The sequence below is a fragment of the Plasmodium gonderi genome, assembly GCF_002157705.1.
Source record: "Plasmodium gonderi DNA, contig: Chr02, whole genome shotgun sequence".
NCBI lineage: Eukaryota > Apicomplexa > Aconoidasida > Haemosporida > Plasmodiidae > Plasmodium > Plasmodium gonderi.
This window is the reverse complement of record NW_021628926.1, coordinates 36,549-108,637: the sequence shown is the minus strand read 5'-3', so window position 1 is coordinate 108,637 and position 72,089 is coordinate 36,549. Positions and strand designations below refer to the sequence as shown.

Genomic DNA, 72,089 nt, shown 5'->3' with positions numbered 1-72,089 from the left:
GCAAAATGCTCTCTCTCTCCCCTCCTCTCTTCTTCCCATGGAACGATTTTTATGAATTATTTCTTGAATATAATTTGAAATAAAATACACCTAAAATGATGTAAAGTAAAAAACCTTTTCCTACAATCTACTAGCGGCTAATATTATTCTACATAATCTTTTGAAAATGTAGTTTACGAAAGATTTGTTCAGTTTTTTTTTTTTTTTTTGGGGCGGGGACAATTGTTTGTAGTATAGAATAAGTATTGGTACATGTGCATAAATGAGTATTTGAATATGAACTTTGCTCAGAGCCACAGTTCTTGTAGTGTGGTATAAAACTAGAAGAGATCTACACGAAGAATTCCAAATTGTAACAAAGGGAAAATCACTAAGCATTTTATTTAAGCTGAATAATGATAAGTCCTCCAAGGGTAATTACTCTCTTGGGCTTTATTTGGCCCCCATATGAACAACTTCCAAAAAATTAAATGCTCTTTAAATTATAAAACATAAGTAAAAAAAGGGAAATTTTATTTTACTATTTTGTTTCACTACTTTATTATATTATTATTATTTAATATTTTTTACTTTCCAATTTTGTTATATCAATATTTTATTATTTTTTTTTTTTTTTTTTTTTTTACGTTTGAAAAAGACATGTATGGGGTATTGGATTTTCTAAACCAGCTCACTTTTGTAAAGAAACTAATTTATTCCCCACCACACCTCCAAAAAAAACAAATATATATATATGTACATATGAATGTACATATTTTTGTGAATAAACGGGATATTAATTTTCCACAAAGGCCTTATTTTGTTACTTTAATTTTTAAAGAAAATGGATATGTATGCAAGGTAAGAATATATAATACCACTTTGGAGGGTTATATATTTCACAAAGTAAAAAAAATACAACGGGAAATGTAGGTGCATGCAAAAAATATTCTATGTATACACTTATGGGTAATACGTTACTTTCTTAAATGGCAGATTATTTTTGTTTTTTTTATTTTATTTTTTTTTTTTCAATTTGTCATCTTAGTACAATAATTATATTTATAACTTTTGAGAGAAAAAAAGCAATTACTACGAGTACAAAAATTATCCTTTTGAATACAGCCCATAACTCGTATAAAAATTTAGGTATTATTTTTCATATATTATGTACATATATATATATGTATTTGTAATATATATGTGTGCATCTAAAATAAATGCAAAAGTGGATAAATAAGATAATTAAAATATTATTAATAAAAAAACTCCGACGAGCTTTTAATTAATATGTATATTAATAATATAAAGAATTTATCTCATAATAACAACAACATCAGCAGATATTGAGAAACAGGTGTATATTAGTACGCATTTTGTCGATTTTTTCATAGATTAATATTTTACTTCTGTAGTATATAGTTATAGTACATTATATGTTTTAAGTGACACATATACATTATTCCCATTTATTTTGTTCGTATTAAATAATAATATAATAATTATTTTACCTTAATTTTTTTTTTTTTTTTTCTATTTTTTTCCTAATTTAAATTAAAAATATTTATAATTAAATCGTAGATGCATAATTAAGCATTAGCTCTGATCTCCTATTGTTAAAATATTTTTTTACATATTGTTGCATAGTAAAATAATAATAAATAAGGAAAAATAATCTGCATGTCATAAAATACATATCAACAATAAAAAATACATGGAAAAGGAATTTCCAAAAAAAAGAAACCTTCTTCCTAAGGCCAAAAATTGTTAACAACATTTTCCTGCCTTCCCATATATATATATTTATATGTACTTTATAAAACGCCTTTTTTGTTTTTATTTACTTTGATTTAACCAAAATGAATGTAGAAAGGCTGAATACCATTAGGGACCTTGTGAAGAAGCAGGTAAGTGCTGTTTCTACATGTTCTAGGAAATTTTTTTATTTCCAGATTACTTGATCAGCACGACATGGATATATTTTATTTCTGTATCAATGGTAGAAAATGAGAGAAAAAAAAAAAGTCGTGCTTTTGCATGTTTGCATTTATGTATATATGTCACCCCTTTTATGAGCATACACGTTTTGTAAAATTTTATTATTTTTTATTATTTTTTGTTTTTTTTTTACAATTTTTTCCTATTTTTTCCTATTTTTTCCTATTTTTTCCCATTTTTTCTCTTTTTTTCCTATTTTTTCCCATTTTTTCCTATTTTTTCCCATTTTTTCTCATTTTTTCTTATTCACCTTGGTTCACCCTTTCAGTACCCAATTTTGGCAAATACACCCGTGTACGAATTTGAAGAAGCACGTGGTTTCTACAACAGTGCATATGAAGATATGTGTAGTGATCTTACAGGAGGTTATGCATCATTCAAAAGTAAACACATATGTATCCGTTTTTTTACCTACTTGGAGAGTATATTAGTAAAGGGTGCCCTTGGTAATAACAAAGAAATGTGGGATAAGTTAACACAATGGTTTAAAGAAAATAAAACTAAGCATACCTACGTGTCAGAATTTATGGAAGCAATTACTAAAAATTTTAAGGAGACAATTATAAATAATGTAAATGATAACTTTAACAAATTTACACATTTAACATGGAATGAAAGGGAATTAGAAAATATATTGAAATTATATTATTTTTCAAAAAACATTGCTGATATTCGAACCAATTTAAATGATTCTATTCATTCGGATAAGTATAAAATGACTTGTGAATATGTAAATGAATGTCTTGACATATACAGGAAATATAAGTACACCAAATGCAATGGTTCCCACGTGAATTTGTTAGGAGGTAGTTCCATATGTTATGAATTAGAACCCTTTGCTAGGAATTACAATGAAAATCTTGTTAGGAAATTAACTTATAATAAGGGGATTGCCATACCTATAGACGATGATATTAGTAAAGCTAGATTTCATTGTTCATTATATGAGAAGCAATATGGATATAATCCAAGGGGTCTTTTTTTCAAAAATATAAAATCCACATTGACACCAACGGGTATGTTGGCCGTGGGAGGTCTTAGTATCGTGGCTCTTTGTATGGTTATTTACATTCTCCATAAGGTAAGCATAATTTATATCATGTTTTTCGAAATTATCAGGTGCTCATCCGGTTTACACGATTGTTTTTTTTTTTTTTTGAGATGACCATCTTTGTGATGACCCACTGTGTAACTGTTGAGCTGCATATACGATTATTTGTGTTATACCTTTTTTTATTTTTTTTTTTTTTTTACAAATACTGGAATTTTTTTTTTTTTTTTTTCCCTCCACCTTACTTCCCATCAATTTAGTACACACCAATGGGAGACTTTTTCGCCCCAGAATCCAGATCATCAAGAAGAAGATGGAGAAATAGAGAGATTTATGATGAATACATGAGAGAAGTATATCAACATGATGATGAAGATGTAGATTCATCCTACATGACAAGCAGAACATCTGCTTCTAATCAGAGTGCTCAATCAGGGTCTAGTAGACGTGGAAAATCAGTGTATGAAAGAAGTGATGAATCTGTGTATGAAAGAAGCAATGAATCGTCACCTAATGTTAGTACCAATTTTGATTACAAGCAAAGTTCAGAAACCATACCAAGCCGAAGTGCTGAATCTACGTCTAATAGCAGCTCAAAATCTTTACATAGTATAGTTGGGAGAAGAGGTGGTTCTAAGAGAAAATCAGATGCTGCATCTTATCGAAGTTCAAGATCTTTGCCCGATCAAAGTTCTGAATCTTTGCTGAATCAAAGTTCTGAATCTTTGCTGAATCAGAGTTCTGAATCTTTGCTGGATCAAAGTTCTGAATCTTTGCTGGATCAAAGTTCTGAATCTTTGCTGGATCAAAGTTCAGGATTGTTAACAAGTAGAAGTGGAAAATCTGTGTACAGCAAAGGTGTAGGATCTGCCACCACGGAAAGTGAAATGAATCTTAGTCAGTCAATGGATTCTATTTTTACCACTAGTGGAAGTGACAATTAATAGAAAAAGGGGATGATTTTTCCTTATTTTATTTCATTTTATTCTATTCTATCTTAATTCTTTTCGAGAATAATACAGAAAAAGTGCATATCTTTCGAATTTGTTAATATATGCATATGTATATATATATATATATATATATATAAAGGCCCTTGTGTACCTGCCTTCATTCAAATATGTAGATATATGAAAATGTGTAGGTACATATATACACAAGATTCTTACTCCGTTTCATAACCTTACATTAGAATCAAACTTTTGCATTAGTTTCATATGAACATTTTTGCGCCTCATGTGTTTTTTTTATTTGATGTTATATGGATTAATACAATATTATATTCACATTCTTAAAATTAAGATTTTTCTCTTTTACTCTATACAAGATATGTGTGCATTAATAATATGTTTGTTATTCTTACAGGCTCATTTGGTGCATACCAGTGTTCATATGAATATACATAGATATCACAAGTTTATATTACTACCTTATTTAATTAGCAAAAAAACCGTGTTGTGACAAATTTTCTTAAATTATTAATTCTTTTATTAGTTACTTTATTAATTTCTTTGTTAGTTACTTTATTAACCATTGTGCTAATCATTTTTACCAACTATCTCGTGAACTATTTTATGAATTATTTTTATTACATTCAAGGGAAACGCAAGAATTACCATCACATGCAGAAAAATAATGAACCAAAATGTGATGGATGTATACACCATCCACTGTACAATATATACATGTATCTGTTGTAAATACATTTTGTTGTTTTATAATTTATCATGCTATCATCTTAATAATTCCATAAGAAAGATAATCCAAGTATTAGCTTATTTGTGTATTAAATAATTTTACCTATTTTAATCACAAAGCAAATAGCATAGCAAAAGAAAAAAAAAAAAAAAAAAAAAAGCGGGCAACTTGCCACCAACATTTGCAATTCCCAAGTTTGCTGTCATTCCCTTTTCTCATTAATCCTTATGCTGGATATTTAAAAAGTATATCACACGGGTGGCAGAAGTAGAGAAGTAGAAAAGTGGCAAATGCACTGAGAATGGTAGTGAGAGCAGACGTGACAGCGGTTGCCCATTCGTATAAATTTAGGAACGAGTCATCCATCTTCCACCGCCCTTTTCCTAGAGTAATAAAAAAGAAAAAAAAAATTTTTAAATAATTGAAATAATTTTGGTCACAATTTGGAACATAGAATTTTAGAAGTTTTAAAATTAATCAAACTGGTGCGTGGTGATGATTACGATTGTGATAGCGGTGGGGTGGAGAATTACATTTTGGAGTGATACAAAATATGCAAATTCGGAGAAATAAAAATCATGTCACGGTTTGTGCTATGAACTTTCTTGAAGGTACATGGGAAAAAAAAGTATATAATAATAATAACTAAAAAAAAATATAATAATAATAATAACTAAAAAAAACATAATAATAAAAATAAACTAAAAAAAAAAAAAAATAAATAAAAAAAAAAAAAAAAAATAATAATAAAATAAAAATAAAATGAATAAAGGAAACTACAAGAGGTATTAACACGTTCTCATTGAAAATTATTTACAAAGTGGGACATTTATTTATGTTGCAAAATAGGAAAAATATATATATATATATACTACAAACGTGCGATAAGCGCAGTTGTATCAATTATGTGCATGTAAAATGTACATATTACATTATTACTACATAGTACCACTTTATTTCATATATACTACAGTTATACATTGTATGATGTAATTGTTTTTCGAGAAAAGAGGATATATTAGATTTCATCTTTCCTAAAATAAAAGAATTTGACACAAATTTAATAATAATATAATATAGTGTCGAAAAAACGGGACATTATGCCCGACTCTCTCATATGTACCCTTGAATCTTTTCTCCTTCAGCAAATAACAGTAAAAAAAAAAAAAAAAAAATACCTATTATAATATCTCATTAGGACGTAACAAATGTATCTTTTTTTTATTTCTTTTTTGTCATAAGGGAAAAAAAAAAAAAATAAAAATAAAGTTTTGGTACAAAATCGCTTCTTATAATTCTACTATGCACTTTTCCATCGTGTGAAAAAAAAATAATTTGTGGTAACATTGGGAAAAAGAAAATTTTTTTAAAATACATTGCTGCACTATAATTATATACGTGTAACATATATACATATTATATATTTATAGCATTATTACGGGATAATATTTGTATATACATTTTCCAAATTGCAATTTTTTTGCGGATTCCTATGTCTCATCTTATGTATGCATATATGAAGTATTAAATGCATTAACGTATTTTGCATATTTAGGATTTTAGCGTATTTAGAATATTTAGAATATTTAGAATATTTAGCCTATTTTAGCTAATTTTGAGCATTTAATGTATGGATTGGAATATTTATCATTGTATTTAGTATTTTTTTTATGTATTAAGAACATTTACCTATGTAAGCTTTTTTTCCGTATTAACAATATTTATCATATTCAGAAAATTTATCCTATTCAGTATATTTACCGTATTAAGCATTTTTTGCTTATTAAGAAAATTTACATTATTAAGCAGTTTTTGCTTATTAAACATACTTAATGCATAATTAATTAATCACATTTAATGCTACCGTTTTTTGTTCAATCCCGATTTTGTTATTTTCCTTTGCATCGAATTTTCCCGTAATTGAGGAACTGAGCTGAACGAGTAGAATACAACAGTTGCCAAATGGCAAAATATGGAATTCTAAAATAATTCAGTATTCCTTTACAGGATAGGGAAAAAAAAAATATATATATATTTATACATCTGTATATACATTTACGCACCAGCAACGGTAGAGAAAACTGGATGAAGGTCCCGAAGAAGTGTTCTTATTTCGGTGCACAAAAATAGATATCTAATAATTTATGAACCTAATCTGTTCTATTGTTAATCTAATTTTTTCTACTCCATTCTAAGAAAGCGGTTCGAAGTTAGTACAATGTCCAAGGAACAGTTGAAGAATGAGGTACGTTTTTTTATATTAAATTTATTTTATTTTTTTTTGAAAATAACTATTTGTTTGAATGTGTTTTAGTTGAATGTATGATGCGTTAAATTGTTCTTAAAGTAGACGAATAAAATTCATGGGCCTTACACATTTATGTACTTTGAAATATCTCCTTTTTATTTGATCCCTTTCAGTATGGTTTTTTGACATCTTGGCCGGATTACCACTTTGAAGAATTGCGAGGAATTATCACAAGAGACTATGAAAATACTGTATGCAATGAATTTAAAGATAATTCCGATTACACAAAAAAATGGAACTGTATAAAATTTTATAGCATTTTAGAAAAATTAGTTCACAATGTAGGATTAACAAATAACAATGAAAACATGTGGAATGACTTTATAAGTAAAATAACAAAACCTAGCGAGAATGTTGATTATACTTCTTCAATGATTACTTCTTTTATTGGTGCTTTTACACCTTTCGTTCAAGATAACGCATTAAAAAATTTTAATAAGTATAAAAATTCATGGTTTAAAGGTTATGAAATTGAAGATATTTTGAAATTATTCTATTTTTCTATTAATATTGGAGACATTCAAAATTTGATGAAAAGTCCTGATAATAAGTATTATGGGGATACGTGTAATTTCATCAATGAATGTCTTGATCTTTTCAAATATTACAAAGAAACCACATGTCCATCCGATTCAACTAATAAATACAATGAAAGTACAATATGTATGGAAGTAAACAGTTTTTATGATAGGTATAAAAATGAGTTGCACCCTCACTTGAAAGGATTCAAGCATTTAGGGTTGACGAATCCTGAAGACCCTAAAGCTTTGCTAGTCTGCCCATGGAGTAGTGGTTCTTCAAGATTCCTTCGACGGTTATTTCATGGAAGAAATTTAATGAAACCTAGTTCATTAGCTTTTGTAGCTCTTATTGTTTTACTGATAGCTGGTTGTTCTTTATCATTATACAAAGTTAGTGAGAATTTCGAATTTTTTTTTTTTAAGAATTCCCTTTTTGCATCTGATTTTGTGAAAATTGGGAGCACTTTTGAGGAGAGGCCAATTTGCTTGGCTTTTCCAATAGATGATATATACATGACAAGAGCTTATTGCATGTGTTAACTCAGGGGAGTTGTTATTTGCTCCTCTCCCCTCCCATCCCATACATATATATATATATATATATATATATATATATAAGCAAATGAACATAATTACAAAATTGTTTTCTAAAACTTTGCAGTCCCCCCGCATGAGATCAATGTTAAGGTTGAAACTAGGAGACACAAAAAATATATGGAGAGTCGTAGGAGGAAGAAGAAGAAAATACACTGGATTGGATGGATATAGAGGATCATCAAGATTTGGAGAATCATCAAGATTTGGAGAATCATCAGGATTTGGTGAATCATCAGGATTTGGTGAATCAACAGAATTTGGTGAATCATCAAGATTTGGTGAATCAACAGGATTTGGTGAATCAACTGGATATGGAGAATCATCAGGATTTGGTGAATCAACAGGATATGGAAGATCAGGAAGATATGGAGAATCAACAAGATATGGAAGATCAGGAAGATATGGATCATCCTCATATGATGATGAAATGCCAAGTAGTAGTTACGTACCAAGAGTAAATCATATGGAGTATTTTGGGCCACATGAAAACATGAATTTTCCACGTTATCGAGGGTATTGAAAAAACTGGGTTTATTCCAAAAGTAAGTGAATAAAAATGGGAAAAAAAAAAATTAGAACATTTTGGACAATTTGGAAAACTTTGACAATTTTGACAGTTTGAACAGTTTACGAAGTTACTGCTAAAACCATTTCGAATAATGGAAAAAATTTCTGCTATATGTGTTGATTATTCTTTTCTTTTTTATAAAAATTGTAAAAAAGGAAGAAAAAAATTGTTCTTAGGTGGTAGAGGAGGAAGAATATGTATGTGCATAAACGGTTCTATGGATAATGCACCCGTAAACATTTTAAATTAAGTAAAGAACGAAATTGTTGAAATAGTAACTTCCCCATTTTTCACGTGTATGAATATATATTGAAGTGAATCGAAAATATGTGCAAAACAGATGGTTTTTTTGTGGGGAAAGAGTGAAGTTTGAAGTTACATAGACACAGTAAAAACTAGGGATGTTTTAAAACGATAAAAATAGCAACATTGCAAGGAAAATAAATTAAATTTCTAATAAACAATTTACTTTTCTCATAACAGGAATGAAATAATTTATATTCAAAATAAATTATGCATTATTAAGTACTTGGAGAAGCAGATTCAAGTTTGATTGATTAGTTGGCACTAGGGAAAATCCTAAGCTCCCATGGGATATTACCCACCCGAGAATATGCATATATTTTGCATATACACATATATGTACATATGTGCATACAGTGGATCCATATTCATATATGTATTAATACATGCATTTATGCATGTATCAGTGTCACTTTCATTACTTCCACTTTTGACTCTCATTCAAGGAAGCATATTTGGAAAACAGGTATATGAAAAGAATCAAAACAAAGCTCATTCTACGTTTCTGCATTAACCAATAAGGAGTAGCTTAATGGCCGGATATCATGAATTCCCCAAAAGACAACTTCAGAAATAAAATAATAGATGGATATACAAAACTTTTAAAAATTTGTATAATTAAATGTTAATTAAAGGTTTCTCCTACCATTTTGTAGTTGAGTGATAACATGAGAAATATAAAATAAAAAGAATATTAGACATATATGCTGCTATATTTTTAATCATTTTCAAGAGGTTTGAACTTTTTTTAAAAAGAGTTTTAAGTCGTGAGGAATTTTGTGCACTCTTTTGGGAGAAGTAAATACGAGAATTTTTTGGCGAATGTTTTAAAAAAAGGAAAAAAAAAAAAAAAGTGGAAGAGGAGGAAACAATTTAATTATCACAAAATAGAAAAAAAACAAAAAACAAAAATTACACAGCAAAATTTTCAATGGCCATGATTTTACAATAAATTGTTATACCCCGTTGACTTTGAATAAAATTGTTCTTCACGCCTAATTCTGTCAGTTCAGGGGCCAATTGCTGAAATCATGCATAGTTTTTGCAGTGTATAATTTATTTGATTTAACTTCATTTTGTTTTGCTTCATTTTGTTCTGCTTGACTCTGTTCTGCTTGACTCTGTTCTGCTTCATTTTGTTTTACGTCATTCCGCTTGATTCCGTTTTATTTATTATTTTTTCTTTTTTCCTTTCATATTCGTGATAATTTACGTTTGAGAAATGCAAATGATTTGTTCATTCATTATAGTTAAAAAAAAAAATATATACACTGATTCTTTTTTTTTTTTTTTTATCGCATATCTCATTTTTTTACATAGATTTATTTTTATTTTTTTTTTTTTTTTTTGACACCATTTGTTATGATTTATTGAAATGATGTCACACTTGAACCGTAAACCAATTTTGAATTGCAGTCTTATTATTAAAACAATAAAATTTTTTTTTTTTTTTTTTTTTTTTTTGAACTCTTTAGCGGTAGAATTATTCATCAGGGGAAGGTGGGGGAGATTAAATAAGTTCAATTTTGCATTAGTTCCCTATTTTTTGTTAATTCTTTTTTTTTGTTTGATCTAGTTTTACTGTAATTATAATGGAGAAAAAATAGGGTCATTGATAAAATAAGAGAAATTGTTTATTAAAGTTTCATGATTTGAACTATTATTCATTTTTATTTAAATAAATGGACGTAAAAATGATATAATGCTTGAAATTGTTCTTCTCTCCCTCGCGTTGTTGTGTAGTGATTATGAGATCAGTACGTGTAGATAAACAACGGGTTAAAGTATTTAAGCAAACTTAATTTTTTATTTGTTCATTTGTTTGTTCGTTTATTTGTTCGTTTATTTGTTGATTTGCTTTTTCATTTATTTTTTCATTTATTTTTTTTATAATTTGCTATTACAGCTTTAGTTAGAATCTGGATAATTTCTTCTTCTCTAAGTGTTTAAACAAAGGTAAGAGTTGATGAATTTTTATTTAAAAACATTTTCCCATACGGTACGTTTGTGAAAAAAACGGGAAATTTTCTTTTTTGCGTAGCTCTATACATATATATTCCTGTATATACCTATATATACATGTATTACCCGGACTTTTAGAAAAAGTAAGGGCTGCGCATTGCATTGTAAGACAAATACATACTAATTTGTTCGGTTCATGAGTCTTTGTAGTGGTTAGAAATGGGTGCTTCCTAAAGTATGATAAAAACACAAGATGAGCTAAAATGGGTATATTCACCACTAATGAGAAAGTAAAGAGAAAGAAAAAAACACACATATATATGCACATAAACAGATACACACACGTACATACACAAGCACCATAAAGCAAAGCTTAAGAGATAATGAAAAGGTTTTCAGAAAAGCTTAAGAAATCGAAACGGAAAAAGAAAATTAGTGGGTTGCTATTTTATGCTAAAAAGTGTAGAACGATCTTTATTGTTGTAACCTTGCACATTGTAAGATGAGATATAATAAAAAAAATATGTTAAAGGGAACAGAAATAATTTTTTTTTTTTTTTTTTTTTTTTTACATTTTTTAAATATATACTTTCCTCCCCTCTTTGCATTAAAATGATAACTAAGATATAATGTTAATAAATCATTTTATCGATTAGCATCCTGATTAAATAACTCATTTTCATTTTCTCCCTTTTTCTATTTTTTTTTTAGCTCACTCATAGTGGAAAATTGTGTAATATTTCCAATAATTCAACCGTTTTCAGTGTTATAAATCAAAGGCTATTATCAGGACCAGGAAAAAAAAACTATGCAAAAAATTATTATGGCAGACATGTGATTATTACTATTGATATAAGTGAAGCGTTAAAGAACCGGAAAATTGAGAAGAATGGAAAATATCCTACTCATTTGAAGAATTATATGCAAATGAAAAAAAATAAAGAACAAAAGTGTGCACCGAAAAATGATAAACTGTTATTAAAACGAAGGGATGAAATTATTCTAAATAAAATATCAATGAGAAATAGCTCCATGTGTGAAAGAGCGAGCGAAAACAGCCAAGCAAAAAATGGTGGTGGTGGCGTGAACATAGGTCCAAGTACGACAGGGGAAAACACTACAACTGCAAATGTAACTACAAATGCAATTACAAGCACAACTACTAGCACAAATACAAATGCAAGCACCCCAATATTAGATCTCAGTAAATGCCTCCACAAAAGGTGTTGTAATAATTGTAAGCACAAAACTTTTAAGCAAAAATGTAGTAAGACATTTGTTAAAGTGTTAATTTGCTTGCAAAATGTTTTTATTTTATGTACAATTCTTCCATTTGTCTTCATGATACTTGGTTCTATGCTAATGAAGAACATTCTTTGGGAAATTCGATGTCTATGCAACGGGTGTCGCTGACTCTTCATCTCACGAGAGCCTCAGCACAGCAGCACCACCACACATCCAAATGCTAGTGTAAATTCTAGTGCAAATATATGTGTACATATACGTATTATTATATGGACAGGTTCCTCCAGTTTAACCAGTTTCACACACCAATTGAACTTTTCAGCAAAGTCAAACCTTTTAAGCGTACACCCAAAGTTAAAGCAGATTCAGAAGTGACAATTCGCGTTGCTCCAGCCCCTTCAATATGAATATAGGTTTAAATAACGAAAAAAAGAAAAAATGATTCAATCGAAATGTGTGGATATTAATGTTTTATGTTCGCTTTACACACACTTTTTACTCATATGTAGTTAGATAACAATGCATGGTAAAAAAAAAAAAAAAAAAAACAGTTTTCAGCTAATCAAAAAAATATCGCGAAAGAAATAGTTTACCCAATTTGCATGTGTTTTTTTTTTTTTTTTTTTTGCACAAGGGGTAAAAACAAAAGTGAGTTTATCTGATAATGAAGTCTACCAGATGAAGAGAAATTAAGATCTTCATTAAACAAATCTAAAGTGATAATAAGTATGCATACCGAGAGTATGGTTCATTTTTTGGATGCTTATATAATGTGTTATTATATGTTTCTGCGAAAAGTTTTAATAATATGTCTGAAAGTTGGAAAAACGTGCTTACAATTTTTATCTTAAAAATTTCTGTACAAATTTTTTGTGCTTTTTCTGTGCTTGAGAGATATACATTGTTTTACCCTACCCTCATCACAGCCCACTTTTATTTTTTATTTACTGTGTACATGTGATTATTCGTTAAATTGCTTATCCATTTATTCATTCGTGCATTCATTTTTGCGTTAAGACTAAATATGTTAATTCGTTTGTTTGCGTATTTATATGAGCAAGTTTTTAACTTTTCCACACATACATACATATATAAATACATTATACAAGCACATATATGTATGTATATATATAAGTGTATAACCGTTTTAATCGTACACACTACAGCATTAAGAGGAGTGGTGTTTTGTGTTCAGTAAAAATGTTATTATCAATATTATTATTAAAAATATACAAATATGATTAAATACAAAAAAAAAAAAAATACAGTATAGTATATAGTATAGAATATAATGCATTATAAAATAAAACTGAGCAATACACATTAATTATGAAGAAATTCAGATAGGAACCCACAATTTGTAAAGAAAAATTAAAATATAACTTTATTAGTTTATATATAACGCATCGCGGGAAAGTTCGAGATATACACATGTAGATATATTTATACATATATGCATTACATGTAAATAAAACAAATATGAATAAATTTGGACATGTGAAAAATTTTATATTCTCCGAAAAGAGTGGGGATAATAAAAGACACATTTTTCTATTAAAGTAAAATATCATATGTAATTAATAATTTTTGGTATATAATTAAATTACGAGTGAGTGTAAATGTTTGTGTATTCATCATGCATTTGTGCGTTGATGTTTCTCTCATATAAAGCATAAATAAAATAATATAAAATAGAACACAATACGGAAATCATTTAAAGTTGAAAGCAAAAATAAATCTACATATTTTGTACGTGTAGTAAAAAAATTAGCTTTGTTCACACTTTTTTGCTATTAAATATGCTGCGGTGTAAAAGTAATTTTTTCAATTTTCAAAACATGACACATGTATTATATACACTTCGTGCAAGTTATATAAAGATTAGCAAGTTATATACACATTATGCATGTTATATACGCTATATACATTATGTACACACTACTATAATATTATTAAATTTTAAAAGGTAAAAAAAAAAAAAAAAAAAAAAAAAAAACTACTTTTTCAAAACTTCAACCACTTCCTTATATTTTTGGCGAACCTTAAATTTCCCTGGTCCTTTGCATATACGCTTGCAATTCCACATTTTGAAAAGAAAATAAAGAAATGAAAAAGAAGCTAGTGCTAAGGTTGTAAGGAAATATCCTAAATTAAAATTGTTTATGAAAACTAACAGAATTAGACCACTTACAATAACAGGAGAAACAGCAATCAATATATCAAGGTAGTATCTGAATTTGGTAATTTTCCCATGCTTAATAAGAAAACTATAATTCGTTGTAAAGAGATTAATTAAATGATCTTCATATTTTTTATCTAATTTTATTATTTTTTTGCATAAAGTTAAAATTATCGATTTTCCTTTTGATTTCTTTTTCCTACTAGATCCTTGTTCTTTTATTTGTGCTTGTAATTGTGCTTTTATTTGTGCCTCTAATTCGGATTGTAATTGTTCTTTAATTTCTGGTTGCACAGGAATTGGTTGTTGTTGTTGTTGTTGTTGTTGTTGTTGTTGTTTGAGTAATTGTGAATTGTCGAATTCTTTCAAACTTCCATAAAATTTTAATATATCAAGCATTCTATCAAGGTTATCTGCCTTTTTTATTTCATCAAGTAGTTGTTCAACTATATTAGAAGGAGACGTTTCTCCACTTGGCTTTTGTGCATTTTCTGGAGGTATGGTTGGGTGATATTTTTTCTCCAAATTTTCATCAAAATTTTGTGGGTTGATATTTGTATCTAGGTCATTGTTATCATTTGTGTTTGAATTGAGTTGTTCAGGATTGGCAGTTACATTTTTATTTTTTAAATCCGATTCATCATTTACTTCCAATGAGTTTAGCGAATTATATGAATTTAATGAATTTAAAGAGTTCATAGAATTTAATGATTTTTCCTCTAAATGTGAATCACTAACTAGTTCATTAAACTGTCTTTCGAAACTTTTATCAAGTAATAATGCATTAAATTGTTTCTGAAAATTGACATCATGTACTAGATTATTTAACATTCTACCAAGATTACTATCATCTTCTTTTAATATTTTTAAAACTCTTTCTCTTAATCTGTTTTTTTTTGGCTCTTCTTTAGCCGTTATAACAGGTTCTTTGCTCAACAATCTGTTGAATCTACAACTTAGTGCATTTCCATTTTGTAACTGTTTCTTGGTAAAAGATGTGCTGTTAAAAGACTGAAATGTGGAGAAGTTATGATATATATGAGGTGGGATAAAAGAAAAAAAAAAACTAGATGGTATGAAAAAAGGGAAAGATTTCCTTTTTTCTCTCCCATGTTAACAGATTTACAAATTATCCCTTTTTTTTTTTTTTTTTTTTTTTTTTCAAAAAGGCGATATAAAATGTATATTTATATAAAATAAAACTTTCTAAAATAAAATAACAGCTGTGTAAATTTTATTTTTCCTATGCTTTTCTCTACTTACTTTATTAGAATATTGCAATGTCCATATAAGCAAAGCAAAAGCAAAAAGCTTAAAAAATAAGTATATGGGCCTATTTAATGTTTTTCCCATGAGGTGTTTACACTAATATTTTTAAGGACCATTTGAAATAAAAAAATAAATTTAACTTAAATAAAATTTTTATCCATAAAATTTTCTCTCTAACGTTTTCTAATAATTGTATATGATAACGAAGAGATTTACGTTCCCCTTATCACATGTAAATGCATGTATGTTTTTCCTATTATGCAATTGTTGCTGTTATTATAATATTGTTACTATTATTTCTGCTATATAACTATTGTAATTTTTTTTGGCTATTATTGTTGCTATTATTAGTTATTATTATTTTTTTTAATATTATTTTTATTACTCTTCTTATTACTATTTTTGTTACAATTTCTTTTGTTACTATTTTATTATTTTTTTTTTTTTTTTTTGCTCTTTCTTAGGCTTTTGAATAAACTAAAACATATTTTCGCATTAATTAAAAATATGTTATAAATACAAATTATGGAACATAGCTCCTGTTATATATTAAAGTAAAATAAAACTAGTGTTATAAAATAAATCATGCACGGTAAACTAAAAGAGAATAAATATAATATATATATATATATATATATATATATATTGTGCAACATAAATAAAAAATAAATCACTCGGGAATTTTCTGTTTACAAATAAAGCATTTTGGAAAATGCATTTCTCATTTATATAATATAAGTGATGAAAAAAAAAGTTAATTAAAGTTGTTAGAATTTGTAAAGATGTAAAAAAATAAATGCATTATTATTATAAAATAAAAAAATGTGGATAAAAAAAATTGTGTTCATAGTTAATTAAAAAAACTTGTAAAATAATTCTACAGATAATTATACGCAAATCATTGATGCGTAATAATCGGAGTAATAAAACAATATACCGGTATTTTTTGTTATTAACCATATATGTTATTTTTTTCCTTCTATTTATTTTATATGTATTTCCAGAAAAAAAAAAAAAAAATTATACAAAGTAATAATGTTTATTTAACTACTATATATTTCTCGCATCACACTTTGATGCATTTTTTTTTTTTTTTTTTTCTTTTCAATGAATAAGAAAATGCGAATAAAATAATATTAACTGAAATACACGCAAAACGCACACATGCACATGAATAATGTATATATTATATATATATATATCATATACCTAAAATATATAAATAATTGTGACAACTTGGTGGAGAAAAAAGTGTTATTGCAAATTAATTAAATAAACTTTTGTTACACCGCTTGGCTTTAAAATAATGTGAAAATGGAACATAAGAAAAGATGAAAACATTTTGAAATGCTATACATAAGCTGCAGTGATTTTATATATACATATGCTCATTTGTTATTCTCATCTTACCCCTCTAAATATATAGTAAAAGTTTTAAATACTTCATCATAAAGTGTTACAATTAGGGAAAAAAAAGAAAAACAATATCTTTTTTTTGAACGTTTGAGGGAGGCAATAAATCATTTCTAAAATATTGGTATAGAAAAATGAAAATAAATAATTAAATAAGTAATCAAATAAATAAGTAAATAAATAGGTAATCGAATAAATAGGTAATCAAATAAATAGGTAATCACATAAATAAGTAAATAAATAAATATGGGTTTGCAGTTTTTGTTACATTAGAATTTACACAGTGGAAAAATAGGTGGTAAAATGTATACATCCATGGAAAAATAATAAAGTAACATAAAAAAAAAAAAAAAAAAAAAAAAGTTTAAACAGGAAAAAAGAGATATGTAATTTATTTTTATACATAAATAAATGTATTCAATTAATGAAAATATAAAATAAAACAAAATAGTAAAATAAAATAATAGTCTTTTCCCGCTTGATAAGAAGTTTTGTTCACCAAATATTATATAAAACTATAACACATGGGTAAATTTAACTTACATTGTGCTAAAGTAATATTTACTGTTTTCACTGCAAAATTAAAAATAAAAAAACGTGTTAACAATAAAGCACTGACTCTCTAGGCGAGTAATGCGGTGTTTTGTAAACCTTATATTTATAATGGAAAATTTCTCAAATGTGCATATCTATAATGTATATACATACAATAATGTGTAGGGAAAAAAAAAAAAAATAAAATAATAAAGACAGAATATAGGCTAGTTAAATGTGAATTCTTAACAACCAAAAAGATGAATAAAAATAATGATCTATACAAATTTTGTATAGTTTTAAAGCGAGAAATGTCAAAAAAAAAATGTGTCAATTTAGAAAAATATTTCGTCCTGTTATATGATAAAAATGTAGAAATGAAAATATTGGACAAAATATAAAGACCATATTTTTCTGCACAAGGGGAGGTGGGGGGATTATTTTTTTAACATTTTTGCAATCTACATGAATTTGGTATAAATTGTCAGTGAAGAAAATTAGGTGTCCGTTTTTTGTAAAGCCTGAAAAAATATTTGAATATGCTTTCACTGAACAATGTCACAGAATGAAAATATAAGGATTCAAAAAAAAACCCTTTTTTTTTATCTTTATACTTTTGTGGTTTATATAGGTATATACGTTGTATACGTGGTTTTTCTCATATGACTATATAAAATGAGCAGAGATAAAAAAAAAAAAAAAATATAAATAAATGTCCATATTTCTTAATAAGGAAATATATATGTATTAAAAAAATAATACATTAAATATTTGAAAATATTGAGTAACATTTTTTTGCAATGTATTTTTTTTTTATTTATCACCTATGAGTTAGGTCTGGAATTATAAAAATAGGTTAAATGCTGCTCATTCATCAAATTGATTTATTTTATGTATCTCATCTCTAACCCCTCGACTAATGGGTCAAACAAACGCTGAATTGTTTTCATAATCGTATAAGAAACATACACAAGATAAGTGCAAAGCCTGCGATATTTTTATCTTTAACATTGTATTAGGTGAATTTCCAAAGAAAATGTTTACATTCCTTCTAATGACCCATGGAAATACTTGAATTTCCATGGTTGATTATAACCATAATAATGAAAACTTTTCATCTGTAAAATGGAAGAATAGGTTCTTTTCTCAATAATTTTACTTACTGGAAAATTCCATGATAAAAAATTATTACCCTAGTGAGGTCTAATTCCATTGTTCTATTTTTTGTCTCAAAAGAAACTGCACTGTGAATTGACCTCGGTGAGTCTCTCTGCCAAAAGTGTGTAACACGAATAGGGGTGAATATACACACACATGCAAGTATATATAGAGATATACATCCACATGTACATGCACATAAACTTCCATAAATACATCGATGCTGAATTATTATTTTTCACTGCAGGAGGGCAACTCTTCCTCTACCGCACGAGTGCAGTAAAGGGCCAAAAAAAAAAAAAAAAAAAACTAATTAATTTCGAACTTTGCATTTTAGCCCTTGATATAAATCCAAAATTATGTAGTACATATATATGTATACATATATATCGGTATTACAATACCAACATATGGCAAATGATTCATAGGAGAATTACTGTGATGAATAATTTTTCAAGATTTGAACCAACATGACTAAGAGAAAAATTAAGGGGATAATGTAAATGCATTATTTTTTGTTAGTTTCTCAAATGAAATCGCTTCCATTCCATGGAAAAATGAAGATCTAGCCACTTTACAAATCTGGATTGTAGTTTAACCATTTAATGCTACTTATATGTATGGTAAATCGTAACAATTAGATCAAATTTGTATATTGCAAAAGCGTTTTTTTTTTAACCCATAAATTTATATGACCGCACTCGTTTTTGAAATGAGACACGAGATAATAATACACTTAGAAACGATACAAAAAATTGTTCATTAAGCATAAATAATTATGATTTCAAAAAGTTGTAAAACAAAAAAGAAAAGAAAAGAAATGGTATTAAATATACTCTTGTCAAAATGGTTAAAAAACTGTTCTTGTTAACATCAGAGCATATTCCTTAAGTACTATTATATTTGTGTGTCGTAAAGACAATGGGGTATAATATTTATATGCTGGGGAAATTTCCACCCGTCTCTACTAATAATAAGTGATAACGATAGAGAGACGTTATATGAATGTTTTTGTATGTTCTGGTTTATCACATAAATTTTACTGATAAAAGGAAGAATGCTGAGCGTTCATAAAGCTTATTAAAAAAGAAATAAGGATAAACATGTAAAGGCTACTACCACTAATGATAGGTTGAAGAAATATGTGTTCTTCTTCCATTTTATTTTGTTATGAATGTTTAATAACAATCGTCTGAATATTACATATATATATATATATATAATGAATTATATGTATCTCTTTATGTTTTCATAGTTTACGAAAAAATATAGTATAAGACATTTCAGACAATAAATTTAAAATAGCAAATAAGGAATTAATAACATATATGTAAATTTCCCATGAAATATTTTTAAAGCAATATATTATTATGCACATGAATAAGAAAATATATATATATATATAAAAATAAACATCATTATAGAGAAAAAATTCTAAACAGGCAACATAATTTTATAAAAAGTTTTTATTATACGTTAATTTATTTATATCCCCTCATTTAATGGTTCATAAATATATGTGGTGTGGGATGGATATGCATAATTAATACAAATTGTCATATAGAAAAATGACAAGGGGTATTTTATTATATAATAAAACAAAAAGTTACATGGATAAGGAAAATTTATATAAAAAAAAAAAAAAGGAAAAAAAAAAATAATATACACATTTATATAAAACATAGGGAAATGAAAAGGAGGCGCAAAACAAATATACCGTCTTAAAGATATTTTGTATATTTTCATTTGGGAATTTACATGTTACAAAGTTATATATAATCAATTTAAATCATTTGCATTTTTTACTCTCGTTTCTATGAAAAAGATACACCCGTTTTTTTATAGATGAAAAAGACTACATTTTTTTTAAAAAAAAATTCCCTATTTCGTGAGAATGGCTCTGGGGAGCGGGGGTGGGTAAAACGTTGTTCCGAAATAGTGATTATATTTTATAAAAATTGTTAACAGATTTGGTCATTTTTATCTTCACAAATTTTTTAATGTATTAATTTTTTTCATATACATAATATATGCTCTTTTTTTTTTTTTTTTTTTTTTTTTTTTTTTTTCTTGTACATGTCATCTTCTCCATTAATGGGTAAAAATATAGAATGCAAATTTTTATCTCTAAGCTGAATATGCGCCTACATATTATGCACAAATTGTATATAAGCAACCATATGTATATTTATATATATATTATATACCTGAGAAATGAGAAAGACTTTCTCGTCTTAACCAAGTTAATGCCCAAATAAAAAGACTTATAAAATTTTGAAAGCTATATTTTATTTAAAAAAAAAAAACAAATATTCGTTTAGAATCCAAGTGATCTATGTTTTACTCCTACGCTACTTAAAAGTTCATGAAGGAAGAAGTGTACCCATTCATTATACCAAGAACTTTTAGTTTTTTTCATTTGTTCCCATTCAACATATTTTTTACTTGTAAGTGTTTTTCCTACACTAGATGCTAGCTTATTCCAGTGTGCACTTTCTCTAGATTTTCTAGCTTGGTACATATCCCATGATTTTTTTATTATTGGGAATAATGGATCCCAGGCATTCATGAATGGTGAATTCGAATCCTTACACCAATATGCATCTTCTTCACATTTCCATTCTACCTTAAGCCATTCATCAAATCTTTTTTTTTTCCATAACTCAAAATCTCTACTAATCCATTTACGTAAATTATCATCGTTATTTTTAATCCATGTTCTATAATCAATAATCATAACTTCTTCTGCTTTTCTTTTAACAAGATTACACCATTCTCGTTCACTGTATTTTAATGTTCCTTCTCTACGTTGAACTTTATATTTTCTGTCCATTTTTTTTTTAAAAGCAACCCATTTGTGTTCCATTTCCTTTATCCAAATATCCCATTCTTCTTCTTTTTTTTGAATCCATTTTTTTTTTTTTTCTTCAATAAAATTGCTGAAACTTACCCATTCTGGTTCTAATTTTGTCAACCAATCATCCCATGCTTCTTCTTTTTGTTTTTCTGTTTTCTCGATTTCTTTAAGTTTAGAATTTTTAAAAGTTTTGAATTCATGGTTTAATTCTCCAACCCACTTAGACATATGTCCCCCACTTCTATCACTAGATGATTTCCTTGTTGATATGGTAGTACCTGGAATGTCCAGATGTAGACCGTGTCGTTCTCTTGAGCTCTAGGGGAAATTTGGGGATAAAAAAAAAAAAAAAAAAAAAAAAAAAATCATATTTTAATTTTAATGCCCTTAAAAAATATGTATACTTCCCGCATTCATATATGTACCAACCCATGGGCATACATTTATATACATACATTTACTACCCATGTATATATGCATATACATATATATTTACATACATATACTTATATACATATATTTACGTATATTTAATGGCATGGAGCCACAGTTTATAACTTACCGCATAAGCTTGATTGTAAAGGCAAGAGGAAGATAAAATAAAAAGGATGGTAGACACGTAAGAAAATGCAGAAGTACGCTTCATCTTATGTAATAAATTCTATATCTATGATTAATTGTTATTTATGTCTTGTTGTTTTTGTTGAAACGGAAGTAATCTAAGCTATATATGTATTAATATAAAATATATTTTCTATTTTATTATTTTTTTTTTTTACTATTATTTTATTTTTTTATTAAAAAAATATAAAAAATCTGCATTGAAAAAACAATTTTTTTTTTTTTTTTCTGTCAATTTTGAATTAATTTATTTTTGTTATCATTATAATTATAATATTCTACGGAAGCTCGCTTTATTTTATCATTAATTTATTCTTATTACTTTTTTTCTTTTTTTTTTTTTTTTTACTGGCAATCATTCCATGATTATTTAAAAAATATTTTTTCTGCAGAAAAGGGTAAGGTAATGTGGTGGTTGCGCACATGTACGTAGATATTTATAAAAAAATATATAACTAATATAGTAGATGGGTACTACAACAAAACAAATAAAAATAAAAAAAAAATTTCAATAAATATCATAGGTATAGTATGGAGAATAAAAATTTTTAAGTATATTCAATAATTGGCTTTTTACCTGTTTTGGTCGTTACAAAAAAAACAAAAAAAGGTTAAACTGGCAAAAATAATTTTATTAACTAAATTTAGATGTAAAATCACAATGCTAAAAAATAAAAATGGGACGGGGCATTTTTTTTATTTTATTTTATGTTTTTTTATAAGTAATTTTTTTTTTTTTTTTTTCCGTGCTAAGTTATATTTTGCATTTTTCATGTAAAATAATAAAAACATAGAATGTGGTGCATATTTTTTAAGGCATTTTTTATAGAATTAATTAAATGCACTTAGGTGAATTATTTATACATGTTATTTAAATATATACATGTATTATATACATATATTTTATGCAGAACAATTTATGCATACATTTCTATATTTATATAAATAACTAAAATATTTTTCCTCTCTACTTTTGTAGAAAGACAAATATATATATATATGTATAATAAGCATACTTTTTTATTTATGTATCTGAAAAAAAAACTAAGGCTTGTTGTTGGGTAAACATCATTTTCAAAATTAGGGAATTCTTGAATCTATAGGAAGTAGCTCCTTTAGTCTATTTCCATACAGGCAAAACTACTTGATCATTCTTCCCCAGGATTTTTTTACAAAAATATTTATAAATAGCGCTTAGAAGATGTATGCAAATTTCTCGAAGTGTCATGATTTTTGCTTTTCTTTTTTTTTCTTTTTTTTTTTTTTTTAAACCTCAATTTTTTAACGTAAAACTAGTATTAATTTTTAAAGTAAACAATTTTTCTATATTTGCTATAAGAATAAAGATGTTGTTTTTCCTTAAGTAAAAAAGGTTTAAAATTTATTTTATTTTTGTAAATAAATTAAAAAATATATATTGATGTAAGAACAACGTTGTTTCTTTTAAAAAAAACATTTGGTAAAATCGAGAATTAAAATAAAAATAGAAAAATATATATTTATGTTTGCATAAATTACATGCAAAGGAGAAAAATAAAACTTTTTTTTATTATTTATTTTTTTTTTTTTATCCTTTTCTACTCCCCCTTTGGCTATATTTGTCATTTATTTATATTATTTTTTTTTTTTTTAAGGTAAATTTATGCGTCAAATAAGTTTCTTCCTCTTCTTCTTATTATTATTTTACTGATACGACTTTCCAACTGTTTAACATTTATTAATTTAACTCGTTTTTATCATAGTTGTATCGTTAATTTTTTTTTTTTTTTTTTTCATACAATTTTTTATGTTAGTATTTTTTTGTGTCCATTAATATATCTGGCGGAACATGAAAAGAAAAAAAAAATTTAGAAAAAATAATACAGTGCATTTTTTCTGAGATAAATTTGTAGCTTACTTATCAAGTAGTTAAAATGTTTGATCACGATTTTTTTAATTTTCTTTTTTTTTCCTTTTCAGTTTGTTTCATTGTAATTATTTTTTTTATGTAAAGTGGTAGTACTATATATAGTAGTTAGTAGTAGTCCCTTTGAGGGAAAGAAAAGAAAAAAAGCGTGGGGGCCGAGGGGGATTTTATATTTATTATCTAAATTTTTTTAAAAACTTTTATTAAATAAAAAAATATCTATATTGCATGTTTTAGGGGACTCAAAAATTTATGATTTTTTTTTTTTTTTTTTTTTACTACCAATCTTTCTTTTTTTTTTATTATTTATTTTTTGATTAAAATGTTAGCGTATAGGAGTCTATATATATAATATCTCCAAGCTATATAATAAAAAAAAAAAAAAAAAAAAAAAAAAAAAAAAGTAGATAATGTACGAATGTTATCACTTTATTAAGATTATTCTTTGGACAATTTGCATGAAAAAAGGAGGCATAAAATTATATGTACTTAAAATGAGAATGAGTGATCTGTAGAAAAACAACTCTTACGAAATAGGAATAGAGGGAAGTGATACGTCCCCTTCCCAATCGTTTGCTCTCATTACATGAATGTTCATGCATCTTCACACAACATATATGTCTATATGTATAAATAACCATATATGTATACATGCCTTTTTACATACTGTATGCATATGATATTTCTGGCCCCAAACTGAGTAAAGACCTACGAACCTGAGGTATTGAATAATTTAAAAAACTTATCCTTAAAGAATTTACTCTTGAGCGTTTTTTTTGAAGGGGGAATGATTATGACAGTATAAAATATATTTGTCTGTTTTCGGCAATTATAGCACATTTAAAATATTATAAAAAATATAAGTTGGATTATTTTTTTTCTAGCATATTATTTTGAAAAGCAAATTCGTAAAAATATTGTACTCTACAATTCGGGTCCTTATAAATGTAAAAAAAAATAAAATTAAAATATAAAAAATATATTAAAATGGATAAAGGTTACAAAGGGTGTCATCTCGGTTACATTGATTTTCTATTTAATGCTTTTCAAAAGGTTTGTTCTATATGTAATAAAACGGGACTTATATTTTGTTCAGCAAGGATATACTTTTTCATTAGAAAAGGGAGAACCATATACTTCTCAAATAAAAATAAGTGTATACAATATATTTACTATACATATGTATATGAATAAGGCCAGTGTGTGTATATAGCTTTATGATAAAATAGAACTATTCGGCTTTGATAAAAAAGGGCATTGTCAGGTATAATGCATGAACTGAGATAAAAAAAGGAAAATTTTAAAATAAAATAAAATAAAGTATGGGTGTAACCAAAGTTAAGCAGAAACATAACAACTTCACGCTTTCGTACCCTGAAGAAAAAAGTTCGACAAAAAAAGGTTAAATGTTGAAAAGTTTTCACCATTTTTTGGGTACATTTTCTTAATGAATTATGGTGCAGTTGAATGTAGACCAATGAAACATTTTTTTCTCTTTCTATTTACATATTTACGCGTTGAAATTTTTGTCTGGGGATTTTTTCTCCCTTTTTTTGAGCCTGTCTTGTTTGAAGATATGTGAGCCAGGGTTCACAAAAAAGGAATGAAGCAAAAGAATAAAAAGAAATACTTGCCTTTCGAATGAATTGTGTTGATACCTATTTGTAGTAACAGGATCAATAGTTGTTAATTTTTTTATTTCTGTCCTTGTGAATTATTGTCATATAATTTTTTTTTTTTTTCTAATTTTTCTTTTTTCGATTAATAGGTTATTCAGGTTTATTTAAATGATATAATATCGCCTAGAAGAGTGTTACTGATTGATTTAAATCAGGAAAAAGTGTATTTGTTTACTCAATGCATGTGAGGAATTACACAATTATTAGCATTAAGTGCAATGCTATAATTTTATCTCTCACTTTTCATTTTTTAGGGTTCAAACATTAATTTTACTTTTAATTTTTATTGAAATGCAGTCATTTATAACTGCAGTTTCGGCAAATTTATATCTGTATTTTTATCGCTACAATTTTGATTATAAGCGCATTGTCTCTTCTTATAGTTGAAAGATACTTGCTCACAAAAAAAAAGTAGCCCACTCTGTTATTTATTTTTTTTTTACAGTATCATTTATAATTTGCATGTATTTATATTTTTTTTTTTTTTTTTTTTTCTTATTTTTTTCCTAACAATTTCTTTGTTTTTCTGTTTCCATTTGCTCTTTTCATTCTACCAATTTGGAAGAAATGAGGAAGCTAATAAAATAAAGACAGAAATTTACGCTCCATTATGTCATTAAAACATAATTGGCACGTTTTGGAAATGTACTTGGTAAACAATTTCTAAAGCGTTGTTTCTAATATATAATAAAAATTAATGATGTATAAATATATTGGGTGTTCTTATGAGACTTGTAATATCTTAAAAGAATCTACCATCAATGCATGGGGCATATTCTAAAAAATTGGTGAAGATTAAAATTATTTGGCTTCTTTTCTTGCTTTTACTCAATACGTTTGAAATTCTGGAAATCCAATCTTCTTATATTGTCTTACTCAATCTCGTGATTTTGTTAGTAGAAATGTGCATGTGAGAACGAGTACGTATCGATTTTACTCATCACACTTAACACCTAATGTAGCATAAGAAAGATTAAATTTATGGGTAAACGGAATGCTGGACGTAATTTCTCACACTTTTTTTTCTTTTTTCTTTAGTAATTTTTCTACTCTTAGCATAGCAATTTATGAAAGTTATATTTTTAAAAGAGAAATTGGGATATTTTTTATTAGTGACACGGAAAGGTTATGTGAATGCATCAGCAATTTAATTCACTACTTTGAGAAGGTACCCTTTTTTTTTCACTGATTTGAGAAATTATCCTTTTTCTTTTACTACTTCGAGAAATTAGCCTATTTCTATATGTGTAACCTTACATAAAGGATGTAACGAATATGAGAATACATTTTTTTGCTATTTTTTTTTTTTTTTCATGTGGCATATTTTTGAACACTTTTTATGTAATTTTATTTTTTTACACTAAGTTATAGTTCATTTGTGGCACTTCAGCATGTGAATTTTCAATTTCTAGGTCATATTTTTTGTTTTAGTTTTGAAGATTTGTACCTAGATTATGACTAAAAGAATCTGCATTACATTTGATGATTTGTACCTAGAGTGTGCCTACGAGAATATGCTATAGTTTGTCCGTTTTACATTTTTTTCAATATATTCTTATCGAATTTTTTATGATTTTAAAAAACTGTAATGGAAATTTAAAAATTTGAATTTCATTTAAGTGTAATGAATAAAACGAAGTATATTTTAGAAAAATGCACCAAAGTAGGTTTTCTGGTATTATGAATAGCGTGTACCTAAATATTACAACTAATATAAATCATTTATTCAGATTAATATAAGAATAGTTATTTATTTTTTTTGAATTTTATATAATCGTGTAAGGCTATGATAAAATATTTTTTGTGAAAGGAGAGTTAATATTAAATATAGGTATATCATCATAATGTAAACTCTGTGAATGTTTATTTTGTGAGTAATTGCCATTATTTATATATATGGATTATAAAATTACTTTATCAAGTATTTGCATAAGATTCACATCTTAACAAATGGAGATAAGTTTAATTATCTGTATGAATAGGAGTACCTATTTCTGTATTTTTTGAAAATGTATACATATATACTATGTATATATATATTACAAAAACTAAAAACAGTAGATAAGAACAAGGCAAATGAATTGGAACTCTTATATTTGGAGAAACACATGTATTTTGGAAAAGAAGTGTTGTATAATAAGGTCATTTTCTCTATAAATGTTAAGATAAAAGGAAATAACATGATATATCGGTTTATTTAAATGGTACTTTTGAAAACATTTTTAATTAGATATCATCTCTGGACAAAAATGGGTATTTCTAACGCACACACCGTTCTTAATGTAAATGTATTTCAACTTTTTGTTAAGTTCTGCGTTTGTGCTTTTCTCCAGTTTTAAGGTTTTTAAAATTGATATTAACATAATAAGGGTGAAAGGGAAAATGGATAAAATATAATAAAAGATATGCATAAATAAAATTATTTTTTTCTTAAAAAAAATGTTAAGTGCGTTAAATATGAACATAACCTTTGCCAAATGATGGCAAGTGTGTTATACCTTGGTAGGTATTATATATATATATATATATATATATATATATATGTATATTATCCTTTTCTGCACTTATAATTAAAAATTAGTAAAAGGATATATTTATCACTTGTATTTTACACTTATATAGGATATAGCAAAAATTCATTACAATTTTGAGAAATATTGTTAATGGTGTTATTTAGTAAATCTTTCCATTTCATTAAAGCATTTTTTTTTTTCTTTTTTTTACATAGGGAGCTTGAAATTGGAAAACAAGAGCAAAAATTAGTAATATTCAATTTTAATATAAAGTATTATTTTCAAATGTGGATATAGAGAATTTAAATTTAATATTTTTCTAGAATGTTCTGGAATATTTCAGAATAGTGTTATTTTTGAAGATGTGTTAAATAATAACTCTTTTCTGCCTAAAACATTGATAATAATATATCAAAACGAATAATGTTAAAATTGTACATATTATATTAATAAGAATGATATTCTTAAACAAAAAAAATAGATAGGATTTTTCTTTTTAAGACATATTAACAATAAGCACTAAGACAAATGCTTCAATTTTAATATATATAAATAAATGATTTAATAACACTTTAGGTTTGGAGATCCTGAAAATGTAAATTATGTTCATCTATATATATATGTGTATGTCTAACTGAATTTCATATACATGAACATATTTTTGAATGAAAAAATGCTTTAAGTATAAATCCTTATAGGAATATCACATTTTCCTCCGAACAATATGCATAACTATAGAATTTTTTTTCATTTTTTTGTAAATATATTTATTATGTGTATCATTAGCATTACTATATTTATTTATTACTAAAATGTAAAAAATAACTCATTCCCATTACATTTATTTGTATATATATATAAAATTAATGTGAAAAAATACCCATCGCTGGAACACAATTTATCAACTTCTTAAACATTAATATGCAAAACTCGATCCTTTTTATTATTTAATTTACACTTACAGCATTATAATGGCAGCTGAAAATCCAAAAAAATGGGTAAACATTCTCTATAAAATAAAAGAATTACTAAAAATTCAGTAGTATAGATTATACATACTTAGCGTAAACAGAAAGAAAGAAAAACATCATTTAATGTTAAAAATGAATTATCAATTTAATCAATTTTTGACGCTTTATTTTTAGGGGGACATTTTGAAAGGTACGAAATCACATGAGATGTATAGTAAGTTTGATAAAGGGGTCATTGGGAATGACATGGATACATATTGTAATAAATTGAAGGAATCAGATAACGCATGCAATAATGATAAATGTAAATTATGCAAAAAAATTGGAAATAGTTTAAAAATATTATCCCAAATACAAGATGGTAAAACACGTAGATACGGTTGTCTAAAATATAAATATTGGGTAAATTCTCAAATTTTAAGTTTGTTAGGAGATGATCCCAAAAAAGAGTACGACAAAACCGTACTGAATAATTTTTCTGATGCGCAGAAAATTATCCTTGAAAAAAAAATATATGATTATGTTTGCTGGTATGATTTTAAAGGTGCAAATTTAAAAAACGTTAAGGAAATGAATGAGAAGAAAGATTTGCATGATTATTTTAGTAATTATAGCACTGTTAAAAAATATATATTATCTGATAGTGCTAATGAGGATGAATGTAAGAACTACCTAAAGCACATTAAAGAACTATATGACAGGCATAAAAATGAGTGCTTTGATTTTTTTAATTATTGGACATCCGATTGCCCAGACTATTATAAACGTGAAAAGAAGTATGACCCAAACAAACTACTTTTAAAATTACAAGGTAAAGGTTCAGAGAGTATAGAGGTGCCTCCTAAGAAATCTTCAGAAAAAGAAAAAATAACATTTTTTCGTCTTACATGTGGTAATGAAATATGGGACGAAAAATTTCGACATTGTGCCTTAAAGCCATTAACTATTGAGTATACTGATGATGAAGATGAAGATGAAGATGAGGATGTGGCACAGCAAAATAATTTGATGCCAGGAGGTATCGAACCACAAAGTGAGAATGAAAGCACAGTTAAGAGGCAAGAAGGTGATAACTCTCAAAGTGACGAAGATGTGGGAACTATCGATGAAGATATACCTAAAACCTCAACAGAAGAGGATGGTATAACACCTTACTTGGAACTAAGGGATGATGTAATTAAATGGAACATAGAAGATAAAAGAGTATTAGACTGTAGGTTTAATCAACATGATGCTAATACTAAATTATGTGAATACTTAAGAAAAATATATAAAGGAGATTTTGTGCTAAAACAAAAACCTAAATTTGAAATTAAAATATATACCAAAGAATCATACGACGGAAAATCAGTTAAAGGAAGAGATAGTAATTTGACAAACACTGGTTTATCAAGTCCTGATTTATCAAGGTCTCATTCAAGTGCGTCCCATACAGGAATGTCTGATTCATCAAACTCTGTTTCCTCAGTCCCTGATTTGGAAACCAATGAAGAACATAGCAGTGGAGAAAGCGACGCAGAATCATCTATCACAAAATCACTTATTATAAAACCAGTCATCGTAGTAGCTCATGACACAGGATCAGATATTGAAGATGGAATTAGCGAAGAATCAACTAATACCCAGAATGAAATTTTTAATTTATCAAAAACTACTCCATTCCGCGCAATGGTATTAACCATTATAATGTTAGGAATTTTTTTTCTTGGTTTTCTTTATTTTAAAGTAGAGTTCTAATTTTGAGTATAAATAAAATAATTTTTATTTACGCTAATTTTTGTTTTGTAAAAACTTGTATTTATAAAAAAATTATTTACAATGCAGATATTTTACTTTTCTCCTTTACCTTTTAGTTTACACCTTTTGGTACTTGGGTAAGAAGGAAATTAGGAATGCAGAAAAAAATTAACACTCGTCAGAGAAAACAATTACAGAGACCACAATCCCGTGGACGAAAAGTAGCTAATACAAACATGAATAGAAAGCGAGTACAAATTGCTTATCAGAATAGGTGAAGAGTATAGATATGAAATGATGCAGCATTGAATGTGCATTAGATCCATATAAGGAGAGTTAAGAATTATTAGTAGTACATAAGTTATGTCCACCTTTTAAAAAATAAATTAAAAAATATCTAAAAATATGCAATATATATATTATATGTAGAATGAAGAGCATTTTGTGTGATAATTCATATTTAGCAAAGAAAAAATTACCCTAATACTTAACCTAAGAAAGTAGCAAAATAGAAACACCTCACAGAAGAAACAATGAACACAAAATTGAACAATTGTAATAATAAATTTTGTTAGACTATATATAGGAATAAAAAATATCCTCTATTTGGATATTTTCTGAAAAAATGGAAAAGGTATTTTGTACATAGTGTATCTAAATATCTTACTCATTAAAAAATGAATCTGACATGCGTACAAATGAGTGATTTTTTATAAGATGTGTCGATGAATAAAAAATATTGTTTTAAATTTGTTAGCTTATTATTTAGTTTTACTACTCTAAATTGAATGGAGTATTTATATATTTGTGCACGGTATCATCCAAATTCGATTTTTTTTTATTTTATTATTTTTTTTTTTTTTTTTGTGATTTTTATTTATTAATTTATAAAATTTCATATATTTCATTTCCTATATAATCATAGTATTAATATATGTGAATAATAATAACTGGAAATTTTTTATAATTATATTTGTTCAAACTATTTTTAACTCTATTAATACTATTATGCGTTAGTAAGAACCTAAGCAATGTTTCTTTTTAGGTTTATAACAAATTAAAATCAATACCATTTATTTGGTTGAGAATTATAGAAGTTACTAGGTCTTAATTATGAAAAAAAAAATTAAATTAATAATGTTTTTCTAAATCGTGTATATTTTTGTTGCACCGATGTGAAGCAATGTATATTAGAACTATTTACTAATCACGCGATTATAATATAGTAGCAAAATTTTAGCACATATTTATGAGACTACATTACTATAATATGTGTGAATATTTATTCTGTATATATTTTTATATATTTAAGTAGTTTACGCTATTTATATATAAATAACAAAAATAATAGTATTCCTATCTCCTCCATAAGGTTATATGATACATGTCGAGGAGTAATTTTTGCACATTGTGCAGAATTCGATAAGGCACAAACATTGATCACATACAAATAACGCTGTGAGAAAATTTTTTTGTAAAAATAAAATTATATTTTATAATAGATATAATTAACATATGAAGAACTATGCATTGTATACCTTCTCTACTTTTTATACTTTGAGTTGAAATGAAAAACTTTTATTTAGTCAGCGATGTGTAATATATAAGAGGGAGAAAAAATATTAAAAATGTAAATAAATTTGTAATTATTGATAATATTAACTTTTTTTCTTATTGCATTTAAAATTACAAAAGAAATTGCACAAAAAAATAATTTAGGAAATTTTCAAGCGCTATACTTCATGAAGTTAACACGGAATTCATTTATTCTTTGTTAAAAATGACAAAATGTATTTATATTCATATATGAACTTTCAAGAAAACGTTATATGTAATATATGCTTCTATTAAAAGAATTTATTACATTATAACTTTCGTAAGTAAACATTTTAAAATGAATAAGAAAAAAATTATAGTTCGCCTTAATTAAAAGAGCTACATATGTGTAAGGTTCTTATTTCAAAACACCTAAAATGGAGAAAAGGAAAATGTAGATAAATGGAACACTATAATTTTCATATTATTAATTATTGTGAATGGATAACATTTTTACAAAATTTAACCTTTATTATTTTTGTTATAAGTAGTGTAAGAATGTGTTAATGTTTTTTAACCAGTAAGAGCATAAGTAAATAAACATTTATGTGAAAAATAGAAATTAAATTCTTATATATATTGAAACTTTTTTCAATATGTGATATGCATATACAATGTCTTATAGGAATATATATTTATCAAAATGTTTGTTCCTAAAGAAGGCTTAAATCTCGTGTTACGTACTACAGTCCCCAATTCGTTTTTTTATATTTTACATCACAAAATTTCATGACATAAGCCAAACCTCATAATTTATTTATAAAGTGACTCTAATTAACGTACAGTAGAAATGATTATATTACTCATATTTCAATGTTTATTTGTGAACTGCTAATAAGATATAAACATATTAATTAACTGAATTATGCATATATAGATAATTAGTCGAAATACCATTTTAAACATTATTATATTTAATTAAAATGTCAGGAGGTACACGTATTCCTACTATTCATAAATTGCTTGTAGAAGATGTTAAGTTTTATGTTTCATAAAAAACATAACTAAGATAGCCTAAGATGTACTTTATATATTTCCTTGAAATGATGAAAACGATTTTTTAAAAAAACAGGAATTTATTAAATTATGTAATTCATTCTTTTCTGTTTTCAGGATTATAAATTAAGGGAAAAGGATTTATATTTAACTTATATTGAGTTTAGTAAACCGTGTGTTCCAGGGGATGATATTAACTGTTCGGATATATTAGCTGAGTCTTTAAATGGAAGAATGAGAAAGTTATATAAACAATTTGTTCATAATTTCCATAAACTAAAAGATACGGAAAACCTTTTTAAACGTATAAATGGTATGGAGAAAAAAGGATGCACATATTTAAAGTATTGGCTTTACGACCGATTTATATATAATAAGTATAGTGATGATGATATTCAGAGTTTCTTTAATTCCTGGGAGTTATCAATGAAAAGTTTGTTTGATGAACAATGCGAATGCAAACTACATAGAATGAACTTAGATGAACTTCAAAGGATTAAAAATTTATATGATTATTTTTTATTCTATGATGGGTATGGTTCCGTTGATCTTGTTAGTCATAAAATATATAGCAGCTCTTATTGTAGTTATCTACAAGGAGCTGAAAATATATATAATAACATGAAAATTGAGTGTGTAGATAATAATAAAGAATATTGCAAAGAATTTAATGATTTACGTAAACATATTAACGTTGATATGAATAAAATTAAGATTATTTTATTTAAAGGGAATTGCAAGAATGAGATAACTGGTACATTTAAAAAAACTAACGAACCAAAAAACATGTTGATTAATCCTCTTCTAAAAGGACTAATAGAAAACGTATATTTAATACGTTAATATAGCTTTTAATGTGATATTATATAATTAAATATTATATTTCTCTTAATTTCTTTAATTATTGTTTTGTTTTATGAGATAATAATTATTTATGCTTTAATATATTTTATTTTATCTGTTCATTATGCAGGAAAACTTGGAGCATGTACCTTTATATGAATTTTATAAATTGATAAATAAGGTCGCTAATGAAAGTATCGAACATGATATTTGTAATGTTGTTATACCTAGTAACACAATAAACGGTGGTTATCTTCGTAAATATTGCAATCTGATTAAGCTATTATTAAAAGAGTGGGATAGTAATTCACATATAGTAGAAAAAAGTGAAGATAAGAATAAGATTTGTGAATATTTTAGCTACTGGATACGTCAAGAAATAAAAGAAAAGAAATATCGTAACATGTTTTTAAAATTACTTCATTTATTTAGGGGTTTTCCAAATAATGAGAATAATAAGTGTATAATTAAATTCTTTAACGTTGGTGAAAATGAATTTAAAAAGAAGAAAGCTTTACATGAGTTTTTAGAATTCTTTGATATTATAATAAATAAAATGAGCAATGGAAAAGATGAAAAGGTTGATAAATGTTGCGAATATATAAAGTCTAATTTTCAATTATACTATCTTATGTTACAAGAAGATAAATGTAAAAAATCATCAAAATATGAAGATGAAATATTACTTTTTCAAGAGAAATTTCGTGTAGGGGATGACATATCTACTGTAGAGGAGAAATGTTCTTGTAATTATCTAGATTTATTGTATAAAGATGATCTTGAAAATAAATATTCGAGTCCTACTGGATCTGCAGAATTTCAGGCAGAAGCACATGATCCTAATCAAGATAACGTTGCTCATACAGGAGTTGAGTTTAAAGGAATATCTCCTGAAATTGTATATCACAACTTATTCTTATTTGATATATTGTGATTATCTTTTTTTTGAATAAATATGAAAAACTAACTAATTAAAAAAATGGGTATTAAATAAAAATTACATAACTGTTTATAAAAATGCATTTTTTCTGTTTAATTTTTAGCAAGAAGTCATGAAAGAACTCCCTTTAAGTAAAATATATGATGAAATGAATGATGAGAAAAATATTGAAAATTATTGCAGTGATTGTATGGACATATTGTTCTTAGAATTGAAGTATCCAGGTATTAACAAGTTCTGTAGATTGTTATCAAAAAATTTAAGAAATTTATCTGAAAGAGTAAATGAAGATAATAATGATCGCTGTGAATATTACAATCATTGGGTAATTGATGAAATAAAAAAAAGGTTTAAAAAATACCTGAACACCTCTTTTGATACACCATTTGTTAAAAGTATTCTTAATGTTGTTTACAATATTAATAATAAGTTAGGAAATAACCGTTGCAGTTTTAATTTTAATTTCGATTCTGACTACGATGAATTGAGAGAAATGAAAGATTTGCATGATTTTTTTAAAAATTATAAAAAAATTGAAAATAGAGAAAATTCTATTAGTATAGAAAAAGATAAACTCTGTAAATATGTTAGTTATATATACGAATTATATAAGAAGCATTTAAGGGACTGTTGTGAATATTATGAACAAAGTAATTACTATGGGGAATATTGCAAGGATTATTTTAAATGTGATGTAAGTTATAACCCTTATAATCTATTAAATAAATTAGACTGTGTGGAAAAGGAACTAGCTGATGATTCAAAAAATATATATGAAAAATCAACCACTGATAGAAAAGTAAAAGTATTCACTGAAACATCTCTGGAACAATATAAATCATTAGTTTCTAATAATGCTTATATTTTTAATAATATCATTGAAGACCCATTTTATTTTATTATTACTTTTCTTTTCTCTCTTCTTGGAGTACTGTTTATGTTTTTCGTCTTTTATAAGGTAAAAGAATGTTATATAATTAACTATACATACTTTATGATATTACAAATAACTTGTTATTATGAAGCGTGTAAACACAGCACAAACATATTATACATTCATTCCTATTCCTATTATTATTACTATTATTATTGCTATTACTATTATTACTATTTTTTTTTCTAACCCATTTTTTACATTAGTTTACTCCCTTCGGGATATGGGTAAATAGATCATTAAATAGAAGAAGCCTTAGGAATAAGCATCAACAAGTGCCTCCAAAGAAATTCAAAAACATTAATTCGAAATATAGGAATATGAAAACACAAGGAAGACGACTAAATATAGTTTATCAGTCTGCATAAGATATAGAAGTATCACTTTATATTAAATTTATTTTTTTGCAAAGTTATATTAATACAATATGAGAAAGTGATACTACGCATGCAGAAATGTACAATATTAATTAAAAAAAAAAAATTGAAATGTAAGGAAAAGAAAAAACACACAGCTCAAATTTATGTCATACCATTTCATTGTTTTTGTTACTCTTACGCATTTATTTATTTAATTTTACTTTTGTATAATTGCTTTGCAGCATAATTATTTTTTTGAATAGTTACTTTTTAGTATTTGATGTTTTTCCTTTTTTTATTGCTTAAATTATTATTTTTTTAAATTTAAACTCGAAGAAGTAGCTAATATAATAATTGCAAATCCATGTTTTTGCCTTGGTGCACTTTATCGTTTCTGCTGTTCTAGTTCATTATAAATTAAACAAATATATGATAAGAATATGTTTATTCATTTAGATATACTTCATTATTGATATTTTTCGATTTACCAGTTTACATTGTTTAACGTAATAATAATTTAGAATTTACTAGTTCTACTGAGAAAAAAAGATATGTAATTATTTTCCATATTTAAAAGAAATGACTCCCATTCCAATTTAACAAAAAAAAAACTCTCTCTCTATATATATATAGTTACATCCTTTTTTATATAAATAGTGTTCAATAGTTTTTGTGCTGTAAAATATTATGGAGTGTATAATTTTAGAAATTTTTGTTATAAGAATAAGTTCACCTTATTTTTACCGTAACAATACCATTATAATGAGAGTTGAGGAATAAAAATTATTTCTGAAATTTAATAATTTGGATTTATCAGTTTAAGCAGTACAAATTCCTTAAACGAAATGAAGGCTCAATATACTCACATTTTATTAATCTGAAATTGTGAGTATACACATATGCATGCGTAGATATATATATATACTAAATTATGTTTAAAGAATAGAGATATTTCCTTTTATAAGAATACATATATAGCATTATGCTCGTGTTTATAAGTACTAAATATGGCATGGATGTATGTGATGGCTACGTAATGTTTTCACAATATTGAAATAACACGATACCAAAAGTTATTTTATTGTAGCACGTTTGCATTGTTTAACCATTAAGAGGTTAAATATTGTAGTAGTTGTAAATATACTTTATAAAAATTATTTTTGTATATAATTTTGTTCAATTATATTAAGTAGCATTAAAAAGATGGAGAAATTATTTATTTATTTATTTATTGGAAGTTTTTTTTTTTTTTGTTAAACAATTCGGAATGCAAATCATTTAAGAAATATAATTAAGTTTATATATGTGCTTAAATCATTTCACAATACTTTGAAATGAATTGAAAAATGTAAATATAACATTTTAACTAATTAATAATGTTATATTTACAAATACAGTCCCTAAAAGCACTCACATTTATGTAAATTAACACTCATTTGATTACATGTACAAACACATTAACAAAATAATTTGCTTAACTATATATTTTGTTATATTTAGGAATTATAAAAGTAAGAAATTATTATTATATATTTGTGCAGAAACTATTTTGTAAAATATGAATCAATGTAGTTATCATTTAGATTTATAATGATCCATCTGTCCTCATTTGAGCATTAACCACTTAATGCTTATTGCAAAAATAGATATTGAAATGAATAAGAGGAGACATAATTAAGATAAAATATAGAGATTAATAATATTTATTATAAAAAGTTTTCATTTGCATGAAATGCTTATGTAAAAAATAGGTTTGTCAATTGTATAGGATGTATATGCACAGAATAAATTCATCTATTTGGATCCACTCCAACAAGTGAGAAATGAAAAAATAAAAAATTTACTCCATTTAAACTACAATTAAATTTGTAAATAATACATGTATTGACAATTTCAACATTGTAATGTTAGTTACATATAATAATGATTAATTTTGAATAGTAAATAATAGGAAGGAAATGAAAAATATAAAAGTAATTTCCATTGCAATAATTTAAAAGAAAATATAAAAAGAACAAATTTTTATAGTTTAAGAATACATAGTGTTTTAAAAATTTTGGTTCTAAGGCATACACACATTTTTTTCTTAGTTGTATTAATTTTATGAATTTAAGTTAAAATGTAAACTTTAATTTGTCAAATATTATGAAGTTAAGATTGGGAAAACATTATGTTCTTCTCTTGTGAATACACATTAGTTTTATATTTTATCATTTTTAATTATCCTTGCACGTAATAAAATTGTAATTGAGAATATTAAGGAAGGGACAACTAGCTATTTGTATTTATTTTCATTGCATCTATTACAAAGGAAAATATGCAATCATCTCATTACACAGATGCATAACACAATACAATTGTTTTGTTTTAATATGCATGAATTAATTGCAATAATTTAAATACATTTTGTCTCCATTTGTGTGTAAATGTGTGTAGGTAAGAATTCGATAACATTTTGAATTTTCATGAGTGGAAATTGAATCAATCTGGATGGAATTTTTTTTTAATATTACTTCTACCCACAGTGCAGATAAAATAAAGAAAAAAAGAAAAAGTGGCACTAAATAAAAGCAAAATATTAACATGGTGAGATATTTAACAATGAATTGCTAGGACATAACTAGAGATTTATCTTTTACTTGGATTATTATGAACATGATGATATAATTTGTTGTATATAAATTTGATCACATATAAAATGACACAACAAAATAAGATTTCGTCAACTGAAATAACCCATTATTTATGTGAAGCTACAAAAAAAAAATACAAGTAATTATAGAGAGAAAAAGAATTGTATTTCAAACTATGCAAGCGTTTTATAAATAAAAAATGAATTAATTTTTTATGTGCAAATCTTTCTTTTTGTTGTGATGTCTTTGAGTAAAAATATGTTGCAGTATTATTATCAATAATGTAACATATTTTTGAGATTTAAAATTTTGTAACTAATATTAATAAATATTATATAAATAAATGTTACAATATTTTTTGCGAATTTATGTTTAGCACTATGGGTCCCTTTGTACTAAATGTATAATATTTTTAGAACCTAGCACATTCAAACTTTAGCTTGAGTAGCATTATTTCTTTTAATAATTACTAATGATATAGGAATATTCATATATAACAAATGTTTATAACATAATAATTATATTATGTTTTAGAATGGGTGAATGTTTTAGTATAAAAATATGGTAGAAATAACGGCGTATAATGATTAGCACTAAAAAATAACAGCGAGAAGTTAGAAATGTAATTTATAATGTATACGTATATTTACATATACTTATCTACATGTACATATCTACATATATATATATTTATGTGCGTGCGTATGTGTGTACTTCCTCGTTAGTATGTTGCCAAGCTCATTCAAATTCATCAAAACACACTTCAATTGCTTCTTCCTTGTCTTGCATGATAAATCCGTCAACTAAATTAATATCATCATCATAGTTACTCATTTCATCATCATCATATTCTTCTTCTTCGTCGTTTTTCTTTTTAGCTGCTATAAAAATAGCACTGCAGATTGATAAACCCAGAATAAAAGCCCCAGCTAATAATACTCTTTCCTTTTCTCCTTTTGCACTGGAAATTCTTCTATGCCAAGATTTTTCATTTTCTGCCTCATGATTCTCAGTTTCTGCTCTTTGGACTCTGTATGAATCTGTATCCTCTTCTTGTTCCTCACTCTTAGTGTCACTTATCGTTTCTTCTTCTGCTTCTGGTTCTGTTTCTTCTTCTCTTTGTGCATCTGGTGAGATATTTTCCTCAACATCACTTGCATTGTTGGCTTGCTGCTGATATAATAACTTGCCTAACTCTTTTTCCAATTCTTCTGCCACTGTTTCAGCATTATTTAACACTACTGTTATATTGGAAATATGGACATTTAATTTGTTAACTATTTCTACTGAATCGTTTATGTATCGTCTTGCAGTTTCATATGCATTTTGATTGCTTTTGGAAAGTGAGTTAAATAATTCATCCATTTCATTTTTCTTTAGTTTTATCCTTTCTAATACACTATTAATTTTATGTAATAATACCATCGTTTCTTCATTATAATTTTTTACATTTTGTATAGCTTTCTTTAGATTATCAACATTTTTGTCATTTTTCACGCTTGATTCTTGATTGTAAATTTGTTCATTAATTTTTATAATAAATGCATTAACGTCATAGTCTCTATATATTTCGTTTTCAATATCTTTAATTTCATTGAAATTGTTTTCTATTTGAAAGAATTTTTCCTTCTCTGGTAAATTTTGTATAAAACGTGCATTTACTTCGTTTACTACTTTCATAATTTGGTTAATGAAATCATTTGTATAATTTTCACTACACATTTTATCGTTCTCTCCAATATTTAATGATAATTTATTTAATTTATCATCTAAATTAGATACAATGGTTTTATTATTTCCTATTTTATTATTTATTTCATTTTGTGTATTCTCATTTTTATTATTCAGTGTTTCCTCTTCTTCGTAAGCATTCATATAATCAGTTAGGATGTTCTTTCTGTTTATTAAAAGTGTGATTTTTTCTTGATTTTTTTTTACATTGTCATGTTCATTATAATTGAATTTCTCTAGCTTTTCCAGTTTTTCTATATCTGTCTTAATATTACTGTAAATTTCATCGAAGGCTTTAATAGACTCTAAGGTAAAGGAATTGTCAACCTTAACTAGTTCTTCTATTTTTGTATTAATTGCACCTTTGAGAGTTGTAACACTACTTATGTTTTCTTCTATTCTTGATTTTTGACTAGATAATGCCTTACTAAATACTTCAACTATTTCAATATATTTTTCAGCACTTGATTTAATTTCATCCAATTTAACAATTTTTGCTATTTCGTAAATTTCTTTAATTTTGTTTTTTTCATCGATTAATTTGTTATATAGTTTTTCCAGTTCTTCTGCATTTTTTTCTAAAGTACTAATTTCAGTTTCTTCATTATATTCTATGATATTTTTTTTTATATTATTTACAATATCTTTCGATTCGTTAAAAGAATTGTCTAATTCTGTAGAAGATTTACTTGATTTTTCAAAATTAGTTGATTCATATTGAGTCAATTCTACTGTATTTAAAAAGGTAGTAAAACCCCGAATATCACTGCCTATGGAATGATAACTACTATCAATTTGTTTAAAATGGTTATGTGCTTTTTTATATATATCATCGATTATTGTTAAATTTTCGCTCATTTTAGTGTCTAGGCTATCCTTTAAAGATGTATATCTAAAAACTTCACATTCGATTCCTTTTTTTAATAACTCATCAAAGGAGGTATCAAGAGTTGCAATATCTTTTTCTATATTTTCTGTCTCTATATGTACTTCATCGATGGAGGTATTTTTTTGTTTAATATTTTCTAGGACGCTCTCGCTGGCCTTTAAAACTAGAACTTCTCCTTCTAAAGATTTTAATTTGTTTATTGCATTGGTAAAACGTTCTTTTATTTTACTCAATTTTTGTTCATCAATTGTGTTACTCTTTTGTTCGTTAAAAACATTGGATAGATTTTTTAATTCTGTTTTTTTATTTTCATTTATAATGTTATCATAACTTTTGTCTTGGCACTTGATTTTTTCTAATTGGTTAAGTTTGGTTGAACTATTATCTAACCTGGTAGAGATAGTAGGTTCCTTGGTTTTAATAATGTTTACTTTATTTATTAACTCCTTTATTAGTTTAAGCTTGTTATCTATATCTTTTCCTATATCTATTAATTTTTTACATTCTTCTTGCTTTTGATCTATTTCTTTTGAGTGTTTGAATATTTCTAAAACGGTGTTGTAAGCTTTCTTAACATTTTCATAAACGTTTGTTAGCTTTGTATCTTTTTCCACATATTCTGTTTCTAATTTTACTTCATTTTCTGGTTGAAATTTTATTTCTTCCACATCTTTCAAGTCTGGTTGTTCGACTAACTGGGATAGTGGTAATTTTGGAACAATTTTTATATCCACAAAATTTGCAGAAGTGGAGATATGATCTAAAATAGATTTTGCCCTGATTTTATAAGTAGAGTGCATTGTTTTGTGTACTTCTGTATTTTTATCTGTAGCTTGTTGTAATTTATCAGATGAAGCATTTTCATCGTCCAATTTTTTAATATCTTCAATTAATTGTTTAATGTTCTCATAACCAGAGTTTACATTAATATTTTCTTCTTTAATCAAGGTATTAATTTTATCTAAATCTTCTTTCATATGGAGTATAAATCTGAAGGATTCCAGTTTTTTAACATCGTTCAGATATCTATTTGCCTTTTTTTCTAGATTTATAATATCTGCTTTTTCCTGCTGGGATTCTTGTCTTAGAGTTTTCGCTACATTATAATTTGTCTCATTGTTGGAAGCTTTTGCTAAATTTTCAACAATTTTATTATAATGCTGATTAAATTCGTTCTTTATTTCGCTCCATTTTTGTTCATAATCTTTTAAATATTTATTAAATTCGTACTCATTTAAATCGGACCCATTGAAAATGGCAGAAAAATTACCCAGTATTGAATTTAATGAATCTTTCACCGAATCTATGCTTGCTTTTTTGGCATCACTTATTTCTTTTATCTTTTGTAAAAGTCCAATTTCATAATTCTTTTTAGATTCTTCTAATTCCTTTTCTATACTTTCAATACGGGACTCTATATCATTGAGCTTTTCGTTTTCAGCACTAATAAGCTTTTTTTCAGTTGTCATTTCGGACAAATATTTTGCAGAATTAGTTTCTTCTTCCTTCACTTGATCTAATGTTTTTTTTTCGTTCATATCAGTTTTTAATTTTAAAGGACTAGTGGAGTTTTTAACTTTGTCAATAATTTTTTCAACCTCTATTTTTATTTTCTCAATTTCGGACAAATTATGTTTTGCTCTTTCGATATTTGTTTGTATAATTACATCTGCATTTGTAGAAATTGTATTACTGAGATCATGTTCTACATTGCCATGGTTCGGTTTTTCTTGTAATTTGATAAGTTTTTCTTGAAATCTTTTCATCCTTTCCTCCATTTCAGAGTGTTCCTCTTCTATATTATTCCTTATGTCAGTTGCGGCATTTATTTTTTTCACCGATTTTGTTTCTATTCCTAAAATTAATGATTCTTCGAAAATATCATTAATATTTTTTTCATATTCGAGAAGCGATTTTTCATTCTGTTTAGCTTTTTCTTCCATATCATTTACTTCTTTTAGATATCCTTCAGATTTGGCAAAATTTTCACTAACTTTTTGTATGTCATTATCTATCGAATTATTTTGAGTATTTTCCTTATTTTTTTTCAATACTTCCATTTTATTTTTTGCCCTTTTTATATTACTTATTTCTAATGTGCATTTTTCTTTATATTCCTTCATCTTACTTAAATAGGATTTGATTAGTTCTTTCTTCTGAGTATTAATTTCTTTCTTGATTTCTTCAATTTGGTGTACTTCTTCATCTATTTGTTCATCGGGTAAAGTTATTATTATTTTTTCTTTATGTGTCTTTGCCTTATCTATCATGGCAACTACTGTTTTGACAAGATCATCTATTTTCTTAAGCTCGTTAGTAGTGGAATTTTTAATATTTTCTGCGTTTTGGGTATTTTTCAATACTTCATCAGATATACTTTTAGAATTATTCAAAATTAATAAATCCTTCATCTTTTTAATTTGTGCCAGCATATCCATAATGGAATTATATTCCGATTTTGCTTCTTGCAATTTGGCATTAACTTGTTCTTTAATTTTTTCTATTTCACTTAGATTTTCATTTTTATCGGCCTTTTCCTTTTCCTCCTTAGCAGTGTTAACAATATCGTTAATTTTTTTATTGTTATTTTTAGCCTTATCGTAATATTCCTTGTAGTCAATGATATTTGCATTTTTTTGTTGATATTCAACCGTGTGTTGTTTTATTTCATCAATTTGTTTAGTGGATGCTTCAATTTGTGATACTGCATCATTTCCCTTAGCAGATTCTTTTTCTATATTTTGGACAGCATGATGAATTAAAATTCTTGCGTATTCTAATTCGGCTTTTTTTACTTCTGTTAACGTAGTTTCGTCCTTTTCTATCTCGTCTAATTTTTTAAATGTAATTTCTTCCATTTTATTAAAAAATTCTTCCATACTACTTCTTTTTTCTTCAAAATGGATTTTTTTATCTTTCTCTGTATTGAAAATTTCCATGTACTGCTTATATGAATTCATAATTTCGCTTAATTTAGTATTCTGGGAATTTATTTTTTGCTCAATATTTTTAACTGTTTCTTCAAATGTTTTTATTTTATCTTTAATTGTGGTATTTGCAATATTTTTTACATCTTCACTAAAAAGGAGGGGGATTAGTTTCCTTTTCATTTCATTTATGGAATCTGTATTTTTCTGATACTTTTCTTTTATTTCTTGGTCCTTTTTTGTTATAAGGTCATTTACCCATGATAGTACTTTCTGATGTTGCTCTTTAATGAGATCTTCTATTTTTTTCTCTAACACTTTATGTTTAGTGTTTAGGTTATCTATTTTGGGTTTTATATTATCGGATTCAGTTTTATTTTTTGATAACTCATCAGGATTTACTGCACTATCCTTGGAAATATATTTTTTTGTATTATCACAGTAACTTAATATGTTACTTATTTTTTCTTTTAAATTGCCTATTTCTGTTTCGGATAATTCTTTCTCTACATTGGCTTTTTCTTCATTTAAAGTTTTCGTCAAATTTTCCTTTTTGCTTTCTTCTACTAATTTGTAATTTTTAATGTCGTTCATATGATTATCTAATTTTAAGATTAATTCTTTTTTTATATCCTTTATTTTTTCTACGTCTTCCATGTTTTTGTTAGATACATTTATGACAGCATTTAATGCCTTGATGCTTTTTATATTTTTGATTGTAGTTTGAATATCACCTAAGGTTTTACTAACTGATTCTTTCAGCTTGATAAATTCATTTTGGAATTCGCTGACTTTTATATCTGTAATTTGAGTATTAAAATTTTCTAATGATGTGTTTGTATCTGAATACTTTTCTTTCGTATGGTCTTCTAATTTTCGAATTATATCAGTGCTTGTATTCAATTTATTATTAGCAGTTTTTACACTTTCCAACATCAAATTAATATCATTAGATATTGTGTTTTGCCTGTTTGTAATAGCATCTTTGTGTTTTTCAATTTGGCTATAAATATTTGTATTATCAGACGTTTCGCTATCATTTTCTTTGTTAGTTTGGAGAAAAGTGTCTTTTCTTTCATTTATAGTAACATTATACTTTTCGAGTTTTTCCTTTTTCTCCTTATATCTATTTAGGCTTTCTTTTAAATCGTTAAATTGTTTATTTAACTTTTCTAGCTCACTTGACATGTCTCTTTTAACACCTTCAGATTGGTCTAGTATAATATTTTTCTTCAGTTCTGACAATTTTTTTGACTCTGTTTCTAAAGCGGCCATTATTTGAGTGATATCATCAAATTTCATTTTTACTACTTCTTCGTGTTTTTGCTTAGTTTCTTTTCTCAGTTTATCGATATCATCTGAAGTATAAGCTTTTTCGTAGAAGTTTTTGTGTTCATCTACAAATTTGGATAAATTATCAACAACAGTTTGAAGATTTTCTTTGTAAAGTTCTGTAATTTTTGCTTTAATATTGCTTTGCAGTTTTGTTTTTTCACTTGTAAACTTTTCCACTCCAAAGTGGACAACCTTAATTAGCTGTTCAATTTCTAGGACACTTTTGTCTAATTCTGCTTTTTTGGAAATTATTAATTGTATATTATCTCGGTTTTTTGCTATATATTCCATTTCTTTTTTTATTTCATCCTTGATAATGCGATTTTTTTTTTCATCTTCAATCAGTTTTAATAGTTTATCTTTACGGGCTTCAACATCTTTCTGTAACTCAATAATTTTTTTTTTTGCATCTTTTACGTATTCTTCATAAAACTTGATTTGCTTTATTCTTTCTGTAATACTATATTCTTTGTTATGTTTTATTGTTTCTATTATGTCTAAGAATGCAATAGCTTTTTGTAATTGATTCATTTCTTTTAATTTTTCATCTTTTAATTTGTTTGCTACTTCAGCCTTTTCCGAATTAGTTGATTCAACCTTTTCCTTTATAAAATTTACATAGTGCTTCAATTGATCTATAACCCCTATCAAGGTTATCACTACTTTATCATACTCAGTTTTAACTTTACTCACTTCTACATTTGAGTAGCGTGCATATTCATCTATAATTTTTTGGTTAGATTCTTGAACTGTTTCTGCAAGTTTTAAGGATTCTGATGAAAAAGTAATGATAGAATCAACCTCAGATAGAGTATATTCAGAATTTAAAAGATTAGTTGCTCTGTTCTGCAAGTCTGTCTGAAATTTAGCAAAAGAGTTGTAAAGTATTTTTTCTTTTTCTGTTAAGGCCTTTTCTAGCATGCTCATGTGTTCAGTACTAAATTTAAAAGTGGAATAATAATATGCTAATTTTTCAAAATTATCTTTAAGAGTATTTTTGTTTACTAATCTTTGTGTATTTTGTCTTAGATAAAGTTTTATATTATCAGAAGCAGATTTTATTTTGGATAAGTGTTGATCATATTTTTCTTTAATATATTTAATTTCTTCTATAATAAAATCTGTTATATCTGTATAAAGGTTTACATTCAATTCAGCTTTTATTTTTCTTATTGCATCACCACTGGAAGTGTGTATATTTTTAATTGTATTTATAAAATCATTATATTTTCTATGATCAAATTGGTCAATTTTTAATATATGCGCCTTAATCATATCATCATAACGTGTAGTATTACAATTATGTTTATTGCAATTTAGTTTATTAAGAAGTTTATTTAAATCAGATTTGATATTTACATAATCCTTATATGCATTAGTGTGAATATTTTTTATACAATTATGATAATCCTTCAATTTTGATTTGTATTCACTTTGTTTATTACCGTAATTTGTTCCTTGATTTTTATGCCTCTCTGGCTCTTCTAAATATTTTATTAATGTAATCAGACCATTTTTATGAGATGAACATTGACTTGTTACTTTCGCAACATTATCAGAATAGGTTTTTACCTTTCGTTCAATATTATTTTGGTAATCATTTTTGATTTCTTGATAATTCCATATATAATGTTTCATTTCAGCAAAGTAGTGTACGTATGCATTATGTGGACTTAATTGAGAAACTATATTTGAATGTGTATCTGTCTCACTAATATATTCTATACCGTTGGTGACGGCTTGGGGTACCTGTTTGGTAGGTTTAGGAGCTGCTTTTTTCTTACCATTTTGAATAAATGCATTTTTAATAGCATATAATTGGTTATTTACATATTCGCTTTTGTTATTATTTGTATTAGGTGTATATAACTTTCCTTTCTTTAAGTAAGGATAGTTTTTCTTTTTTTTTGTAATTGCAGAATCTTCTATTATTAGGAAAGATGAACTATTAGATGAGTATTGTTTGTTAGAGTCATCATGGTCATTTTTATCGTTATTATTTTTGGCATCTGCCTTTTTTTTTATTTTAGATTCTACATGATCAGTGTTCACTAAATTGGCATATAATGGCAATAGATTCAGCTCCTTTTTAGTTCTGTTCGGTTTTTTCCTATCAATTTTTTTACATAACACTGCAAAAATGAGAAAAGTGAAAATGGACATATATTAGAATGGTTAATAAATCATATTGTAATTGAATTTTGCAAAAAGATGAATGAAATGAGATAAACGGGTACAGAATTTTACACATCCATGTATTTATAAAAGTATATGTGTGATATTATATAAGCTATCATTTTGATTACCAGAATGTATAATCAGTAGATTACACAAGATAGTCCAGAGTGCTTTTTTTCCCATTTTTGATTTAACGTAATCCTAATTTTCTTTCTCAATAATCAAAGTGTTTTGAGTACACTTTTTTTACATTTCCAAAAGCAAATAATTTGGTAAAAAGATCTGTGCAATGCTCTGTAAATTATTTTAAAAAAATAGGATGTTCATACGATATTTAGTCTTTACAAATGTATTTATTTACAAATACAACATTTACTTTTGAATTGACTAAACGTGTTTATAGATAATGTGGGGCTTTCCCCTTGAGAAATAATATGGGTTAAAATAACACTTTGTTATTGTCCTTACTTTTCCATGTGTAATAAAATGATAAATGTAAATATTTGAAAAATAGATATTTAATCGATGTGGTGTAAACGAATAAATGGATTTTTTTTTTTTTTCCTCTCTTTTTTTTCCCTTTTTTTTTTTCAATTTTTTTTTTTCCTCTTTTTTTTTTCAATTTTTTTTTTCCAACAGATTTAACTTCAAACAAAAGTGGTATCTGTAGATCTACATTTGTTATGTGTGTGCAACAGGAGAAATACAATTTATTATGTAACACGGAGAGTTAATTCATACTATAATGAACTTTTAATGAAAGTATAAAAAAGAAATTAATAATTTTAAATTTGTGTTTTTTTAAAGTTGAGATATTATTACTTAAGTGTAAAAATTAGGCTTAAAAAATGCACAACAGCAAACACCTTTGAATGAATTACAATTTACAAAAACAAGAACAAAAAAGAAAAAAAAAAAAAAATGAGAGAGGAACATGTTTTTTATTACACTAAATTGGTACAAAAAAATTTTTAAATAAAAAACTCATTTTTTTTTTTTTTTTTTTTTTATTAGTAATTTTTATACACTTTCATGATCTACAAATCAGTGGAAATTAAAAAATTTTCAAATTAAAAAAATGCACAAAATATTACAGTCTTAATTGTTCACAAATTTGTTGCTGTGGTAGAGTAGAGACATTTTAAGAAAGAGCCGTTACTGTTTCTGTTGAGTAGATCAAAATTTTGTCCTTCGTTCTGTGAATGGGAAAATATTATTAAAACTCACCACTTTCAATGAAAAAAAACTATTAATTAATTTTCCAAGTGTGTGAAAAAGTAAAAATTAAGTTTTACTAAAAAAAAAAAAAAAAAAAAGCTCTTTACATTTAATAGATTCCCATGATTCGATTTTTATTTGTGCTTTTTGGAAGATCATTTTTTATATTATTATTACCCCTTGTAATTACGCTTGTTGCACGATCATTCTTTTACATCTGCAAAAATGGGAAAAGGTAAAAATATCTTATTCGATTTTTTGGCATTATAAAGCATTAAGAGGAAAGATCTAAATAAACTTAATATTTTCATTTTAGGTACGCACATTTTGTTCTGTTTTTATATACACAACATTTTAATTTTTAGTGACAATTCCTTTTATTAAAAACGTTAGTGTTTGTTTATTTAATGTTTTTTTTTTTTTTTTTTTTTTTTTTTTTTTATTATTTACACTTTAACGAACAAGATTTAAATAAACAAAATGGTTTAAAATTGTTAAAAAAAATTAAGAAATGTTTGAATTAACCATCTATAATAATTTAAGTTGTAATGTTGGTTAGTTCTCATTATTTAGAGAGAAAAAAGGGAGATTAACTTTGCTATTATTTAATGATCTAAATCCGTTGTTACCTTATTGGGAAATTATTTGTTATGTTTAACCAGCAATACTTAATAATAATTTTTTTGTAAATTTTTAAAAGTAAATGTGAAATTTTTTATGATTAAATTTGTTTCCATAATATGCATTTCTCTTTTTGTTTGTTTAATTACAAATAGTAAATGGTCTAATTAGCTATAAATTCAACATATAAAAGTATTTAAGAATTGTTTCCCCTTATACATTTTTTATTGCTATACCATATTTATTTATTCACTTTACTTTTTTCTTAGGAATTATTAAATTTTAATTATAATACCATTATTCGTTCTACAGTTAATATTAATTAGGAACGATTTAAATGGTGAAAAAGTAAATAAATTCCTTTACATTCCCTATTCTTTTTTTGGATATGTATAACACTTATGATTGACATTTTGCAAGTCCAATGTTAATATATGTTTACAACAATGAAAACAAAGTAAGTGTTCAACACCCATTATTAACACAATATTATAATTTTTCTACCCTTAAAAATTTGGATATCTATCTACTATAGCTTTAATTGGGAGAGAATATCTTGGTTAAATATTTATAAATTTGTCATAGTTAATCCAAAATATGTATTTAAAAATATTGACATTTTAAGATTACAATTTAATTCCTTTTTTTAGTTCATTTACTGTAACTAAATGTGGAAGAAAAAATTAATATGTTCTTTATATGTGCTTTTAATTAGCATTACAATTGAATTAAATATTTTTTACCCACGACAACATCATTACAAAAGATATTCAAACGTATTAACTTTCTTTAATTAACATTTATTCAAGCCACTAGCTCATCTGTCCATTCATTAGCTAATGAATGAAATTATTTACCATTTTGTAGGTTCTTATTCACATTATATTGCTCTTAATTTTCAAATGTTATTGCCCTTTTTTAGATTTCTCTACTTTTTCATTTTGATTATTATTGCAATGCATAAATTAACAATGTTATATATGCCAAAATGAGTAAGAACTATTTTCTACATTTTGGTATATATTATATATACCTTTTTCTGTATTTAGATAGATGAGTCCTACATTTAGTTGGTACCAATTGTAATGAATATGTATTATGAGGGGACTGTCATGTAGAAAGGAGGGTGGAACGTTATATTTTTTGTGGTTTCTGGAATTATATAAAAATGAAAAAGCATAATAAATTTTTACTATATATTTACAAATGGAATGATTTTTTTTTTTTTTTTTTTTTTCTATCCCATTTGAAATTACTTTATTCATTGTCTGGTTAGTTTTTTCTATTGGCGAATAATGTAAGAAGAATAGCTTTGAATAGCATACTTTATTTTGTGATACCTCTTAGGAAATGTAATTAGTGAAAACTAACCTTTCATAAGAATTATTGATTGTTCTTCATTCTTATAGAGAAATATCTGTTGTTATTTTATAAATATAAAATGGATTATATAATATGTATTGAGATATGCTTTATATACACGAAAAAAAAAAAAAAAATCAAAATAACGAGCACTAAAAATATGCTATTAATGATATATTTAAAAATAGTATTATCAGGAATTTGCCTAGTTTATCTGAATGAATTGTTATAATTCGCTTAAGCAAAATATGTTCTTAATTATGAATTGGTTACATCTCTTATTAAATGTTCATCTGTTCGACATTTTTGTAAAAATATAACTAATGAAATGGATATTATGATACTTGGAATATTGTTACAATCCAAATTTTAACTCTACAATATATCTAATATGACTATTAAAACCGAATTAATTAGGTCTGCCAAAATTATGGTTCTTTGAGCTAATGATAACATGTCTATTTTTGGCTTAAAATTTTTTTTTTTTTTTTTTTCTGATTAGTTTTAGACCATTTGGATAGAACATTTATTACATTCTAGTATAAAGTTGAAATTACATTTGACAATGGTACCAAAAAAAAAAAAAAAAAAAATTTTTTTTTCCCTTATTTGAATTAAGATGAATTTTCTTAGATAATGTGAAAATTACAAATTATTGTGTTACTATAACTGAAATCCAAATGGCGGTGCAATAAATTTTATGTGAAATTAACTCATTCTCATTGCCTAAACGATTTAACATTTTTTATACATATTCGAGTGTATCTATCAAATGGGTGAAGTTTGAGCAGAACTCAAGAGACTCATTATTTGCATAAGGCACTATGATACATACATATATGTATATATATATGTGAACGGGAAATGTATGTAATTGAAAATTAAGGCTTGATTTTTGCAAACGAGAAAGGCAATAAACGAAGCGTGAGATTTGTCTACAATTTTTTTAAGAAATGTTGTTTCACATAAAAATTAAAAGAATATAGGATGAGTTAAAATAAGTTCAGCTACAATAACTGACGCAAGAGATATATGTATAGATACATAACAGGGAGTGAAAAACTGAACACCCTTTTTCATTCGGCTGAGATAATGCGAATGTGATAATTGCTGAACATTGCCTGTCTTATATATCAGATATAAATTGTTGCTTAAAAATAGGTGAATTGGTTTTATTCCATTAGATGTAGTTAGTGAATATCTATATATAATGATCTCTTAGAAATATTAAAATTACTAATTAAAATTTGGATTATATTTTTATAAATAACAAGGAGTTATTTTTTATAATGAAAGATGAAAATTTTAAAAGTTATTACATCTCTCACCCTTTGATGTATTACCTTATTTGTAATAACGTAAGAATTGTTCAGAAAAAAAAAAAAAAAAAAAAGTAATATCAAAAGGATAGAATAGTTGAAAATGAGCAAATTTTTCAATTTTAAAAAACAAATAATGTATAATATGCAACATATGAATTATCTTATTTGCGTTAACAGAAAAACAGGTTTTAATAATAAACATAAGAGAGTAAACGAAAAAAATGTTATTATAACATTAAATTTTCATTCAAACAAGGGCATATTTTGGCTCTTGTTTACATTACACGTTTATGTAACATTAAAATTACTTCATTAAATATATAAGCCTACAATAGGAATTTATTTCGTGTGGGTTTAAAATCAAATTAGTAAGAAAAATAAATCTTGGAATTTATGTACGTACACAAAATAATTTTATGAAAAAACAGTTTAATTCCATTTTTTACGTGCGCTTAAAATAAGTAATATAAGTCCGACAAATATTGGAGCTAGAACGGTAGTAGCAGAAGTGAGTAAACTAATAATTGTACACATCGCAAAGATGCTGAGAGGAAAGAGGCTAATTGTACGATATATTCCAAATTTCTTTATAGGTTTTATAAGTCTATTAAATATACCTCTCCCTTGAGGCAAAAATTCATCATAATTAGATAATTCAGTAAATCTAAGACGTTGCATCTCTAATTCAAATTCTCCTGTACTTGGAAGTTTAGACAACTTTGATCTATCTTTCCTTTCAAATAAATCTTTACTCATATACTTCTCTGGATGTTTTCGGAAGTCTTTTTTTTTTGGTAACTTTAAGGCGATACTTAATTCGGATCCATAAGTTGTTTTTTTTCGTGAATCAATAGTGCTTTTAAATTCATCATTTAATTTTTCAGTACTATGCATATTATGTTTGAATTCAGGAATTAACTTTGCTTTATTGTCACGCACATTTTGTAAGTCACGAAAAAATTCTTCCAAATTATTATAATTACCGAATGGATCAAGATTTTCTTGAAAACCCTTTTTGTAATCACCGAAAGCGTTAGAGGATTTGTTTTCAAAATTATATTTACTCATCAATGCATTAAAATGTTTTTGAAAGCTTTTATCATTCATTATGCAACTGTATTGCTTTTTAAGGACGTCATCAGGTGTTATAACATTAAAGAGTTCTACGAATCTATAATCGAGAGCTGAGGTTTTTAATCTTTTTGTAAAATCAGAATTATTCTCATCTAACAAATCTTGTATTCTTTTTTGCATATCTATATATTTTAGCTGTCTTTCGCTTGAGTCATTTCTTCTTTCATGCAACAACCTACTGTATTTGCCACTAAATGAATGGTCTGTATTGCTTACTTTATCATGTATTAAACTGATGGTTGATGCCTATAAATTTAGGTAAAAATATATAAAATAATTAAAAAAATATGTTATATATTTATGTACTTATAAATTTTCATTTTCATGGTAAAATAAAAAAATTAGCGAAAACGAAAAGAAATCACAAGACATATTGGTAGATAACCCCGTAGCATAGCCTCCATGTCCATGTTAAAAGGGAGGGAAAAAATACTATACTTTGAAATAACATATTGTCTTTGTAATTTTACGTTTGCTTCTAGTTCCACTGCTTTAAACTTTTTTTTTTTCTTTTTTTTTTTTTTATATTTCTAATATTTTGTCCTGATTAATATACTTTGTATGTTCTTTTCTTCATAACATTTAAAAAATTTGGAGTTGTAATTTTATATTTTATTATTTTATACTTGTTAAATAAACATGGTTTAAAAAAAAAAAATTAGAACTGTTGTATAAACTAAAAATATATAAAAATAAAAATTAATAGAAAATGACTACAAGTTGGATTAATTTTAAAACATTTAACAAATATTAAAAAGAGTTAATTATTTAAATTTTATAATTAAAAAAATGGGAAAAAATAATTTTAATGAAAAAAAAAAATAAAAAAAGGAAACTAAAAAAATATAATAAAAAAACATTTATACATGCATATTGTTCTGATTAATTCAGATTAAGTTCTAACAAATTAGAGCAACGAAAAGATGGTTTCATATTAATATACAACATGTCTACGTAGTACATACTATAATTGCGGGTGAAATATTAAAATCAGTACAACTTTTTATGATATATATTTTTCCTAATATATAACATAATTTTGTCTAAAATAACGTATCAATTTCGAACGATGGTATTTAATTAAACTGGGGATAGGAAAAAATTTAAATATATTAGAATAATAAAATATTTCTTATTTGTATGCATGCATGCACAGAACTCTGTATTTTTATAAAAACTATAGAACGTTTTAATTTAAAATATATAGTAAACTGTAAGGAGTATGAAAAAAAAAAAAAAAAAAAAAAAAAAAATATATATATATATATCTCACATATTACCATACCCTTTTATTAATAAATTTTAGGTTGGATGAGTTTATATTATATTCTTTTTAAATAATATTACAATATACTCTGATAGCGCTTGTGAAGTAGGCATCATCAATGCCACATTTAAGAGGACGAGATATAAAATAACATTATATATTGGAAATACAAGACAATGCATTACTTAGTAATATTTTCATACAAACCCATAAATATAAAAATTTTGTTAATGAAGTATTTTACAACAAAATTGAATCATATGACTTGGTTTATAAATCCTTTTAAAAATTTTCAATCTACAGAGTAGTTTAGAAACTTCGTATGTTACTTTAGATACACACAATACTATGCCCTCTTTATGTAAAAATTACTAATATGTGAAATATTAATTAAACCTTTTATGATATTTTAACTGAGTAAAATTAGCATAACCCAATGATATACATTATTTAGAAAAAGAAAATTACTTCAATCCTTTTTCAATACTGAAAAAACTTCCTTGTCACAAATATGTAGAGATTTATACTATAAATTTTTACAAAATTCGGAACATTTAACTTATAAAAAATAGATTAAACCGATGTATATAGATAGGTGCATGTGTAAAGTTCACCACAAATGGTATTAAAAAATATATAATATTAAAAGACGAAACAATGTGGAAATGTATAAGAATTATCAATAACGTTGTTTAATTTAAAAATAATAGAAGCGCAACAAATGCGTAAAAATTATAAATGAAATATTTCCTTTTTAAAAAATTTATGTACATAATGTAGAGATATTAAATATGATGTAACAATAAGTGGTGAGAGGCTAACATTTTTGCAGTATCATTTAACATCACAATTTTGTTAGCAATAATAAGAACAAGTATTAGTACAATTTAAATTTATTACATTATAAATAATTAAAATGAATAAAATGCACATATTTTAACTTAACTATGGGGAGAAACAAATTTAAATAAAGAATATATTCTACAACACAAGGTTTTATGTTCACGTTTGTATTTAAATGTTAGGTACGATATTTATGTGAAGTATTAGAATAATTCATGCAACAATTAGGATAGAACATATTATCACAATGTAACTGTCTTGCTTAGCTTAAATAGTTACAATTGAAAGTATTAGGAAAAAGTAAGATGGCATAATTCCTAATTCAAGAATATTTGGTTACACATTTATGAAATAAACTATTGCATACAGAAATGAAAAATTTATATGGGAAATATTTTTTGCTAATGAGCTTCTTTTATAAGTAGTTAAGCTTATACTCTTACCCTTACTCATATCATTCTACAAATCGGCTTAGTTAATCTTTTTGCACACACAGATATGTTTATATATATATATGTGCTCATTTAATGGTTACCTTATCGACGTGGCTACATGTTAGAAGTGACGATATACTCCCAATGCTACAACCTGTTTATTAAAAAGAGAATTAAGAATTATATGATGAGTTAGAAGAAGGAACGTTAACAACACTTCCAATAAGTAATTATTTCATTAAAATAAGATAATAGGTATATTTTTCACTTTTCATAAAATTTTATTTCTATATTTGTAGTATAAAACAAATAATTAAATTCTTAACATATATATGTTTATCTAGCTAGTTTATCAACCTATTAGAAATTATGATGTGGTCTATTATTTTTAATTATTTATGATTTAATATAAACCAACATTTCATTTGCATCAATTATTCAATAATTTTTCTTTTGCATTATTTTGCTTTAGTGATGTTGCAATGTCTAAAAAGAAAAAAATAATAATAATAATTATTATATTCCTAAAATAGAAAAAAAAAAAGAATCTTAGCACAAAATGTTCACAAATTTTTTTTAATATTATGTAAAAAATGATTATCTCAAAAGAAGATTTCTCATTATGACTATTTTATTTGGAACGAGTACTGATGGTTCTAATAAAGAAAAAAAAAGAAAGAGACATATTCTCCTTCATTACACCCTTTTTAATATTTTGTGGAATATTTTTAATTTCTATTTTTATCGCACACTGAGTTATTTAAAATAAACAAGATATTTATTTCGAATGTATGACACAGACACTTGAATGGAAGTGGTTCTATGCTTTGCTTTTATTTTAACATAAAACTGTTTGTTTAAAGTGGTTCAAATGGTGAATCTCCAAAATTGAAAAAGAGAAAAGTGGGCATACTTTTCCATATATAATATTAAAATTTGGATATTATTGTATAAGGGAGATGAAAAAGATTTGTTATTCCAAAAAAATGCCATTATAATGTTTATTATATTTTATGTGGAAATAAAATATAAGAACCGGTGTGGATCGCGTAAGGTGCGATAATACAGGAACTTTCTGGCAATTTTTTTGTTATATAAATAATAAATTATTTATTCCAAAAAAAAGATAAAAAAAGGATTATCAAATAAGTCTAATATGTTTTTTTTTTTTTTTTGACGATGAATTTTTTTACCATAGAAACCTTTTATATATATGCATTTATGCAAAAAAGAAAGAAAAAAAAACTTTTATGTGCTTTTTTTATAATGAAATATTTTTTTAACATGCATATTTTTTTTTCAGATAACTTCATTTTAAAAAATGCACTTATTACATTTTTAATTCTTTTTTATTTTTTATAGTTCTTCATATATTCTACATATTAATATAGAATAAGAATTTAACATGTATTTTTTTCTTCCTTATCATTGTTCACCTGGAGAATATATAAATTAATGTATTTATTATTTATTACTAAAGTTAATCGCAAAAATGGAATAATAGCCAATGTGTATGTAAATTGTGTAATAATGAAACTATCCATATTGTATATATATGTTTAACTCTACAAAGTTCAACTGTGTGATATTTTTAATTAACTCGCAGTTTTTGTGATTTTGGGAATTCTATTTCTCAGTGTTTTTATTCATTCTTAGCAAAATAAGCTATCAATCATGGTATAGTAAAAACCATAGTATTGCAATAATGGATAAGGCGATAATAGAACTTAACCATTTTTAGATGGCTTTTATATAGATTAACAAGAACTTAATATTAACTCTAGTGTCTAATTAGAAGCACCATTTAGCTATTTCAATTCATAGTTATTATTACTTATTATATTTTATGACCTTTTTGAACGGTTTCTTAAGGACAAAATGTTGTGAAACATACCAGGCTAACCATATTTCATTTAGATTAAAATTCAATCTTATATAATAAAAGAGGATATCTTTTCCTTAGTATTTACATGTATTATACTAAAATGTGTCCATTATGTATCAGAAAGTTTGGGAGAATGACAAATATAAGCATTTTAAATATATAATATTTATTTAACAGAATATATACATATGTATACATTTTTCTTAAAGAGTAAAACGTGTAAAATGCTTAACTACTGCTTCTAATTTTTAGGCTAACTTTTCTCAATAGTAGTGTAAACATTGAATGAATTATATGCTGCTATTATTATTATTATTATTCATATTGGAGGGGTAAAGCTAAAATACAATTAAAATAAAAGTTTTTGGAATACCATAGCCTGAACGTTAATTAATCATTACTGTTATAATAAATTATAGAAGTGAAACACATTTTAAATATTCAATATAGATAAATGTGGATTGTATATAAAAATGTTTTTAACTCCTATTACTAATAGTTGCTTAGTTGCTTCATTGTTTTATGAATAAATTGCATTTAATATGCTATTTGTTGGGTAAAATTAAAAAATAGCTTAATTTATTTTTTTTACTTTGGTGTAAAATAACTTAATGACATTGCCCATAAATCCATTTTAAAATAATTTAGGATAGCCATTTAACAAAGAAAATAATGAAAACGATTTAACAACATTGTAATAAGACTTATTATTCTCCAAAATGTTACAGTTTAAATAGGTCTAATAAATGTGGGAGTTATGATTAATTACTAGATTACAATATTTTTACAAAATAGTGGCGTATCTAATTATTTTTTTTATTGATTGGACAGTATACATTAAACAGGATTTGCAACGTTTTGGTTAACATAAAAATTAGCAAGAAAAAAAAAAAAAAAAACGTTTACATTTCCTCACACACAGCATCACAGAAAAAACAAAATTTCATTACACTAAGGACATGTTATATTATACAAAGATAATTGTTGATTCAAAGAATGGGAATAGTAAATTCCTTGATATATGCAGCTATATTTTTTAAATTTGTTTATGAATATGCTACATAGAAAACACAGTTCTTACATACATTTATGTAAACCCTAACATTTTTTATAATGCATTTTTAACATGATCATAGATAAATCATCTGAAGCATGAGAAACTATTTTTTATATTTTTTTTTTTTTTACTGTTTTACCACTTTTTATTTTTAGTAAAAAATATTTTTCCTATGTTTCAATGTAGGAAAAAAGAAACACATAAAAATATGAAATTCTCCAATATAATGAATTAAGTGCAAAATGCATATTGTATTATATGGTAAAAGAAAAAAAAAAAAAAAAAAAAAAAAAATATATATTCTTTTTTTATAGGTATTATGTGTATCTCTTAATTTTTTTATGTTTACAATTTTTTTTTAAAATCCTGTAGATAGATTTGCTAACTTATTTTGTTGGAAATGTGAAAAAAAAAAAAAAAAAAAAGCGTTGCAGCTCCTTTTATGACATTTTAAGATAATGAATTTAGCATTTTTTTTAAAATTTTATTTTACCTAAAATAATTAGCTTATTCCTTTAACAAATAATTGTGTTTATTACAAAGGATAAGAAAAAAAAAATTATACATTACGCAATAGTAAGTATATGATAATGAAAAAAAATATTTTATGTTTTCCCTTATTCATTCACAATGGAAAAAAGCAAGAGAAAACGACATCTATTTTAGAATAAGATGTGAGAATTTTCCAACTTTGAAAAAATAATTCATAAATTTGTCACAATCATTATTTTATACGATGATGAAATTGTTTTTGTCTATGATATATTATATGTACTAATTTGTTTTTTTATCCGTTTTGTTTACTTAAATGCTTGATTTGCAGTTTTATCATATTTGAGATTTGTAAAATGATAATGAAAAATATACATATGAATAAATGTATTTAGATTAAAACGACAAGTTCTACAATGGGTAGGTATCATTACTCCTAAATATTAAATGAATATTTATTTCCATTTTAAAAAACAATACACATTTATTATCCAGTGTATTAAAATGTGAAACAATCTTAAAGGACACATATTTCCAAAAAAGTTGTACTACACATTATGTGTTAAAAGGAAAAAAAAATAAGAAAAATAAACTGTATCTCTCATGTGTAATTAGTGGAAATATGCAATATTTATAAAAATTAATATTTAAAAAAAATATATATTTTATCCTACAACATTATATTTTATTCAAATTATTAGATTTTTTTTTGTTTTTGTTTATATCCTTTTAATATTCCCTAATTTTCATGTATTTTGTTACTAATGTTGTTGCAACAAAGTAGTTCTAATATGTACATGAACAAAAGATGTTAACCTAATTTATCTTAGTTTTTTAAATTGGTGAAAAGCAACGAACACTTGAAATAGAGTACTAAGAGGAATATATTTGTATTAATGTGTAAAATAATATATTTTTTTTTTTTTTTTGCTTCACAAAAATAAGTTAATTCCAACTGAAAATGGCAGCTGTGGATGAGAGTAAATACGTAAATTTCCATATCATACTAAAAATAAATAATTAATAGAATATTGTTACATGACCATGCAGAATGTGACAAAAAAGAAAGCGAACGTTTTCCTCTTTTCCATCGAATGTTATTGTGTTAATATGTCTCAATACGGAACATTTTTTTCCAGGAAAGTCTTCTGAATGAGTTACCTTCAAGTGAAAGATATAAAAAACTGAGCAGTATAAATAACCCGGGGCAATATGAAAGTTACTGTAACAGGAGTAGTATGCAAGGCACTGATAAAAAGCATTTAAAAGCTTTATGTGCCAAGTCTGTGGGAAATTTGAAGAATTTAAGAAATTTGGAGAATCTTGAAAAGACACATGATGATCGTTGTACATTTTACACATTCTGGGTGTATAAGGAACTATCGAAAATATTCAAAGGATCGAGTAGTAAAATTGATTATCAATTTTTTAATGAACTTGATGATATACTGCTTAGAGTTAATTTAAATGAATTAAATAAAGTATATTGTGACTTTAAAATAGAGCCTGACTTAAATAATTGGAATGAAAAAAGAATGTTACATGATTTTTTTAAAAACAGTGAAACAATTTATCAATGTATTATTTCTGAAATAAGTGGTTGCAGAGAAAAATATTGCAATTATGTCGTTGATGTGAAAAGACTATATGATAAATATAAACCTCTTTGCTTATGGGAAGAAGTATGTGATTACTTTGATTTTAATAAGAAAAATCCTTATGAAATATTAGCTAAATTAAAATGTATTGGCTATGAAAATGTAGAAGTACCAGTTGACGAAGGAATTGATACTTTTTATTCGACTCCAAAAAGGCCAACTGTGCGTACAGGAACATTTCGATTATTAGGAACTTCACGTACTGGTGATGAGACCGTTTCATCATATAAAAATTATAAATGCAATTATACGCTTAGTGATGATGGAGAAATTACTAATTTATCAGGATGTATTGAAGTTCCATCGAACGATGAAGATTTGGAAGAAAGTTCAAGATTTCCAGTATTAGATGAAAATGATTATTCTGATTATGCGCATAATTTTGCAGGAGATATTGATACTATTAAAGATTATGAAAGTCCTTTGGAAGTAAAAAAGGGTTTTTTGAGTTGGCTAATGCATTTGAAAAGTAGTAAATATGTTTTTATTTTAGGATCATTATTCTTAGTTATGCTCATTGGTTATAAAGTAAATATGAAGTGATTTTAATAATATAAACTTTTTTATGTTATATTATTCATAATTTTCATTAAAATATGATTTTAATGAAATAAAAATACACATTTCACATATTTAATTTTTACTATAGTTGATTAATTTAAAGGGAAGTGTAACTAAGAGGAAAACTAAGAAATCTAAAACAAACAATAAAATTTATGATGAATATGATAATACTTTTTCCGAATATAACCCTTATAATATGAACATGGATTACTATGATGATGGATATAATATGCAGTATTATTCTGCTTGGGATTATTAGGACGTTTTCACAAAATGTCAAAAGTGTAAAATGAGACAAACGAAAAGGTCAACACGTGCAATTATTATTGCAATTACAGATAACAAAATTAAAATAAGGCATATAAAAAAAAAGAAGCAAAGCGGCTATTTTGGATGTAAGTAATGAGAACTGGATGTTACATAATTAGCAAGTAAATTGTTAGGCATGTGCAATCTTAGAGGAAAATGTTTTTGATTAAAAAAGTTATTATATGAGAACTTTTTTTTGTGATATGTTATAAAGCCTTGTAATTATTAAACAGAAAGAAAATTGTGCAGAACGTACATCATAAAAAAGAAATGTATATGTGTATATATTTCTTGCAGTTTTGTGAAAAGATAATTTTTACTACTATATTCAAATTGAACAATTGCTTTTCATAAAACTTGTAGAAGCAATCAAATAGCAATGCATTTCTGGAATGGGTATAAGGAAACAGTTAAATGTTTTATAAATAAGGTAAATTTGTTTTGGTTTTTCAATTTTATGCATGTTTATTTATTTTAATCAGATTAACTGATAAAAAGAGTCTTATTTTTTTCTTTTTAATACATGTATTGTAAGTCTTTATATATTATGTGAAAATATGATATATATATTTTTTTTTGAAAAATAAGGTGCTTGTCATTTTTGAGAATTACATTTTTTAATGAAAGACATTATTAATTTTTTTGTAGACATTTCACTAATTCATAGTAATAATTGTGAAATACGGCACAATGAACCGTATACACATTAATGTTTGACAATGTGCTTCTGATAAGATCAGCACACTTTAACAATAACATAGGCATGCTTTTTTTTTTTTTTTTTACGTATCTTAAAAGATGCGTAATTATTATATAATTAACAATCTTATAAATAACCTGTTAACACAAAATAGGCACAAAAGTGTAAATATTATGAATCCTATTATAAGAGAATTATTATTATATACCTATACATGGTTGCATAATTTATAAAATGTTTTAAAAGTAGCTGTATTTACAAATAAAAATACATTATTCAGGGGATTCCTATTTCTTGTAAGGTGCGTATGTTCAATTAACATTCTTTTATATTTAACAGAATTACCTATATTTTTCTTTAAAAAGAGAAATAAAAATAATAATCCATAATATACTGTTAATAATTATATATAAATATTAGAAGTAGAAAATCGCCACATAGAAAAAAGTAACAATCTTTGCGCTTTTTCAATTTCGTATAAATTTTTGTAAAATTATATATATTTTATAGCTGTTGTGAAAATAACAGTGTTATAATAGTTCTATAATACTAGAGGTTTCACATACGATATCAAGAAAAATTTATTTTTTTTAATAATCTATATAATCAAGATATGAAGAGGGGAAATTTTCTGCTCATTTTTCATAATTTAAAAAAAAAAAATTATTATTTATTCTATGTACATTGAGAAGTACAACAAAAAATATGGGAATATTAAAACATGTTAAATTAATTACTTCATAGACGCGTGGTACCATTTTTTATAGACACTTATGTGCGCAAGAATTACTAATATATATGATCTAAATGTGTTTTTACAGTACATTTTATAATTTATAAATTGTGTTATTTTGGACTAACACTAATAAGAAACTGCCTTATGATTTGGCAAAGAACCTAGTTGTGAAGCACATCTTTAAACTTTTCATATCTTTTAAAGGAAGTAAATAAACTTCTTCTTTTTACATATTTTATACTTTAAAAATTATCTATTGTATTTTATTTAAGCATCAGGCGTGTGCCATTTTGTGATAGGTAACTCATTTCAGATAAAGTGAACTTATGTGCTCCGTACACTTTCATTTAGCTTTCTATTTCCATGATCTTGAATCGATGGAAAACAAATTATACAAATTTTGTAATTTATTTAATATAGATTATAATTCTGTTGGTGATCAATTTTTTTCTTTTTATCCTCCCAATTTCAAACATAATACTGGTTAAAAGAATTAATTTATAATATTGTACAAAATCTTTAGTAGAAAGCTACAACCTTTTTTCCAAAAAATTTGGTTAACTTCTTCATAAGATAGATGAAAAGAAAAAGAACAAATATAAATCTGTATAAGCATTTGAATCACTGGTTTGATTATTATGCTGTGCTTCATAAGTTTAGAGTTGGTGGTAATAGCTTTTTCTCCGTTTTTTGGAGATACTAGATTTTTCTAACATTTTTGATACGTTCAAACGCGAGTTTTATAATAAAAAATTAGATATCATTAAAAGGATCTAAAAATTTTATGGCTATTTTTCCTTGTATATCACCTATATGGGTGAAGTTACTGCAAAATGTAGAAAATATTATAGCACGTGCTGCAATTGTTTGAAAGTAGTAATTGATGTTTGTAAAAATATGAAAAGTGAATATTCGCCTGTCGGCTTTACCTAATATTTTAATGAATTAAGCACGTAAGAAAAACTATTGTTAATATCAAAAATGTTGGACGCATGATAAAAATAGAAGATAATGCACCATTACTTGAGACTATTATATATTCTTTTTAACTTTTGTGGAATAAAATTAACTTAAATATAGCTTTTTTTAAAGAAAATTATGGTATAAGCATTTAAATGTCTCTGAAATTGTATTTTTAAATAAGGATAATCTATATTAATTTTTAGAATGTTGCAGCATGATTAAGGGTTAAAATGTCTAACCTAAGTATTAGAAAAAAAAAAATAATATTATGATGAATTTTTTATTTTAAATGCCTTACTATGGAGCGAAAATGTTTCTGTAAAAAATGTTTGTAGAATGTAATAATGAAGTAGAATGTTTCAGAAAATGTAATTAATAACAACTACTTTGGATTTTTATGAAATAAAATGTAGATATAGAAGTATAGAATTATTAGCAAAAGACATTACTTATTAGTAAAAAAAATAATACAACTAAAAATTAAGGAAGGCGTGAAAAATAACATGATAATTTACTTCCTTAATAAAAGATTCATATTTCAGCATTATTGTTAATAAAGTAGCTTTATTTATTTTTTTTCCAAAATTTATGTAATATCCTACATATAAAATAAGTATTTACGTTAGTCCTTCAAGGAACTACATTAAAGCAGTTACATTTAGATAGTATATATATAATAAATTTGTATGTAAAGGGAATACCGAAAATAATTGTGGCATTTGCATTAATATATTAATTATCTAAATGGATTTACTCGTACTTATGAATTATGTTAGGTATTCTCACAAAAATGATACTAAATTAACTATTTAAATTATCATGATGATTACTATTTTAGATGTAAACTAATTCATATTTGATAAAGAAATACCCTTCGTACAATTTCTATTTTTTGTGATACCGTTTTTTTTATAATTGAAATAACTAAAGCAAATGACTAATATTAATAAACATGTTTTACGAGAGCAATCATGTTAATTTCATGGAAAATATGCGCATATTGAAAGGAATAAATAAATTTACAAAAGTGTTCTAACAATTATGATAATGTAAATGATAGAAGAGCACCCTTTGTTAATAGGCAAATTCGAAAACAATGCAAACATGTAAAGCGTTTTAACAATCTATATTAAAAATGCATAAATATTTTCTGCATTTATTTCAATGAAAATCTAGGTTTTTGCAGATGCATCAGATGTAGAACAAGTATAAAATGTAGGTTATAATGTTATGTTTATTACGAATGAAGCGCAGAAATAGTATCTTTTACTTGGTGACAGAAACCAGAAATATAATGAATTAGTTTTACATGATATTAGGAAATATATTTACGATTTTAGTTACAGTTATTTTTTTATTTTATTTTTATTTTTAATATTCATTCTTTGCATGATATAAAGAACTTATGTTGTAGGATATAATTCATACTTTTCTAAAACACATAAGCACAAAATAAAAATATTGCATATTTATTTTTAATCATGTTTAGTTCATTCCATTTGGAATGTGGATATATAGAAAGATGCAAAAAAAAAAAAAAATAGTCGAATAAAAAATGGGAAAAATGATAACTCAAAATTGAAAATATTAAAGAATAATTCGTTGAGATAATGAATAAATTATCATAAGAAGAAAATTCATCTCCAACTGTTCTTGTAAACCAATAGAATTTAAAAAGCGTAAAATGTGAAATTATGTTACATTACAATGATAGAGAATATGATATATTCCATCTTACAGTATAAATAAGGAACATAGAAGAGGGAAAACTTACTAATCCCAATATAATATTTTTTTAGTATATTAATACTGTTCGTTTTTTTTTTTCTACTATTAATTTTTTTTTTTGTTGTTGTTTTTTTCTGATCTTTTCAACAATACAGTCGATTTAATGATACTTCTTTTTTTGCATTATTGTTAGAAATTTTTATTTTATTTTGTCTAAAGAATTCTTTTTTTTAATAAATTTTCTATGAATGAGCAACAATGTGGCATTCTTAATTATAAACTGCATAATAATTTAATTTCTTTTCTTATTTTTATTTTTTTTTGTTTTACTATATTATAACATGTAAAAAAAATGTTGTTTCTTTTACATTATTTAGTAATTAAATAATTCGATGAACTTTTTATATTATTATATTTTTATAATTTCATTATATATTTTGTTATATGTACAATGGAACAACAAGAAAATATATAATGCCATACGTTTATTAACATTATTATATATACCTAACATTAGTGCATTAATTTCAAGGTGTTTTACATGCATCACCCAGTTGTGATATTTTTTTACATAAAATAATATAAAATGTTATAAATTTAATTAAAATATAAAATATTATAAAATATTACAAAATATCATGTAAATTGTAATTATTTTTTATATTTACTTCATACCACCTAGTTGTAAATACATATATTGATGGATACGACAAACTTAACGAATAATTAGTTCATGTTGTCAGAAAAATGTACAAACAACAACATTTATATAAATGTTACCTCATATATAGAGTAGAATAATTATACCAATTGGCACAGTATTTTATAATTACGACATAACTAGGTATATATGTATTTAAATGAATAAAAGAGAAAATTAAATAATGGAAAAAATGTATTGCTATATAGCTTAAATATATAACACGTGTAAATTTATTTATTAACAAAATAAATGAACTATTCTGAACAAGTATCCATTTTACAGATTAACAATAATCATATTCATATATGTGAGAAATACTTAAATGTACTATGTACATACTGAGAGACATGAAAAGGGTTAAAAAAATATATCTTGTAATTTAACGTACTGTTATCCAGCTTATTTCATGAGATACATCTTGATAAAATGCTTTAAGTAAATATATACGTAGGTAAAAAAAAAAAGAAAAAAAAGAAGAAAAACTACTAATATTTGTTAAATAATTGCATTGATAAGAATTACACAATGTTTTCTAAAAAAATTTACTATACAAATATTTTTATTCTGAATAGTAACTCATACGTTGAAAAAAAATATATACATAGAAAATACGTATGTCGAATTAGAAAAGCACGTTAATTTAAAAATGTTTTTTTGAAAAGGAGATAATTATCATTATGTCAAAATATAGCAATTTTACATAAACTTATTTGTATAAAAGGGGTTAATGGAATAACCACAATATTTTGTTTATTGAGGGGAGGGATATTTAAAGCAAAAATATAAGTAGAGAATGTAGAATGAAAAATAATACACATTAATAACAACACATATTCATAATATTACAATATTTATGTATTCTTATATATTAAACATTTGAGTTATTCAATATTTTTAAAAATTACCTTATTTTTTATAACAAATTTATTTGTAAAAATATTTTTAAATCTGGTATTAAAAGAATGAGTAAAGTTCTTAATTAAGTAATTGCTGTGAAAATAGGTATAATGCAAAAGATAATAAAAATAAATTATATACAAATCCTTTTCAATTCATTCGTCATTGCAAGAAAATATGAATATGAATTATGTATTACATAAATAAAATAATTCTTAAAAATCTGTATAATGAAAATTTCAATAATAATAATATTATTTTTTGAAACATGTGTAAAATATCTTGAGCTTTATAGTTAATGAATAAAATAACTTTAGTATATTCATTTGTGACAATATATTTAGAGAAATGTGTGGTAATTATTATATATCATTTTCATTTTGCGTCCTTATTGAATATCTTTTTTATGTGTTAACAGAGTTACAATGAGTTTTAGTAAATATATGTAAAAATAACATCACTGAAATTTATTGCTTTCTGAAAAGCAAAATAACTTCATATAGCAATTTTTCGAAAATTTGTACGTAATATATATGTCATATTAACCCATTTTTATGTTTATATCAAAACAACATTCACCATGTTAAGATAAAACAATACCTTTTATATGTCATTTAAATTTTTAAAATAAATAAGTCCCACTTTATTCTAAATGTTTATATATTTTATAATGCAAATACTTCTAATGGATATTTTAATTGCTGAAGATAGGAATATGATAATAATAAGTTTTTAATTCATGTCTACACATGTGTGATGTAAAACAATACAGAATTATCGACATACGTGAAATATGATAGCTCATTCAATAAGAATGCACAATTAACATTTTTATTATAACATTGTATAATTTCCTTTTTAATAGAATTTTTGGATATTTCATACTATTACTCTTTCACTTATTTTAATCTTGCATGATAATATTTTTTTAGGAATAATAGCAAAACAATTGTGAAATAAAATGGCATGTATAAGAAATTATAAAATCTAAGTGAAGTTGTGCTATTGGAATCTTAAAAGAAAAATGAACACGTCTTTGTAACTATATTTTTTGTTTTAATACACTATATAATATACCAATAAACAATATGTTAACAAATCCAATTGATGTATGACCTAAAAAATTGGAAAAAAAAGAAAAATGCTTAATATTTGCAAAAATTAAAAAAATTGATTATACAGCTTATAAATGATGACATATTTGTAAAATAATATTTTCTTTTATAATATTTAATATAGCATGGTGTATTATATTCCAATTGTACATTTTATTTTTTAAAGATTATAAAATATTTAGCATATAATATATTCAGTTATTATAAGAACACAATATTAAACTATAACTAATAAAATATACACACAATAAAATTTCAAATGTTATTTTAAAAGTATGTGATATAACAATTGTAAGTACCTTGTATTGTATAATTTTTTTTTTTTGACATGTAATTTTAGGATTCAGCAATTTTCATTATCTTTAACATGGCAGTAGATGGATTCGATTTTTCAAAATTGGAATCTGATGTATATTTTTATTCTTCATAAAGATATATAATTTTTTTGGCCTATCTCTATAAGAGAACAATATAAATTACTTTCATAAGACGAATTTTTCAGTATTTATAGTATGCATTTTATATCTTTAATTTTCAGGAAGAGCTATATAAAAAATTACCTTCTTATATATTATATCAAGAATTTAATAAGAATACTTCCAGTAGCACATATTCTGATTATTGTACAAATGTAAAAACTAATGGAGTAGATAAGAATACTGTAAAAGAACTCTGTAAAAAATTTGCCAAAAACTTAAAAGAATTGTCAACAATTAGAGACATAGGAAATACAATGCATAATCGTTGTTTAGGTTTAAGATACTGGATCTATCATGAATTAAATAAAATATTAACAAACTCCGAATATTCTTCACATAGAGAACATATTATCAATTCATTTTCTAATTTGGAATCTAAAATTTACTATGAATTACTAGAAAATCGTAAGGAAACATGTCCTATAGAAATTAAAGATCATTTAGTAAAAGAAAATGAAAAGAAGTTTTTGTATGATTATTTTAGCAATTACAGTGCTCTTATTGAATGCATTAACTCTCCAAAGAAAGAGAACTGTCAAAAATACTGTAAATACATCAATGGAATTAAGGATATATATACAAGAAATGAAGAAAAATGTTGTGGAGCAAACTTCTGGCGTTGTGATTATTTTAATTGTAATGGGAAATATCATCCTCACGTTCTTCTATATAAACTACAATGTAATAATGGTAAAAATGAATTAGAGTCATCCGGAAATAAAATGACGGACTATGAAGGAAAATACGGAAACTCAGGATTAGTAAAACGCTTGCGATATAATATTTTTAAATGCCATATGGTAAAAGTTCACGAAAATTTTGATGCAGATGTTGGATTATGTTCTGTCTTTCCATCATCCAAAGACTCTTACGAAAATGTAGATAATCCAGAAAGCAGTAAACCAGAAGAAGGAAAATGTCCGGATGATAAGCCAATAAAGACTGCGGATGGGAAATGCACAGAACCGAATGTCCGCACAACTGGGGCCATTGGAGTGCAGCTTCTCGACAAGGGTCCAATTAGTAGAGTAAGAATTAGGCTTAATGATTCTATGAATGATCCTATAACTTCAGTAGATTATAATACGACAGATTTTAATAATTCAGATGATAAATATAGTATTTTAAACAGCAATATTATGCGTATGATCATTGTAGGTATTTTAACTTTTGGAATAATTATGACTTTTTTCATTTATTTTAAAGTAAGTACAAATTTTATTATACTGTTGAAATGTATATTTTTTTATTAATAATGTGTATTATATATATTATAACAATTAATTCGAAATGTTATGTATATTTTACATTTTCCTGTTCCATGTTAGTTTACGCCCTTCGGACCGTGGTTAAGAAGGAAAATAATAAAGGAAAAAAAAATGACGAGGAAGATACCCGATAAATCTAGACAGAGAATTTCGTATAGTGCACAACCACCAAGAAATGCCAATTCGAATAAAAGGAGAGTTAATATAGTATATTAGGGATTAGTAATTCCCTTGTCATTATATAAAAAATTATTGTAGTTTATTATAATGAATTATAGAAGCTTATAAGAATTATATCTAAATCAGACATATAACAGACAAGAACGATTTAACATTATATAATTCTCAAGATGCGATTAACGTTCGATAAAATTTTACATTATAAATGGATATAAATATGTATTTTTATATTTAACTTATATTTATATAGCAAACTTAGATTTATTCTTTCATAAAAAGCTTATTTCAGAAGAATTGTTATAATACAATTCGTACATATATAACTGTAATACAAAAATAATCTCTAATCTTTCTATATTATCAGTTTATAATTATTATATTTAAGATGAACTGTTATTCTTTTTGTCACGTTACATTCACTTTTAATAAAATAATGACATTATATATCTATGCATTAATTTTAGAATACAATGGATTTATATATTTCTTTTATCTGAAGCTATTGAAGAATGAATTATGCATTTATAACATATGCTAATTTTTGACATTTTTTAATAATTTTTTTTTTTTTTTTTTCGCTCTAATATGTTTTGCATATAAACTTCTTACATATAATAATATAAATACATTTAATTTTACATATTTTGATGAGTAAAATTGAACATGAATTTTTTTATTTACAAAACAAAGCCCAATGTTTTATAGCATGTAGCTAAGAGATAAATT

At 25.1% G+C, this 72,089-nt stretch overlaps 10 protein-coding genes across 10 annotated transcripts; 6 read left to right on the top strand and 4 right to left on the bottom strand.

The window, feature by feature from the left end:
- Positions 1-2,885: 2,885 nt before the first annotated feature.
- On the top strand, positions 2,886-3,972 carry PGO_020150 (variable surface protein; the record flags this gene model as incomplete). The annotated part of the gene is made up of 2 exons (XM_028685834.1): positions 2,886-2,951; positions 3,289-3,972. The coding sequence occupies 2 exons, from the start codon at positions 2,886-2,888 to the stop codon at positions 3,970-3,972; spliced, it is 750 nt and encodes a 249-aa protein (XP_028541635.1).
- A 2,972-nt stretch (positions 3,973-6,944) lies between these two features.
- Positions 6,945-8,970, top strand: PGO_020140 (variable surface protein; the record flags this gene model as incomplete). Its single annotated transcript, XM_028685833.1, has 4 exons — positions 6,945-6,971; positions 7,148-7,945; positions 8,284-8,592; positions 8,770-8,970. The coding sequence occupies 4 exons, from the start codon at positions 6,945-6,947 to the stop codon at positions 8,968-8,970; spliced, it is 1,335 nt and encodes a 444-aa protein (XP_028541634.1).
- A 5,256-nt stretch (positions 8,971-14,226) lies between these two features.
- On the bottom strand, positions 14,227-15,762 carry PGO_020130 (Plasmodium exported protein, unknown function; the record flags this gene model as incomplete). Its single annotated transcript, XM_028685832.1, has 2 exons — positions 14,227-15,420; positions 15,673-15,762. The coding sequence occupies 2 exons, from the start codon at positions 15,760-15,762 to the stop codon at positions 14,227-14,229; spliced, it is 1,284 nt and encodes a 427-aa protein (XP_028541633.1).
- A 5,338-nt stretch (positions 15,763-21,100) lies between these two features.
- Positions 21,101-22,286, bottom strand: PGO_020120 (variable surface protein; the record flags this gene model as incomplete). Its single annotated transcript, XM_028685831.1, has 2 exons — positions 21,101-21,958; positions 22,203-22,286. 2 exons carry the CDS (start codon positions 22,284-22,286, stop codon positions 21,101-21,103), a joined length of 942 nt encoding a protein of 313 aa, XP_028541632.1.
- A 7,044-nt stretch (positions 22,287-29,330) lies between these two features.
- On the top strand, positions 29,331-31,345 carry PGO_020110 (variable surface protein; the record flags this gene model as incomplete). Its single annotated transcript, XM_028685830.1, has 3 exons — positions 29,331-29,357; positions 29,505-31,055; positions 31,184-31,345. 3 exons carry the CDS (start codon positions 29,331-29,333, stop codon positions 31,343-31,345), a joined length of 1,740 nt encoding a protein of 579 aa, XP_028541631.1.
- Positions 31,346-33,586: 2,241 nt separating this feature from the next.
- PGO_020100 (variable surface protein) lies at positions 33,587-36,744 on the top strand (the record flags this gene model as incomplete). Its single annotated transcript, XM_028685829.1, has 5 exons — positions 33,587-33,637; positions 33,777-34,484; positions 34,633-35,400; positions 35,546-36,400; positions 36,583-36,744. The coding sequence occupies 5 exons, from the start codon at positions 33,587-33,589 to the stop codon at positions 36,742-36,744; spliced, it is 2,544 nt and encodes an 847-aa protein (XP_028541630.1).
- A 3,362-nt stretch (positions 36,745-40,106) lies between these two features.
- PGO_020090 (reticulocyte binding protein) lies at positions 40,107-48,611 on the bottom strand (the record flags this gene model as incomplete). The annotated part of the gene is made up of 2 exons (XM_028685828.1): positions 40,107-48,382; positions 48,557-48,611. The coding sequence occupies 2 exons, from the start codon at positions 48,609-48,611 to the stop codon at positions 40,107-40,109; spliced, it is 8,331 nt and encodes a 2,776-aa protein (XP_028541629.1).
- Positions 48,612-53,380: 4,769 nt separating this feature from the next.
- On the bottom strand, positions 53,381-54,536 carry PGO_020080 (Plasmodium exported protein, unknown function; the record flags this gene model as incomplete). Its single annotated transcript, XM_028685827.1, has 2 exons — positions 53,381-54,331; positions 54,456-54,536. The coding sequence occupies 2 exons, from the start codon at positions 54,534-54,536 to the stop codon at positions 53,381-53,383; spliced, it is 1,032 nt and encodes a 343-aa protein (XP_028541628.1).
- A 6,488-nt stretch (positions 54,537-61,024) lies between these two features.
- PGO_020070 (variable surface protein) lies at positions 61,025-62,544 on the top strand (the record flags this gene model as incomplete). The annotated part of the gene is made up of 3 exons (XM_028685826.1): positions 61,025-61,051; positions 61,203-62,249; positions 62,371-62,544. 3 exons carry the CDS (start codon positions 61,025-61,027, stop codon positions 62,542-62,544), a joined length of 1,248 nt encoding a protein of 415 aa, XP_028541627.1.
- A 7,259-nt stretch (positions 62,545-69,803) lies between these two features.
- Positions 69,804-71,399, top strand: PGO_020060 (variable surface protein; the record flags this gene model as incomplete). The annotated part of the gene is made up of 3 exons (XM_028685825.1): positions 69,804-69,845; positions 69,948-71,120; positions 71,244-71,399. The coding sequence occupies 3 exons, from the start codon at positions 69,804-69,806 to the stop codon at positions 71,397-71,399; spliced, it is 1,371 nt and encodes a 456-aa protein (XP_028541626.1).
- Between the last annotated feature and the right edge of the window lie 690 nt (positions 71,400-72,089).